The following is a 72,089-nucleotide window of genomic DNA, read 5'->3' as shown; positions in this document are numbered from 1 at the left end:
AACTGTATTACCCTTCATCCTATTCCCTTCCCTGAATATTTACTCTATTATCTATCTTCTTTCACCCTATCCCTCCTAAAAACTGTTTTGTTTCTGACTGCCCCTCACCCAATATGTCCTCCCTTCTTTCAACTCTCCCCTTATCCCCTTCCCCTCCCACTTTCCTGCAGGGAAAGATATATTACTATACCCAATAGAGCGTGTATGCTATTCCCTCTTTCAGCCAATTCTGATGAGAGTAAGTCTCATTCACTCCCCTGCACCTCCCCCTCCACTCCATGTGCTTTGTCTTGCTTCTATTATGTGAGGTAATTTACCCCATTCTATCTCTCCTTTTCCCTTTCTTCCAGTAAATTCCTCTCCCCCCTTAATTTTATTTTTTTAAAAAGATATCAACATGGGGTAGTTAGGTGGTACAGTGGACAAAGCACCAGCCCTGGACTCAGGAGGCCCTGAGCACAAATCTGGCCTCAAAATTCCTAACCCTCACCACCTAGATGACCCTAGGCAAGCCACTCAACCCTGACTGACCCACAAGAAAAAAATACATAAAAAGTTTTAAAGATATCTTCCCTTTATATTCAACTGACACCTGTGCCCTCTGTATAAGTATACTCCATTCAGCTGCACCAATAATTAGAAAGTTCTTATGAATTACAAGTATCATCTTCCCATGAAGAAATGTGAACAGTTTAACTTTTTAATATCCCAAATGATTGCTTTTTCTCTGGGGTCTTCTATATGAAAATCAAATTTTCCATCCAGTTCAGGTCTTTTCATCATAAATGCCTGAAAGTCCTCTTTCACTGAATTCCCATCCCCCCCCCAAACGTTATACACAGTCTTTATGGGTAGGTGATTTTTGGTTGTAATCCCAGTTCCTTTGCCCTCTGGAATATCATATTCCAAGCCCTCTGATTCTTTAATGTTAAAGCTGCCAGATATTGTGTTATCCTGACTGTGGCTCCACTGTACTTGAATTATTTCTTTCTGGCTGCTTGCGATATTTTTCCTTGACCTGGGAGCTCTGGAAGTTGGTTATAACAATCCTGGAAGTTTCATTTTGGGATCTCTTTCAGGAGGTGATTTGTGGATTCTTTCAATTTCTATTTTACCTTCTGTTTCTAGAATATCATGGCAATTTTCCCTGACAATTTCTTGGAAGATGATGTCTTAGCTCTTTTTTTGATCATCACTTTCAGGTAGTCCAATAATTTTTATATTATCTCTCCTGAATCTACTTTCCATGGAGATATTTCACATTGCTCTCTTTTTTCATTCATTTGGATTTGCTTTATTGTGTCTTGATTTCTCATAAAGTCATTGTCTTCCATTTGCTCAAACCTAATTCTTAGGTAATTATTTTCTTCAGAGAACTTTTGTATCTCCTTTTCCACTTGGCTTTTCAAGCTGTTGACATTTTTTTCATAACTCCTGCAATCACTCATTTTTTCCATTTGTTCCTCTACCTTACCTTATATTCAAAGTCCTTTTTGAGTGATTCTTATGACCTGAGACCAAGTCATATTTTTCTTGTAAGCTTTGAATGTAGGAGCTTTGACTTCGATACCTTCTTCTGAGGGTGTATTTTGATCTTCCTTGTCACAAAAGAAACTTTCTAGGGTCAGTATCCTTTTCTGTCTGCTCACTTTGCCAACCTATTTCTTGACTTTTATCTCCTTAAAGTGGGGCACTGCTTCCTGTGCACACTGTCCCAAGCTTCAGGGAGTCACATAGTACAATTTAAATAGAGGCACATTCTACACTCCCTTGGCCTGTGTTCTGGTCTGTAATTAAACAAAGGCCTGCTTGCTCTTTAAGCTGGGAACAGAATTCTGTTTCACTGTGGTTGCAAGCTCCGGCATGCCTGTGCCCCTCCCCCACCTGGGCCTCCACTCAAGACTGCTTCCTGGTACCAAGCATGGGCAATACAACCGAATTCCAACACAGTACCAGTAGAGACCCCTGCAATCCCTCCTGAGTTTGACCCCCTCACCAGACCATGAGCTGAGTTCCACGAAGTAGCCACTGTGGCAATCAATTCAGACTCCTGAGGCCTGTTTCTCTGGTGCAGCCTGCCCGAGGCTGGATCTGTACTGGTGTACCTCTCTGCACTCCACTTTTACCCCAGTACAATAGGCCTTTTCTGCTGAGCCATCTTTCCCTAGAAAATGATCTCACCCCATCCTTTTGTGGGTTCTGCTGTTCTAGGAATTGTCTTATGCCACTGTTTGAAGCTATTTGAAGGGATCATGGGGAGAGGTCTGGAAAGTCACTGCCTTTCTTCCTCCATCTTGGCTTCGCCCTCTGCCATCCATCACTTCCTTTTTTTTTTCCTCAACAAATATTTATTTTATTCTCCATTTATATGTAAGGGTAGTTTTCAACATTCATTTTCATAAGATTTAGAGTTCCAAATTTTTCTCCCTCCCTCCCTTTCCTCCCCCCTCCACAAGATCGCAATCAGGTTATATATGTACAATCCACAAGTGTTCTTTTTATCAGTTCTTTCTATAGGGGTGCATAGTACGCTTCCTCATTAGTTCCTTGGGATTGTCTTGGATCATAGCACTGCTAAGAGTAGCCAAGTCATTCACAATTACTCATTGAACAATGCTGCTGTCACTACGCACAATATCCTCTCAGCTCTGCTCACTTCACCATACATCGATGTTCATTAGTCTTTCCAGGTTTTTCTGGGATCATCCTGTTTGTCATTTCCTGTAGCACAAGTCCATTCCACTACAATCATATAACACAGCTTATTCCATCATTCCTCAATTGATGGACATTCCCTTGATTCTCAATTCTTAGCCTCTACCAAGAGTTGCTATAAATATTTTTGTACAATTTTTCCCCCTTTTCTCTTTTTCATGATTACTATTGTTAACTGTTTCCCTTCCATCCTATTCCCTTCCCCATGATATTTATTCTATTACCCATCTTCTTTCATCCTATCACTCTTCAAAAGGGATTTGCTTCTGTCTGTCCCCTCCCCCAATCCGCCCTTCCTTCTTTTGTCCCTCTTTTTTTGTTTGTTTTTTTTTTTTGTTTTTTTAGTGAGGCAATTGGGGTTAAGTGACTTGCCCAGGGTCACCACAGCTACTAAGTGTTAAGTGTCTGAGGCTGGATTTGAACTCAGGTCCTCCTGACTCCAGGGCCGGTGCTCTATCCACTGAGCCATCTAGCTGCCCCTTTTGTCCCTCTCTTTATCCCTTTCCTCTCCTATTTTCCTGCAGGGTTATAGAGATTACTCCACCCAATTGAGTGTGTACATTATTCCCTCCTTGAGCCAATTCTAATAATTGAGGTCTTTGAGTCAATTTTGATGAGTGTTAGGCTCATTTACTGCCCAGATTAAATAGATTACTCCACCCAGTTGGGTGTGTCTTAGTCCCTCCTTGAGGCAGCTCTGATGAGTTTAAGATCTTTGAGCCTTTTCTGATGAGTGTAAAATTAACTGCCCTGTTCCTCTCCCATCTCTTCCCCCACTCCATAAGCCCTTTCCTGTTACTTTCATGTAGGATTTCACTTTTGCCCTTCGCCCTCCCCCAATGAATTCCCTTCACCCCCCAATTTAACCCTAAAGATGTTATCATCTAGCTAAGTGACCCCTGGACCCAGGGGGATCCCAGCCAAAACCTGGCCTCAGACACAAGAGAGTCACCCACTGCATGACCCCAGGTATGTCCCCCAGCTCCATTTTTTTTTTTATGGTTCTCTAGGGTCTTGTATTTGAAAGTGAAATTTGCCATTCAGTTCAGGTCTTTTCATCACAAATATCTGAAAGTCTTCTTTTTCATTAAAGTCCCATTTTTTTCCGCTGAAAGACAATGCTGAGTTTTGCTGGGTAGGTGATTCTTGGTTGTAATCCCATTTCCTTTGCCCTTTGACATATTGCATGCCCTCCGGTCCTTTAATGTAGAAGCTGCTAGATCTTGTGCTATCCTGACTGGGGCTCCACAGTACTTGAATTCTTGCTTTTTGGCAGCTTGCAATATTTTCTCCTTGACCTGAGAGCTCTGGAATTTGGCTATAATATTCCTAGGAGTTTTCTTTTTGGCATCTCTTTCTGGAGGTGATCAGTGGATTCTTTCCATTTCTATTTTAGCTGCTGCTTCTACAATTTCAGGGCAATTTTCCCTGAGAATATCTTGGAAGATGGTGTCTAAGCTCTTTCCTTAATTGTGGTTTTCAGGTAGACCAATTATTTTCAAATTACCTCTCCTGGACCTATTTTCCAGGTCAGCAGTTTTTCCCAGAAGATATTTCACATTGCCCTCTATTTTTTTATTCATTTGGATTTGCTTTATTGTGTCTTGGTTTCTCATAGTCACTGGCTTCCATTTGTTCAATCCTAATTCTTAGGCAATTATTTTCATCAGAGAGCTTTTGGGCCTCCTTTTCCATTTGATTTTTCAAGCTGTTGACTTTTTTCTCATGTCTTTCCTGCATCACCCTCATTTCTCTTTCCATTTTTTCCTCTACTGCTCTGATTTTATCTTCAAAGTCCTTTTTGAGCACCTCTATGGCCTGAGAACAATTCATATTTTTCTTGGAAGCTTTAGATATAGGGGCCCTGATGTTGACATCTTCCTCTGAGGGTGCCCCTTGGTCTTCCTTGTTACTTAAGAAACTTTCTATGGTCTTCACCTTTCTCTGTCGGCTCATCTTGCCTTTCTTTAACTAGACTTTTAGCTCCTTAAAGTGGGGACACTGTTTCCAGGCTGCAGTATCCCAAGCTTAAGATGTCCCAGGTGGTATGATTTAAGGAGAATCAGGTTCTTCCCTCGCCCAGCCCGTTTCCTGGTCCTAGATGACTCCAGACCAACTTGCCAATCAACCAGCTTTGTGTGTTGTGGTTGTTAGCTCTGACGAGCCTGTTTCCCTCCCCCACCTGTGCCCCTTCTACTGGAGCCTACCACCTGGTTCTCAGTAGGGGTGTAAAATCCAAGTTCTGCCTTAGCACCAGCATAGACCCTTGTAGTCTCTCCCCTGCCCAGGGCTCAGCCCACTCACCAGACTGTGAGCTTAGTTCCAGATGACACTGGTGCTTCAGCTGATTCAGAGGCTCTGGTGAGGACTTCCTGAGACTGGATTTGTGTCAGGGTGACTGTGGGGTTGGGCCTGACTCCTGTATCAGCACAGCAGCTCCCTCCTTCTGACCTTCCAAGCTGTTCTTGGTTAGAAGATGATTTCCGCACATTCTTCTGAGTTTTGCTGCTCCGGGGATTTTCCTATGACCTTATTTGGATGTTTTTTGGAGCAATAGCGTCATGAGTTCAGGAGCTCACTCTATCCATCACTTTCTTAAGTCTAAATAACAAATCAAGCCCTGATTGTCAGTTTCTGTGGTATAAATGCTGATAGCAGAAATTTCATAATTGGCTCTTTCCAGATAGTGTGAGCTGGTTCCAGCACATGCCTGCCCTGATTTCAATGAAACATGACAATATTTTTGAAAGAAAAAAAGCCCAGTTAAAACATTTAAATAATTTATACCTTTTTAGAAATGTTTGCATTTTTATTTTTTGTAATTCCAAATTTCACATCCAGAAAAAATAAAGAATATTTCCATATGCAAAATAGGACAAAAAAAAGAAAACATTTGTATAGTTTTGCCTTAAGCAAAACTGACATTCAGTGTACCATTTCAAAACAGGTATTTGGTTTGGTTTTGGTTTTGGGGGGAAAAAAAACTTATTTCTGCAAAATCACTTACATGGCAGCTAGGTGGTGCAGTGGATAAAGCACTGGCCCTGGATTCAGGAGGACCTGAGTTCTAATCCAGCTTCAAACACTTGACACTTACTAGGTGTTTCCCTGGGTAAGTCACTTAACCCTTATTGCCCCACCCCACCCCACCCCACCCCACCCCAAAACAAGCAAACAAAAAACCCAAAAATAAATAAAAAATAAAAATCACTTAAAGAAACCAACGGGATTATACTCAAGTATCTCCACGGTTTTTTCCATCTCTGACATCCTAAAATTCTAAACCCTGGCAATCCCATCTCCCTCCATGCATTTCAGTCAGGGAAGGTTTCTTTCAGATGGCCTGTGAAGGATTCCAAGCACCAATGATGGGGAGGACCTGCCTGACAGGGATGCTGCTAGAGGATTTTGTTTGGGATCCTGAGGAGCTGAGGAGGTGGGTAACCTGGACTGGGGTGGGGGGCACTTAGCAAAGGGGAGCTTGGCTCTCAGGTCCTGAGCCCTCATAGGCATCTTGTGGTGAAATGGGAAGAGCCCTGATCTTGAAATTACAGGACCTGGCTCCTACCTCATGGCTGTTACATGGGTGAGCTTGGGCCTCCCTTTACTCCTCTCTACAATGAAAGGGGAATGCTCTTAGTGCTTCCTGCTGGGAATAATCTAAAGATAAAGATAGCAGAGTCCTGGGGTGGGGGAAGGTGGAGCAGTTAGTAAAAGTGACAGATGCAAAAAAAGGAGAAAAATGAATATAAAATTAAAAAAAAAACCAAGACAAAAAGTTCAGAAGAGGGCATGGAAACAAATTGGATGATTTTTTCATTAGTTCTTTAATATAGTTTATTTGTTGGATTTTGTTGTTTTTTTGCAGGGCAATGAGGGTTAAGTGACTTGCCCAAGGTCACACAGCTTATGTCGTGTCTGAGAGCAGATTTTAACTCAGGTCCTCTTGAATCCAGAGCCAGTGCTTTATTCACTGTGCCACCTAGCTGCTCCTTAATGTATACTTTAAACCTATATGCAAGATAATTTTCTCTTATCACATAAGATTCTTTTTTTTTTCATTTTGGGTGCTTGAGTTTGATCATTGCTAAATTCATAATCCAAATATAAAAACAGTGAATTGTTTTTAATTCTACTGGGGACTGGAATTGGGGAATGGGAGTGGAGTGGTGTGAGGACCAGCATGGTCCAAAGTAAAACTCCAATGATTATGGAAATAAAATTGTTCTAAATTGCAAAGGGTTATAGAAAAAGCTACCGTCATTGACCTGTGGGAGGAGCAAATGAGAGAACCAAAGTTTCAAGAGAAATTGGAGGAGGGAGAACACATTTGCAAGGCTTCAGGAAAGCCTTCCTGGAAGATGCTTCAGCTGCTCTGGGATTTGAAGGAAAAAAGGGACTTCAATCAATGCTGATGGGGGATAAAGGATGCCAAGTAGGGGGGCCTGTGTAAGTAAAGGCATAGAGATGGGAGAGGGCAAGTGGAGAAGTTCAGCAGCCTGATTCCATTCAGGGCTAAGAGACACAGGGGCAAGAAGCTGCTGCTGAGCAATGAAAAGGTATTTGCTAAGTAAGCAAGAGAGGCAAGCAGAAGGACAGCAGGAAGAGGTAGAGTAATGGCTTGAGAATCAGAGAGCTTGAGTTCAAATCTTGAGTTTCTATGACCTTGGCAAGTGAAATGTCCTGAAACCTCATTTACTCATGTGTAAGATGATGTGGTTGGGCGGGATGACTTCCAAGGTCTTCTTGCCAGTAGGACATTTCATATTCTAATGTCCTTTCCAGCTCTAACTCACATATTGTGGATATTCCCCACCCTCCTTGTACCCCTAAAAACAAAGAAACAAACGGGTCAATGGGGGGAGGGGACTAACCGTTTGTCAGAGATGAAAATGATCTGAAATGCTGGATGTCAGAGTTGGGAGGGTCAGAGGTCATAGGATGGCAGAGCTGGAAAGATCCTCAGGACATAGAAGGTCAGGCCTGGAAGGGCCCTTCAACCAGATAACTGGCAGCACTAGAAGGGTCACAGCCTGTGAATGGGGAGAGTTCCGAGGGTTCTCAAAACCCTCAGTGTCAGAGCTAGGAAGAATCTTGGCCAAATTTGCAGAGCCTGTGATAGGGAAAACAGCTTCTCTCTGAAGTGAATGACCCTCCTGGAAGTGGGACTCAGACCAAGGATGGAAGTATACATTACCTATTATCTATGTTTCTTTGGAGCTAATTAATGCCACCCCTTCCTCCAGTATCTTGCCTGTGGCAAAGGAGTGTGTTGGTGTAAATGCAGTCTACCTAATTCTGGAGTGAGGCCCTCCCAGCCTTGAATGTCTGTCAGGCCATCAAACTTGAATGCAACAACTGATCATACTCTGGATAGGTGGGAGGTTCCTGACTAGGAGAAGAAGGAACAAGGGGCCCAGTGATCCGGTGCCACCAAACTTGTTGACTCTTTCTACTTCACCCCTCTCAACCTTCTCCTAGGCTCGCTGTCTGGCCACTGTCTCTTCTCCCTTCTCCCCTCTCTGCTTCTCAGCTGTAGCCACTACCATCTCCCGGACCACCAGCTCCAACATCGTCTCTGTCCATTCACTCAGAGGCAGCTTCTCTTCCACCCTTACTGACCCAGGCCCATCAGACATGTCCCAAGGAGTGTCCCGGGGGGGGGGGATGATGGGGGCTCTTCCACATCTGGGTCATCTTCAGGTACCATCAACCAGTCCATTGCAGAGTTGATGCCATGGGGTTCCCACAGGAAGCCCATTTTGATGAGACTCTCCACCTAGACATGGGGGGAGGGGAAGGGAGCAAGCCAGGATGGGGGGATGGGGTCAGGGCGGCGGCCACGCACACTTCCCTAGGAGCTTACATTCTAACAGGGAAACAACACATAATAAGCTGTAAAGTTAAGGCATGGAGCGGTAGGAAGAAGGTTGTGTGGGGGCATGGTGGGAAAAGAAGTCCTGAGAGACAGGAGCAGAGCCTGGAGAGGAATGAAGGAGTGGACATGGCTGGCTTGGGCTCTTCCTTAAAATGGAACATCAGTCAGATAAAGGGACTGCAAAGTAGAGGGATGGTCCAGGGTGTGAAGGGTGCTGGGTAACGGTGGAGAAAGAAGTTCAGAGAGTCATCAGCATTGCCTGGTGCTTTTAGTCTCCCCTCTCTCTATTCAAAGAGTAAGGGGAAAAAAATGGGGGGGGGGGAAACGGAGCCAAGATGGCAGAGAGGAAGCAGCAAGCTGCCTTAGCTCTCCTTCTGTTCCCTCAAAAAGAACATTAAATCAAGCCTCTGGACAGATTCTGAAACTACAGAACCTGCAAAGAGATAGGGAGACACAGTCCTCCAACCAGAGATAATTTAGAAGACTTCAGGAAAAGGTCGGTCTGACTCAGGCAAAAGGGAGGCCCAGTGCAGTGCAGCAGCCCAACGCCGAGGGGGTCGGGGCAAGTCAGCAGGAGCTGCGGGCCAGTCTAAAATCTGAGGCCCCTGGAACCTGGCTCAAAAATCTGGTGGCTAGGAGGCAGCGAGGTGGCGCAGTGGATAGAGCACCGGCTCTGGATTCAGGAGTACCTGAGTTCAAATCCGGCCTTAACACTTAACACTTACTAGCTGTGTGACCCTGGGCAAGTCACTTAACCCCAATTGCCTCACAAAAAAAAAAAAAAAACCTGGTGGCCAAGAAGGACAGTGGAAAAACCTACCTGCACCAGCCGGGAGGGCAGGCTGCCAGCTGTAGGGCCACAAACCGGACAGGTGGGATAGGGCGCCTGGCCGAGCACACTCAGACAGGAAGTGCAGGGGGACGAACTGCAAACACTATAAAGGTCTCAGAGTAAAAAGTCGGTCACACAGCACCTATACCCCTGCACAAGAAGCCCAAAACAGGGACCCTGGTGCACCCAGAGGAGACCTCAACTTAAAAAATAAATAAATAAGCCACAATAATGAGTAAGAAGCAAAAAAGAGCCCTCTCCATTGAGAGCTTCTGTATCAATAGGGAAGAAGCCAACGCAAACTCAGATGAGGACAATACCCTCAAATTGCCTACATCTGAAGCCCCATGAGGGAAGGTGAGTTGGTCTCAAGAAGAAAAAGCCTTCCTGGAAGAGCTCAAAAAGGATTTTAAAAATCAATTGAGAGAGGTAGAAATAAAAATGGGGAGAGAAATGAAAGCAAAACAAGAAAACTATGAAAAAAGAATCAGCAGTTTGGAAAAGGAAGCACAAAGATTGACTGGCCAAATGGAAAAAAAGGTGCATAATCTCATTGAAGAAAACACTGCCTTAAAAAATTCACTTGGCCAAATGAAAAAAAAGTACATAATCTCACTGAAGAAAACAATGCCTTAAAAATTAAAATTGGACAGTTGGAAGATAAGGAATCCATGAGACACCAGGAATCAGTCAAGCAGAATCAAAAGAATGAAAAAATAGAAGAAAATGTGAAATACCTCATTGGAAAGACAATTGATCTGGAAAACAGACCCAGGAGAGACAATTTGAGAATCATTGGACTGCCTGAAAGCCATGACCAGAAAAAGAATCTAGACACCATATTCCAGGAAATTATTAAGGAGAACTGCCCTGATATCATAGAATCAGAGGATAAAATCATCATTGAAAGAATCCACCCATCACCTCCTGAAAGTGACCCCAAAAGGAAAACTCCAAGAAATATTGTAGCCAAATTCCAGAATTATCAGGTGAAGGAGAAAATACTCCAAGCAGCCAGAAGGAAGCAATTTAAATATCATGGAGCCACAGTCAGGATTGCTCAGGACCTGGCAGCTTCAACATTAAAGGACTGCAAGGTTTGGAATATGATATTCCAGAAGGCAAAGGAGCTTGGATTGCAGCCAAGAATCTATTACCCAGCAAAAATGTGCATTCTCTTTCAGGGGAAAAGATGGACATTTAATGGCATTGGTGACTTTGAATGTTTCCTGATGAAAAGACCAGAACTGAATAGAAAATTCAATCTTAACATACAAGACTCAAGAGAAGTTTAAAAAGGTAAACAGAGGGGAAAGAAAGGTTACCCAATTAGGTTAAACTGTTTATATCCCTACACAGGGAGATAATACTAATAACTCTTAAGAATTGTGAATGTATTTGGGCAGAGAGAAGGAGTTTACACAGAGGATATAAATATAAATTGTCTTTGATGTGATGATACAAAAAAAATTAAGGAGTTAAAAAGGGAGTCTATGGGGAGGAGAGGAAAGGGGAGGTGGAATGGGGTGAATTATATCATATGAAGAGGTGAAAAAAAACAATTACAATAGAGGGAAAGAAAGGAGGGTGAACATTGTTTCAACCCCACTCATTAGATTTGATTCAAAGAGGGAATAACATATACGTTCATTGGGATAAAGAAACTTAGCTCATTCTTTAGGGAAGCAAATTGGGAAGGGAAAGGGGGGGACTGATAGAAGGGAGGACAAAAGCAGAGGAGAAAAGGGTAAAGAAAAGAGAAGGGGGTGATAAAAAGGGAGGGCAGATTGGGGGAGGCAGGGGTAAGAAGTAAAATGTTGGTGAGGAGGAACAAGGTGAAAGGGGGGAAAAGTACAAAGGGGGTAAATAGAATGGAGGGGAATAGACAGTCAGTAATAATAACTGTGAATGTGAACGGGATGAACTGTGCCATAAAACGGAAGCGAATTGCAGAGTGGATTAAGAACCAGAATCCTACAATATGCTGTTTACAAGAAACACATTTGAAGCAGAGAGATACACACAGAGTAAAGGTAAAAGGCTGGAGCAGAATATATTATGCTTCAGCTGAAGTCAAAAAAGCAGGGGTAGCAATCCTTATCTCAAAGTGCAGGCAAAAATAGATCTCATTAAAAGAGATAAGGAAGGAAATTACATCTTGCTTAAAGGTACTATAGATAATGAAGTAACATCAATATTGAATATGTATGCGCCAATTGGTATAGCATCCAAGTTCTTAAAGGAGAAGTTAAATGAGTTACAAGAGGAATTAGACAGTAATACTATACTAGTGGGGGATCTGAATCTCCCTCTCTCAGAATTAGATAAATCTAGCCAAAAAATAAATAAGAAAGAAGTGAAAGAGGTGAATAGATTACTAGAAAAGTTAGACATGATAGACATCTGGAGAAAATTGAATGGGGATAGAAAGGAATACCTTTTTCTCAGCAGTACATGGCACATTTTCAAAAATTGACCATGTATTAGGGCACAAAAACATCATAGTTAAATGTAGAAAGGCAGAAATAGTAAATGCATCCTTCTCAGATCATGATGCAATAAAAATTACATGTAAGAAAGAGCCAGGGATAAGTAGAATGAAAATCAATTGGAAACTAAATAATCTCATTCTAAAGAATGAATGGGCCAAACAACAAATCATAGAAACAATCAATAACTATATCCAAGAGAATGACAATAGTGAGACAACATACCAAAATCTATGGGATGCAGCCAAAGCAGTACTTAGGGGAAAATTTATAGTTCTAAATGCTTACATGAATAAAAAAGAGAAAGAGGAGATTAATGAATTGGGCATGCAACTTAAAAAGCTAGAAAAAGAACAAATTAAAAATCCCCAATTAGATACTAAACTAGAGATCCTGAAAATTAAAGGAGAAATTAATAAGATTGAAAGCAAAAAAAACATAGAATTAATCAATAAAACTAAGAGCTGGTTTTATGAAAAAACCAATAAAATAGATAAAATATTGGTTAATTTGATTTAAAAAAAGAAAGAAGAAAACCAAATTACCAGTATCAAAAATGAAAAGGGTGATGCTACCACCAATGAAGTGGTAATTAAATCAATTATTAGGGATTATCTTGCCCAACTGTATCCCAATAAATTTGACAATCTAAATGAAATGGATGAATATTTACAAAAATATAAACTGCCCATGTTAACTGAAGAGGAAATAAAATCCTTAAATAAACCCATATTAGAAAAAGAAATTGAACAAGCCATTAATGAACTCACTAAGAAAAAATCCCCAGGGCCAGATGGGTTTATGGGTGAATTTTACCAAACTTTTAAAGAACAATTAATTCCAATATTATACAAATTATTTGGAAAAATAGGTGAAGGAGTTCTACCAAATTAGTTTTATGACACAAATATGGTGGTGATACCAAAACCAGGCAAAGCAAAAACAGTGACAGAAAATTATAGACCAATTTCCCTAATGAATATTGATGTTAAAATCTTAAATAAGATATTAGCAAGGAGATTACAGCAAGTGATCACCAGGATAATACACTATGACCAGGTGGGATTTATACCAGGAATGCAGGGCTGGTTCAACATTAGGAAAACTATTAACATAATCGACCTCATCAATAAGAAAACTAACCAAAATCATATGATTATCTCAGTAGATGCAGAGAAAGCTTTTGACAAAGTACAACACCCATTCCTAATAAAAACACTGGAGAGTTCAGGAATAGGTGGAGCTTTCCTTAGAATAATAAACAGTATCTACCTAAAGCCATCAACAAGTATTAGAGGCCTTCCCAATAAGATCAGGACTGAAACAGGGATGTCCATTATCACCCCTATCATTTAATATTGTACTAGAAATGTTAGCTTTAGCAATCAGAGAAGAGAAAGGAATTAAAGGAATTAGAATAGGCAAGGAGGAAACAAAACTATCACTCTTTGCAGATGATATTATGGTATACTTAAAGAATCCTAGAGAATCAACTCAAAAATTACTTGAAACAATTAACAACTTTAGCAAAGTAACAGGATATAAAATAAATCCACATAAATCATCAGCATTTCTACACATGACCAACAAAGTCCAGCAGCAAGAGATAGAAAGAGAAATTCCATTTAAAGGAACAGTAGATAATATAAAATACTTGGGAGTCTACTTGCCAAGACAAACCCAGGAACTCTATGAACACAACTACCACACACTCTTCACACAAATCAAATCAGATCTAAATAATTGGAAAGATATCAATTGCTCATGTATAGGCAGAGCCAATCAGACTACCTAAAAATTATTTTATAGAGCTAGAAAGAATAATAACAAAATTCATCTGGAAAAACAAAAAATCAAGAATATCCAGGGAAATAATGAAAAAAACATTCATGGGAAGGTGGGTTAGCAGTACCAAACCTGAAGCTTTACTATAAAGCTGCAGTCATCAAAACTATCTGGTACGGGGCAGCTAGATGGCACAGTGGATAGAGCACCGGCCCTGGAGTCAGGAGTACCCGAGTTCAAATCCAACCTCAGACACTTAACGCGTACTAGCTGTGTGACCCTGGGCAAGTCACTTAACCCCAATTACCTCACTAAAAACAACAAAAAAAAACCTATCTGGTACTGGCTAAGAAATAGAGTGGAGGATCAATGGAATAGGCTAGGCACAGGAAACACAGTAGTAAATGACACTAGTAATGTAGTGTTTGATAAACCCAAAGACTCCAGCTTCTGGGATAGCAACTCAGTATTTTACAAAAACTGCTGGGCAAACTGGAAGACAGTATGGCAGAAATTAGGCATAGACCAACATCTTACACCTTATACTAAAATAAGTTCAAAATGGGTACATGACTTAGACATAAGGGGTAAAACCATGGGTAAATTAGGAGAGAAAGGAATAGTCTACCTATCAGATCTTTGAAAAGGAAAACAGTTTATGACCAAACAAGAGATAGAGTATATTATAAAATGAAAAATGGACGATTTTGATTACATTAAATTAAAAAAATTTGTACAAACAGAAACAATGCATCTAAAATTAGAAGGGAGGCAGAAATCTGGGAAACAATTTTTATGGCCAGTACTTCTGATAAAGGCCTCATTTCTAAAATATATAGGGAATTAATCAAATTCATAAGAATCCAAGTCATTCCCCAATTGAGAAATGGTCAAAGAATATGAACAGGGGCAGCTAGATGGCGCAGTGGTAAAGCACCAGCCGTAGATTCAGGAGTACCCGAGTTCAAATCTGGCCTCAGACACTTGACGCTAGCTGTGTGACCCTGGGCAAGTCACTTAACCCTCACTGCCCTGCAAAAAAACAAAAAACAAAACAAAAAAACATATAATCAAAGGATATGAACAGGCAGTTTTCTGATGAAGAAACCAAAGCTATCTATTCCCATATGAAAAAATGCTCTAAATCTTTAATGATTAGAGAGATGCAAATGAAAACAACTGAGGTACTACCTGACACCTATCAGATTGGCTAAAGTTACAAAAAAGGAAAATAAATGTTGGAGAAACTGTGGAAAAATTGGAACACTAATGCATTGTTGGTGGAGCTGTGAACTGATCCAACCATTCTGGAGAGCAATTTGGAGTTATGCCCAAAGGGCAATAAAGTTGTGCATACCCTTAGACCCAGCAATACCACTTTTGGGTCTTTTGCCCAAAGAAATCATGGAAAGGGGAAAGGGACCCACAGGTACAAAAATATTTACAGCTGCTCTTTATGAGGTGGCAAGGAATTGGAAGTTGAGGGGATGCCCATCAATTGGGGAATGGCTGGACAAGTTGTGGTATATGAATACAATGGAATACTATTGTGCTGTAAGAAATGATGAGCAGGAGGAGTTCAGAGAAACCTGTGTTAGAATATTTTTGAATTGACTAGCCTAACTTTGGGGGCTGAAGCTGACTGGAGGACTAAACTGGGGACTGTTGACTATTTGGCTATCTGACTTCGTTAATCTAATGTGGGCCGTTGATAAAGTTCCACCACACTGCTCCCAAACTGATAGACTAAAGATTAAGAAGCCTCTAACTAAATAATCAAAGCAGAGTTTATTTATGAGATACTATTTCCAATTAGGAATACAGGGAAATAAAGTGTACAACCTGACTGCTTTCCTGCGGTCTCTTTCCACTGTGTCTCTTTTGCACCTGTTGGCTTGGAACTACTTGAATACAATAAGGGCCTTAGCCGCCTCCGGCCTCAGGGCAAGTTACCCTTTCCCTCGTTTGTATTAAGGCCTGTGACCTTGTCAGCCGGGTCTCTCCTTTTCCGAACCGAACTCTCCTCCGTCCTTGTCCGGGCTCCCCTCTAGTCAGCTTCTCTCCTAGTCCGTCCTTCTCTAGTCCGTCCCCCTCCTTTTTTTTCTAGTCCGTCTCCCTCTAGTCTCCTTTCTCTAGTCCGTCCCGGCTCCTTCTTTTCTAGTCCGTCTTTCCCTAGTCTCCTTTCTCCTCTAGTCAGCTGAACTCTTCTAGTCCGTCTCCCAGGTCTATATATACCTTTTCTTCTCTCCACTCAAATCTCGGGGCTTCCTTCGCCCCCACAGACCAAGCTAATCCGCCAGCCAGAGCTGCAGCTGGTGGGGGAGGGGGGCGGGGTGTGCTCTCGAGCCTTATGCCTCAGCACAGGCCATCCGGGATCCTTCAGATAGGGATCCTTCAGATAGCTCCGCTCAGGTTGGAGGGAGCTGGGGGCTTTTTTTCCCCCAGCTGTCTGACCTGGCGTCTTGTATAGCCCACGGGGCTTTTTCGCTCAGCTGAAGCTGAGGAGGAGGGGGAGAGACACTGAGGGCCTAAGGCTTTCTAATCTCAGCCTAAAGGTAGGGTACCCAAATCAAAATAAATTTCCACACCTGGAGGGTCTTGCGTGAGCTGATGATGAACGAGATGAGCAGAATCTGAAGAACATTGTACACAGTATCATCAACATTGAGTGTTGATCTACTATGATGAACTATATTCTTCTCACCAATGCAATGGTACAGAAGAGTTCCAGGGAACTCATGATAGAAGAGGATCTCCAAATCCAGGAAAAAAAAGAACTATGGAGTAGATGCTGAATGAATCATACTATTTCTTTTGTTTTTGGTGCTGATGTTTTTCTATTTTGAGGTTTTTCATCATTGCTCTGATTTTTCTCTTATAACATGACTAATGCAGAAATATGTTTAATGTTATTATGTGTGTATATATATGTACACACACACACACACACACATATAAAACCCATATCAGATTACCTGCTGTCTAGGGGACAGGGGAGGGAGGGGAGGAAGGGAGAAAGATCTGAAATTGGAAAGCTTGTATAAACAAAGGTTGACAACTATCTTTACATGTAACGGGAAAAAAATACTTTATTAATTTTAAAAAAACAAAGAGGAAGGGAGACTGTACAGACACTTTTTTTTGCTATTGTTTGTTTTGGTTTGGTTTTTTTTTGTTCTTTTCAGGGCAATGAGGGTTAAATGACTTGCCCAGGGTCACACAGCTAGTAAGTGTCGGTGTCTGAGGCTGGATTTGAACTCAAGGTCCTCCTGAATCAGGGCTGGTGCTTTACCCACTGTGCTACCTGGCTGCTCCATATTTTTTTTGTTTCTTTTGGCAGTTTTTTGAGTGTACAGAGTCTTAAAGAAGTCTTAAACAGTATTGCACTTCAAGGATCCATTGTTTTATAGTTGATGTAGTGAAAGAAATTCATCCCTTAGTGGGCAACCTTCAGCATGTACTTCATAAGTCTTGTCAGGTAGACAAGAGGTACTTAGAGGTAGAACTGGGAAGGACTTCAGGGCGTGGAGTCCACCTGCCTCCTTTTACAAATGAGGTAAATGAGGCACAGAAAGGGTAAGTGATTTATCCAAGGTCACACAGGTGCCAAGTGTCAGAGGCACGATTTGTTCTTTCTGCTGTGTAATTCTGCCTCCCATTGTAAAATATTGTTACTTAACTTGCTGGGGTCTAATTTTGGGGACTTTTGACTGGCTGGCTATCTGACTGCTATTAATTTCCTAAGCCAATCTGTTAGGGCCTTTTAAAAATTTCTTCACGGGGCAGCTGGATGGTGCAGTGGATGGAGCACCAGCCCTGGAGTCAGGAGTACCTGAGTTCAGATCCAGCCTCAGACACTTGACACTTGCTCTCTGTGTGACCCTGGGCAAGTCACTTAACCCCAATTGCCTCACTTAAAAAAATTTTTTTTCACACTGCTCTGCTCCCAAACTGATAAGCAAACAATTAAGAAGCCTCATAATTAAATAATCAAAGCAGGGTTTATAGAAAGTAAATGTTGGGCAGCTAGATAGCACAGTGGATAGCACCGGTCCTGGATTCAGGAGTACCTGAGTTCAAATCCGGCCTCGGACACTTGACACTTACTAGCTGTGTGACCCTGGGCAAGTCACTTAACCCCCATTGCCTCACACACACAAAAAGTAAATGTAAGAGATAAGAAATGCAAAGTTATATGAGACCTGACTGCTTTTAATATAATAAGGGCCTTTGCAGCCTCTTGCCTGAGGGTATGCTGCTTGGACCACTTTGCCTCCAGTCCTCTCCAAATTTTACTCCTTTTCACCTTCACTCCAGCTCCCCTGCGCTTTTACTGCTCAGCTCCTTTCTTCTAACTCCAAGCCCCCTTCACTTTGTCAATCCTAACTCCATTCTGTTGTGAACCCCCCTGCGTCTCTTCTCACACAGACCTGCTTCTCCTTGCGTTCTCTCTCACTTTCCAGCATCCTCCCTCCTCTGTCTAGCTCACCAAAAAAACCCCTTTTCTCCATACCGTTCTTTTTCTGTCTGTCCACTCCATAAGTCCACCACCCCCCCGAACGTCTCTAGTGTCCCTTTCTCACTGACCTCTCAGAGTCTCTAGCCTTCTCTCACCGACCTCCTTGCATTCTCTTAGTCCTCTGGCATCCTTCCGCTGTCCTCTTTCTGCCCGTCCTCCTTTCTCTGTCCCCCTGTTACTGTCTAACTCCCAGGTATATATCTTCCTTCTCTCTCCTCAAACCTCGGGCTCCCTGCGCCCCCCAACACACACATGCCAAGCTAATCTGCCAGCCATGCTAGGGCTGTGGCCAGGGGGACTTGAGTGTCCCATGTGTATCACACCCAGGGCTTGAGGGGCCTGTGTCCCCTGCTGTGCGCCCAGGGCTGGCAGGACAAGCCTGGGATCTCTGGGGCAGCTCCCCTCAGGGCAGAGGGAGCTGGGGCTTTCCCCAGCTGTCTGTCCAGCTGGTGTTCTCTAAGGTCCATGGGCTTCTCTGCTCGGCTGAAACAGAGGGGGAGGGGCACCAGCCCCTCTTACACAGAGAAGACTCCTGAGGGCCTACGGCTTTTTAATCTCAGCCCAAAGGCAGGGTCCCTAAATCACAATAAATTCCCACACCATGAAAACTTTTGCCCAATACCCATGGTTTCCTCAAGGAATATCAGGATTTAGCATCTGCCTAGAGTCCATCCTATCCCTTCTGGTGGTCCCCATTTTCCCAGGGACTTCTGTCTCTAGAATGATGGTACTCATCTTTCCCACTCAACCCACAATAAAACTTGCATGATCTACCCAAAGAGGTTTATAGAGAAAAGAGTTTTTTAAACCTGAAAGTCTAGAAAGATCAACACTTTTATTAGTTTTAGTATTCTCCTTAGGCTTCTGTTTTTTCATGTTCATTCTCTGAAGTTTCCACTCTGCCACCGGAGAACTTGGGCTTTCAGTTGATTGAGACTACATTACCACCTGGTGGCCAGAAGGCTGATCATTCTTAGGACAAAGAGTGCTATCAGGGAAGGTCTTCCAATACAATCCAATCAGTAAGAATTATACTATGCAGGGGGCAGCTAGGTGAAGCAGTGGATAAAGCACCGGACCTGGATTCAGAAGGACCTGAGTTCAAATCCGGCCTCAGACACTTGACACTTACTAGCTGTGTGACTCTGGGCAAGTCACTTAACCATCATTGTCCCACCCCCCCAAAATAAAATTAAATTTGAAAAAGAATTATACTATGTGCCTAGTATGTTGTAGGCACTGGGGCTTCAAAGACTGAAACAAGCCTACTCATGAGAGCTAAGAAACAAAAGGGGAAAACCACAAAAAAACCAAATCCCCCCAAAGTGGAAATAGTGTGCTTTGATCTGTATTCAGACTCCATAGTTCTTTTTCTGAGTGTGGATAGCATTTTCTATTATGAGTCTTTTGGGATTGTTTTAGATCATTTTATTTCTGAGAAGAGCTAAGTATATTGTAGTCGATCATTGAAGAATGCTGTTAACTATGTACAGTGTTCTCCTGGTTCTGCTCACTTCACTCAGCATCAGTTCATAAGTCTTTCCAGGTTTTTCTGAAATCCACCTGTCATTTCATATAGCACAATAAATATTCCAATACATTCATATGCCACGACTTATTCAACCATTCCTAAATTGATAAACATTCCCTCAATTTCCAATTCTTTGCCACCACAAAAAGAGGTGCTATACATAGCTTTGTACATGTAAGTTATTTTCCTTTTTTACGATCTCTTTGAGATACAGACCTAGTAGTGGTATTGCTGGATCAAAGGGTATATACAGTTTGGTTGCCCTTCGGGCATAGTTCCAAATTGTTCTCCAGAATGGTTGAATCATGGACTCCACATTTCTTGAGAAATCAAATGCTTTGCCATTGGAAAGTTCCTGACATAGGAAACAGTTAAGCTTCTCTGTAGGATTGCCCTTTCATGTAGGCAGAAAAAGCATCTGTCTATGAAATGTGATTTCAGAGACTGTCCCCTATCTTAACTGACCTGTGATTTCTACTCCTTCATTGTCATGCAGTAGAATGGCATTCCACTTTTGATTTGTAGTCAGCAAGCATTCCCCATCCCTTTCTTTCTTTGGTTGTCCTTTCCTTCTGTGTCTGAGCTGAATCAGCATTTACTACAGGGTAGAATGAGGATCTCCCAGGGAGTCTCTACAACTTTGAGGGTCCCTAACCTAGGGAAAGCCCAAGGAGAAAATAATATACTCTCAGTCCTCCCTCCTTTTTATATGATAGCAGAAATGTCTGTTGCTTGTTGCAGAGTAGTAGGAGACTGGAGTTGGGGCAACATGTTGGCAAAGAAAGTGTTCACAAAGTCTCTGAAGCAGGAAAGTAATCCCAAGGGAGCATTGGGCATAAATGGAACCATTAGTAGGTGACTCCTGGATGGAGGAGAGATTTTTAAAGGAGGGGTAATGAATGAGTGAATGCTTACTGTGAGTAATGATTACTGTGCTCTTCCAGTATTTAGCCAATTTTTTCTTTGTTGGGATCCTCTCTTTATTCTGTGGATTTGAGTATAATTGCTCTACAACTTGTGCATAATTCCTCTTTGCTGGAGGTTTGGGGAGTTAATATGGTCTGGATAAAATATTTATTCTGAAATTCTGTTAGCTGAATGGGCCAGATGGCTTTCTGTTCTTCTTGAAGAAGATATATAGGGCCTCTTGGCCCTATAATCCCATCCCAACAAGACTCCCTAACAAGGCTCATCTGCGTTATGTAGCCAAATGGAGACAGTTTAGGAAGAAAAGAGAAAAATGTCCAAGACTTCGAACATATACTTAGGAAAATGGGATGGAGAATGAATGAAGGAAGAAGAACATGTTTTCCCATAAAAAAGTGAGGAAACAATGATGATTAGATAACAGGAATATGTTATAGTCCCAGGAGGTGCAATTTCTTCCATATTTTCTTTTTTTATAAACTTAATGATCATCAGTAAATATGAACACCATCATGGCAACACCACCTTTCTCAGCTCTTTTACTTGATGGTCATTGGACTATCAGGATTGTGGTGACAAACCTTTACAAATAAGAGTAAGAAAACTCCTTATACAGATGCAGGCCCATTTTGCCTAGGGTCCAAAGAACCTAGCTCTAAGGCTAACTTTCTATCTACTCTACCATATTGCCTCACTAGTATTTATTTGGCCACAGTTCCCCATGGATACCATCTCCTATATCCCAGAGGGGTTGAAACAAGAAGGGTTTACCCACATAGCTTCAATCAAGCTTCATTCTTTCTGGACCTTTCTCTGTTTAGCTGATGTCCCCAGCTATCCTCACCACCTGTAGGGTTTTCTGTCATCCTTCAAATGATGAATCTATAAAGGATTTGTCACCTGATGTCTTCATAGGAGGTTAAAAAAAGATGGAGTGTCTGAGGCTTTGTACCTATGGGTATAGTCAGGATAGGGAAGGCAAGGAAGTAAGGGAGAAGACAGTTGTCAATTGTGAGCCTGTGGAGGCACCTCTAGTTCATGATTCAATACAGAACTTTGAAACACCAGGACACTTGTTTGATCTAATTCATCCAGTTTATAGTGGCACTGGAAGTTTATGTCCCCAGGGTGGTTGGTGGCTGCTGTGATGTTCAGGAGTAGCTATCCTCCTAATACAATCTATCTCACTGGCTCCAGTGACTGTGCTTCAAATGAATCAATGGACACAATTCTAAGGCAATGATATTTCTTTGAAAGGTATAGCAAAAAGAGTAGTTTCAAAACATTTCACCTAATATCTGAGGAACACTCTTCCACAAAGAAAGAATGTGGAAAGAGGAAATGTGAGCACAAATTTAAAGTACATTTTTTTTTTTTTTGCAGGGCAATGGGGGTTAAGTGACTTGCCCAGAGTCACACAGCTAGGAAGTGTCAAGCATCTGAGGCCAGATTTGAACTCAGGTCCTCCTGAATCCAGGTCTGGTGCTTTATCCACTGAGCCACCTAGCTGCCCCCTAAAGTACATTTTTAAGACAAATTTAAAGTCAGTTAGGCACATGTGTAGGGAACACATGTGATGAAGGCAACTCCAGAATTACAGAACTTCTATGTCCTGAATCTTCTTTCTCCAGAGGATCCTGATGACTTGTGGTGTGATGTCTATTAAGGATATATTGTGTTGTTCTGATAATTATGTGGCCTGGCTACCCACAGGGTACAGTGGTCTCTGGAATTCTACTTTGTCTTGTCTTGATTTTTTTTTTAAAGTCCAAGTGAATTTTCTTTCACTTTTCTCTAAATCAGTTCATTTCAGTCTCTGAATCAGTCTTTCATTTCTTATACTACCATAACATTTCATTACACTCACATCCCATAATAGACATTCCCCAAATTATGTGTACCCACTTTTTTTCCAGGACCTTGAAGGAACAGATGAGTCTTTTACTTGGGTCTTTGCTCTGTTTGGAGCATTCACTTAGTGCTTGTATTTTTAGGTAAAAAGGTATGCAAAAGTCAGTGACTTTAGGGGTATAGTTTCGAATTGCTTTCCAGAAAGGTTGGATCAATTTTTATTTCCACCAAGGGTTCTTTTCCTTCCTATAACCACTTAAATTACTGTTATTTTTCTCCTTTTTTCTCCTTTTTGTCAATCTTCTTGTTATGAGGCCAAATGCAGAGAATTTTTTAGAATTTTATTTTCCAAATTACATGTAAAAGCAAATTTTGACACAATTTTTAAAAAAAATTTTGTGTTCCAACTTCTCTTCCTCTCTCCCTCCCTCCCCACCCGCACCCAAGAACTCAAGAAATTCAATATAAATTATACATGACTAGTCATGGAAAACATCTCTACATAAGCTAGGTTGTGAGAGAAAACAGATAAAAACAAAACTTCAGATTAAGGAATTGCCAAAAAATATGTGTTTCTAGATACTATCAGTTCGTTCTCTATAGAGGGATTACAATTTTCATAAGTTCTTCAGAGTTATATTGGATCTTTGCCTTGCTGAAAATATCCACGTGCTTCCCAGCAGATCATCTTACACTATTGGAGTTCCACAGTATTTGAATTCCTTTTTTTCTAGCTGCTTACAATATTTTCTCCTTGACCTGGGAGTTCTGGCATTTGGCTATAATATTCCTGGAAGTTTTCCTTTTGGGATCTATTTCAGGAGGTGGATTCTTTCAATTTCTATTTTAGCTTCTGCTTCTAGAATATCAGGGCAATTTTTCCTGACAATCTCTTGGAGGATGGTATCTAAGCTCCTATTTTGGGCATGGTTTTTAGGTAGTCCAATGATTTTCAAATTATCTCTCCTGGATTTATTTTCCAGGTCAGCTGTTTTTCCAAGGAGATATTTCACATTGCCCTCCATTTTTTCATTCAATTGGATTTGCTTTACTCTGTCTTGGTTTTTAATAAAGTCACTAGTTTCCATTTGTTCAATCCTAATCCTCGGGCAATTATTTTCATCAGACAGATTTTTTACCTCTTTTCCCATTTGACTTTTCAAACTGTTGACTTTTTTTCTCATGACTCTCCTGCATTGCTCTCATTTCTCTTTCCATTCTTTCCTCCCTCTCTGTACATCTTCCTTCTATCTCTCCTACTTTCTCCTCAAAGTCCCTTTTGAGAGCTTCCATGGTCAGTTCATATTTTTCTTGGAAGCTTTGGATGTAGGGGCCCTGAGGTTGTTTTCCTCTTCTGAGGGTGCACCTTGATCTTCCTTGTTGCTGAAGAAACTTTCAATAATTCTGAACTTTCTTTGCTTGCTCATCTTTCCATCTTTTATTTGACTCTTAACTCCCCACTGGGGGGCCCTGCTTCTAGGCTACACTACTGTCCCCAGATTCAGAGGGTCCCAGGTGTTTTGGTTTGAAGGAGGGCATGTTTTTCTCTCACCTGGCCTGTTCTCTGGTCCAAAGATAACCTCAAGTCAACTTGCTAGTTAACCAGCCAGCAGAGCACTGTGGTGGTTTTTAGCTTAGATAAGCCTGCACCCCTCCCCCACCTGGGCATCCAACCACTCAGGATTTCTTCCTGCTTCCCTGCTGGGGTGTGACAGCCTAATTCTTCCCTAGGTCCCACTGACACCCCTGCACTTTCCACCAGGGCCAGCCATTTAGTCCTCTCACCCAGCCGCAAGCTCAGTTCCAGAAGACACTGGTTCTACAGCTGATTTAGAGGCTCACAGTTAAGTTTCACTGGTGCGGCAAACCTGGGGTTTCGGTCAGTGCAATCTCGGGGTTGGAGTTTACTCACAGCATAACATGGCCCCATTTAATCTATCTATGGCTGGAAAATAATCTCAGCTTGTATTTTTGTGAGTTTTTCTGTTCCAGGGTTTCTTTTATTGCTGTTTTTTGCGTAATTGTATCAGGAGCTCTGTGCATTTAATGTCTTTCCTCCACCATCTTGGCTCTGCCCCCCACAGAGAAGTTTTATTTTGCATTTCTTTCACTACTAGTGATTTGGAGCATGTTTTCATATAGTTATCATGGCTTACATTTTTTTTTTCTTTTGAGAACTGCCTGTTCTTTTCCCTTGACCATTATCTATTGATGAAGGGTTTTGTTCTTATATATTTTGTACTAGACTTTTATCAGTGAAATTTACTGCAGAGATTCCCTCCCACTCGCCCAGTTTGCTATTTTACTTTTGATGATGACCTTGTTGATTTGTTTGTACAAAAGTTTTTCAATTTTATGTAATCAAGCTGAATATCTCCTGTAAGTCTATTATAACCTGTTTGGTTAAAAAAAATCTTCCCTTAGTCATAGGAGGAAAGGTATCTTCTTTATTTCTCTAATTTCTTAACGATCTGACCTTTCAATCTGGGACACAACAAATTGAAGCTTATTGTTTAATACGTTTAATATGGTATGAGCTATTAGTCCAAGATTCATTTCTCCCATGTTGTTTTCCAATTTTTCAAGCACCATTACATGTTTTTACATATCTAGCCCTTATCTCAGTACTTGGTGTTCCTGGGTTTCTTAATTGACATTTTAAAAATTACATTCAGTGTCTTTCAGATCTTTTATATTTAATCTGTTGCACTGATCAACTTTTCTATTTTTTTTCAAACTAGCACCAAATTCTTTGGATAATTATTGCTTTGAAGTATAATTTGAGATCTGATATGGCTACCCCATTTCCTTTCCTGTTTTTTTTTTTTATATTTTCCATAGAGACTTTTGATCATGTGTACCTCTAGATGAATTTTAGTAGACCTTTGATATTTTGGTATGGTGCTAAATCTGCAATTTATTTAATGTAATCATGTCATTTTTATTAGATGAGAGCTTACCTCATGAGAAGCCATATGGCTTAATGAGTAAAGAGCCAGCTTTACAGTCCTGAAGACCTAGCTAGGTCCAAGTCCTCCCTCTGGCACAGATTGGCTGTGTGACCCTGAGCAAGTCACAAGACCCTGAGCAAGTGCCCTAGGCAACTCACTAAAAGGCTAAACTGCAGAGAATGTGCCAGATCTAGAAAGAGCTTCCTCCTTGGGGATTACCCTATAACAATGAAATCTTAGATCCAATCTCTAGCCTATCCTAACCTGTCACAACTTTGATCAATTGATTTGTCTAAAATCGAGTCATTCTTTATTTTTGTAAAGCATATAATTCCTGAGTTTGGCTTGTAGGCAGACTCCCACAACTTTTATAAATTCTGTCTTTTTGCAGGGAATTTCTTATTCCATCTCTGCTGGGTTTTGTTAGTAATATATAGAAAGGTTGACTACTTGTGTGGGTTTCTTTTATACATAATGTATGTATGTGTATATGTATGTATCTATCCTGCTACTTTAATGAAGATTTTACTTATTTCTTTTTTTTTCTTTTCTTTTCTTTTTTTTTTTTGCAGGGCAATGAGGGTTAAGTGACTTGCCCAGGGTCACACAGCTAGTAAGTGTCAAGTGTCTGAGGCTGGATTTGAACTCAGGTACTCCTGAATCCAGGGCCGGTGCTTTATCCACTGCACCACCTAGCTGCTCCCCTTATTTCTTTTACTATGTTAGTTGACTCTGGGGTTCCTTAAAATATCAGATCAACTACCTCAACTCTACAAAGTGATCATTTTGTTTCTTCTTTACCTATGGTCATTCCCTCTTCTTCCCTCTTCCATTATTCTATTAGATAATAATGCTACCAGTAAATATTCTTGCTTTAACCCTACTCTTTTTGGAAAGGCCTCTTCTTTTTCCCTATATTAGATAAAGCTTTTGAGAAAGTATATCATCTTTTTATGTTAAAAAATAAAAGATGAATCCCTTTCATTTATAGGGTCAATAGTACTTATCTAAAATCAGGATAGACACAATATCTATTGATATAAATATGTATTTTCCTTGTTTTTGTTAGTAGTGATTTTTCTTAATGTTGAACCAGACATACATTCCTAGTATAAACACAATCTAACCTCAGTAAAATCTTTACAATATGTTCTGGTAGCTTCTTTGCCAATGTAATAATAATAATAATAATAATAATAATGTATTTTTCTATTGATATTCATCAGAGAAAATGGTATATCATATTCTTTCTTTGACTGTTGTTGCCTTGGATTTTGTTATTTTAAATTCTATCTTTCTCTGTTTGGCATTATTATACATAAGGCTTGCTTTGCCTCAATCCTGAAAGTTTGGGGATGTTGGGTTCTTTTATCAGCTTATTCGATGAGATGACCTTCTCTTTTTCTAATTTGGTTTTGGTCCTCTCTGATTTCCATCCCTGGCTAGATGTAGGACACTTATTAGGAGCTCACCTAGGTGGCGAAGTGGCCCTGGAGTCAGGAGGACTTGAGTTCAAATCTTACCTCAAACACTTGATAATTACTAGCTGTGTGACCCTAGGCAAGTCACTTAACCCCAATTGCCTCACACACACACACACACACACACACACACACACACACACACACACACGAAAGAAAAGAAAAGAAAAGAAAAGAAAAGAAAAGAAAAGAAAAGAAAAGAAAAGAAAAGAAAAGAAAAGAAAAGAAAAGAAAAGAAAAGAAAAGAAAAGGAGCTCACCAAATCTTTACTAACTGCCTGAACAGATTTGTTCTAAGGGGTGGCACTCCTCCCCCCCCCCCCCAACCCCGCCCGGCCTGCATTCCATTGGCTGCGTCAAGCCCCCCCGCTTCCGATTATGATGTCATAGTCTCCTCCTTTCTGCGGTTTTCACCTGGGCTGGGTTGTTGCGCATTCTGCAAAGAGCAGCTGGCCGCAGCACCCGCTCCAGCGCCATCCCACCGACGTCCTGGACCCCCGGCCCGCTCGATCCTCCGCGGGAGCCCCCTGTGTGGGGGAGGTAAGTAAGGACCCCCGGGGCGTCCCTTGTGCCCCCTCCCTCCCCTCCCCTCCCCAGACCCCCTAGGGGCGGATAGGTGCCTGCGCCCCCTGCCCCACCCCCACCCCCAGACTTGACCCATGGATGGATCCGCAGCTGTATGTGCCCAGGCCTCTCTCTGTCCGGAGGGATGGAGATTTTCTGGGAACGCATCCAATGACTCCTCCTCACCTACAGTGGCCCCCTCCCCACCGCCCCTCCACCATGAGGACCCCGCCACCCTACCCGCCATCCCCCCCCCCCGCCACCCCCCCCCATGGAACCTTGCCCAGAAGGTGGGGCTGATGGGGGAGGGGGGCAGAAAAGCAAGTCTGCTAAATACCTCATTTTTGTACCTTTTCATTCATTCTTTCGTTCCTTCATGCATTATTATGCATTCATTATTATTCATTCTTTATCCTGACTCAACAAACGCCAATCAAAATAGACATTTCCATATGCTTCATACAACAGGAAAAAAAGAGATTGTCCGTGCACCTGTTGATCTTTGCCATCTATAGCTTAATTTATTTAAAAAATATATAACAAATGCAATCTGCATTTTTCAAAGCTGCCAGTGCTTCTTTCTGGCCTTCCTTTTGTCCTCATCTGTTCTGTGTTTTTGTTTTTTGTTTGTTTGTTTTTGTTTTTTTAAAGATGCCTTAGTGACTATCTTGTTTTTGTTTTTATTTTTCCTTTTTCCGCATCTGTATTCTCCACCTTCCACACTCCACCTCGTTTAATAAAAGAAAAAAGAAAAAGACAGCCTTCGTAACAAATATGCTAACAAATATGCCGTCAAGGGTGACAAACCCTCACTTCAGCTGTGTCAGAAAATGTGACGCATTCTGCATCTAGATTTCCGCAGCTGTCAAGATGTGGGCCGCTGTGCTTCATCTACAGTCTTCAAGGATCTAAATTGGTTCACTGCATTGATCAGTGTCGTGAAGCCTTTCACAAGGGTAAACGTCACCTCTTTTAGACTCACTGAACTGAATACGCAGCTAATATAGCTTCATAATGAGGCCAGCCAGGTATGAGTAACTTCCCCATCTTAAATACTTAAAAATGAACAAAAGGATCATTCCTACTTAGGGCATCTAACCAATTTAGTTGGACTTAGAAGAGCAGTTCTTTTATTTGAAAGGTCTTTATATTAATTTTTAAAAAAATTTTTTAGTGAGGCAATTGGGGTTAAGTGACTTGCCCAGGGTCACAGAGCTAGTAAGTGTTAAGTGTCTGAGGTCGGATTTGAACTCAGGTTCTCCTGACTCTAGGGCTGGTGCTCTATCCACTGCACCACCTAGCTGTCCCTATATTAATTTTTATAAGCATTTATTAACATTTACTCCTGGTGCCCCCTCCCAACAACAATGACAAAACCCTCACAATACTTTTCTATATTCTAGCTAAAGCAGTTCCCCTCTTGACCATGTCCAAATAGGCAGGTGTCATTCTGGATTTTCAGTCCATCACCTCCCTGGCAGGAGGTGGGTAGCCTGATTCATATGCAGACCACTGGGCAGCATTAATTAGGATTCTAAAAGCTTTTAAAGGTTTTTTTTTCCTGTACAATGTTGCCGTCATTGTGTAAGTTGTTCTAGTTCTGCTCACTTCAATCTTTATCAGATCTTAAGAGTTCTTCCCAGGTTCCTCTGAAACTGTCCATTTCTAATGGCACAACAAAATATTTTCCTGCCATTACATCATATAGGAGTAGGTAGGTGGCAAAGTGGTTAGAGCACTGGCCCTGAAGTTGTGAATACCTGAGTTCAAATCTCACCTCAGACTAGCTTGTGTGACCCTGGGCAACACTAGACCCCAATTGCCTGAAACATCCAGGGCCATCTCCAGTAATCCTGATGTATACCTTGCCACTGTACCCAGATGGCTCTGGAGGAGAGAGTGAGGCTGGTGACCTTGCACAGCCCTCCCTCACTTAAATCTAATTCAGTGCAAGTCATGACATCATCCTGATGTCATGGTCCTTTCCGAGAAAAAAAAAGGACAAGCAAAAACAACATTCATGGACCTCAGTTTATTTAGTTATCTCAGCAGAGGTGGACACCCCCTTAATTTCCAGTTTTGGATTACTTCAAAAAGCACTTCCTATAAATATTTTTGTATGGATGGGTCCTTTTCCTTTTGTTTTCCTCCCCTTGTGGTATAGCACAGTGGTGGTACACTTGGGCCAAGATTTTGGAACTTTAGGGCACAATTATAAATTGCTTCCCAGTATGTCTGGACCAATTTGCATCTCTACTAGCAGTGATTTCACTGTGCCCATTTTCCTATAGCCTCTGCAGCATTTGTTAGTTTGCTCATTAATAGTCAATAAACACCTGTTAAGCACCTACTATGCACCATCCACTGTGCTAGGAAACAAACACCAAAAAGAACTGCCTCAAGGAGTTTACAGTCTAATGGAGGAAGATAACACAGAGAAGAAAGCTGGGAAGTGTGTGTGTGTGTGTGTGTGTGTGTGTGTGTGTGTGTGTTTGGGGGGGGGTGGTGGTTCATTTTTCATCCTTGCCAGCCAGTATGATGGCTGGATGGTGAAAGCTCAAAGTTGCTTTAATTTGCATTTCTCTAATTATTAGGAACCTGGAGCATTTCATCATATGGTTGCTGATTGCTGCGATTTCTTCCTTTGAAGCCCACCTCTTTGTAGCCTTTGACCATTTATCTATTGGTATGTGGCTCTTAGTCTGATAAATCTGAATCAATTCTATATATACATTTATGTATGCATGTACACACATGTATATGTATGTGTATGTATGTATATATATATATACATATATCCTTTAATAAAGAATTGACTGCAAATTATACCCCATTAATTTTTTTCTTCTAATTTTAATTGCATTAGATTTGGTTGTGCAAAAGCTTTTTCAATTTCATAATTGAAATTGCTCATTTTATTTTCTGTGATCATCTGTATAACCTGTTTGCTCTTGACCTCTTCCCTTATCTGTAGATGTGAAAAGTATTTTTCCCTTGCTCCTCTCATTTCTCCATAGCTCTTGGCCATAACAGACGACACCTAAGACTCTCTTTTTAAAATGCTACACAATGTGAACAATGTTGACACGTGGATAGGACTGTATTTTAGTGGGACAAAATGCATATAATTATTGGTGGAAAAAAAAGAATGTACTCCCCTTTGGTTTCAGGATTAAAATTCTGAAAATTTCTCTAATGACAGAGAAGGACACTTACCTGGACCTCAGAATCCCAGGGGGTTCCATACCAAGAATTCTTCCCATCATCGCATCAGATTTATTTATTTAGGGTGAGTCTAGCACCTCTTTTTGTTTTAAGAATGATGTAGTCCCCCCTCCCCCAAATACCCAGAACGTCTTGGAAAGAACAGTTGAAAAGGAATGGTAAAGGATAGTTGTACCTTCCTCAAAGAACCAGCCTGCCTGATGGATTATTGGTAACATACAGAAATGATGAATATTTGTCTGCGTTTATTATATTATTTATTATATATTATATATTATTATATATTACGCTACACTACTGAAGTTTTTCTTTGTTTCAGCTAATTTTTAGTTGATTTAAGAAATCAACCATCATATCACCAACATGAACAGGTAGTTTGATTTCTTCTTTCCCAGTACTTCTTTCTTCAAATAATTTTTATTTTCTTATTTTTATGCCTTGAATTTCTAGTAAAATGTCAACCTGCAGTGGACATGTTTATTTTATCTCAATCTTATTGGAAAGGTTTGTAGGTTTTCCCCAGTACCAATATAACTTGCTCTTTGTTTTAGATACACTTCTTACCATTTTTAAAAAAATAGTTCAAGCATGGAGTAGATTTTATTAAGTATAACTTTAGTTCTAAGTTTCTCACCCTCATTTCTATAATACTTTCAGCTAAAAACAATAATACAAAATATATGAAAATATGAAATACGAAATTATGAAAACAAGCCCATTAAGGCTCCCTTTATATATATGTATATGTGTATGTATATATATGTATATAACATATATTATATATATTATATATATATATATATACACTCAAGCAAGTCAAAGTTTTTCAGAATAGAATTAAGTAATAATGTAGCTTAGAAAGCAACACAAAATTGTTACCATGCTATCAAAGTGAAAGACAACAAAATTTTCAAATATTTTAAGAGGATAGAAGAACAGTTAAAATAAAACGTTGGACCATAGCAAAATTAGAAAGTGCTCAATAAACAGACCTGCTCAGAAGATTTCTACAAATCCTAAACAACCTGTATAGATTTTTTTATATTAAAGGAGATTTTGTTTGCTACGTTTTGATTCAGACTTATAGGCTGGGCCTATTGGCATCCTAAAACGAACACTAACTATACATTCTGCTCGTTTTGTAACAACAAACTTTACTTTCACACTATATTTACAGGTCTCTTTTGAGGCATTTTGTCTATTAGGCTGAAAACCACTCAGCACACCTGCTAGTGAGTTTGGGAAGAAAATACTAAATCCACTAATAACTAATAACTTTCTGTTATTCCTAGTTCTTACTATTTTAAGGAAATCTCCAATTATTTCTATCCTTTTCAGTTTTTTTTTTAAACAGAAATTGGCATTGTATTTTATTAAAAAAAAAAACTTTGCCTACATCCATTGAAATAATTTTATGATTTTGTGGGTTTTGCTATTAATATGGGTTATTTTGTTTGTAGTTTTCCTAATATTGAACTAGACCTCCATTCCTGACATAATATATGGCATGGTCCTCGCATATATTACTGTAGCCTCCTTGCTAATCTTTTATTAAAATTTTTATTATCTATAATCATTATTAAAATTTATTCATAGTTTTCTTTCTCTTTGTAACTCCCTGTGTTTAGTCACCAAGATCATATTTGTGTCATAGAAGGGATTTTGTAGGATCCCATCTGTACCTAATATATTTCCATGTTAACCATGTTCCAAGGGGCAGCTAGGTGGCGCAGTGGATAGAGCACCGCCCCTGGAGTCAGGAGTACCTGAGTTCAAATCCGGCCTCAGACACTTAACACACACTTACTAGCTGTGTGACCCTGGGCAAGTCACTTAACCCCAATTGCCTCACTAAAAAAAACAAAAACAAAAAAAAACAAAAAAAACAAACAAACAAACAAACAAAAAAACATGTTCCAAGACAAAAATAAAGAAAATGAAAAAAATGCTTTATTTTAAAATCAAAGTCGATCAGTTCTTTCTCTGGAAGTGATTAAAAATGATTTAGAGCATATAAAATATTTTCTTGATAGCTTTGATTTCTTCTTCTGAATACTACTTGTTCAAATCAGTTGGGGGAATGGTGTTTATTTTTATCAGTTTGGCTTAGTTTCTTTATCCATAGGTCTGACAGGTTCAACTAGGTGGTGCAGTAAATAGAGCATTGGCCCTGATGTTGGGAGGACCTGAGTTCAAATCTCACCTCAGACCCTTACTTAGGTGTGTAACCCCGGGCAAGTGACTTAACCCCAATTGCCTTAAACATCTGGTGCCATCTCCAGTTATCCTGATATACTTCTTGCCAATGGCCCCAGGTGGCTCTGGAAGAAAGAGTGAGGTTGGTGACTTGCACAGCCCTCCCTCACTTCAATCCAATCCAATTCAATTCATATTACCCCAATGTCATGGTCGTCTTTGAGAAGGAAGGACAAACAACAGCAGGTCTGACAGATAAGTTTTACATGTTCCACTAATTTTTCTAAATAATTTATCCATTTTGATCTTTTCTTGGTGTACAATATGATATGACTATTCAAGGATTCTATTTTCTCTTCTGTTAATCTGGGCAATTTAAATTTTTATAAATTTTAATCTTTACTTAGATTGTAAATTTTGTTGGCATATCATTGGGCAATATCATTCCTAATAATTGCTTTAATTTCATCTTCATTGGTGGCACATTCACCCTTTTCATATTTGATACTGGTAATTTGGTTTTTGACTTTTATTTTTAGTCTAATTAACCAATAATTTTATTTATTTTATAAGGTTACCCCATTAAAACCAGTTTCTAGTTTTATTATTTAATTTTTTTAAACTTGCAATTTTATTAATCTCTCCTTTGATTTTTTAGGATTTGTATTTTGGTGTTTAACTGGAGATTGTTCATTAGTTGTTTGGTTGGGTTTTTTTAGTTGTATGCCTAGTTCATTTATCTGTACTTTCTCCTTTTTACTGATTCTAAGCGTTTAGAAATATAAAATTTCCCCTAAGCACTATTTTGATGTACCTCACAAATTTTGGTGCATTGTCTGATTGTTGTCATTATCTTCCCCCTTTTCCCCTGATTTTGCAAGGTATTTATTGGGCCAAGGAAGAATGTAATCTGCAAACCTTTACCGATTAACACTATTTGGTGGCCAACCTCTTATCTCTTTCTTCAGCAAGTTATGAGATTCTTCTTCAAGTGGTGAGATTAATGTCCTTTTCTTGAGGCAGAGAAGTTACCTTTTCTAATAACAAAAAGATGTCAGAGAGCCTCATGGCAAAGCTTTTGCCACTGATAGCTCTTATTGCTAACAACTTAAGAGAGCCTAGGTGTTGGAGGAGGATTCCTGTCAAAGATCCCACCAGTTTGACTCAATTTAGCGCCATCATGACTTTGTTCACCAAAAAGATCTTTTATTTACTTTGCATAATTTGTACTTTGCCTCCTCAGCTGTGATGCAATGAACATTAAAACAACCCTTGGTGTCGTAGATGAGATGGAAAATGCACACCAGCCTCCTCAATTAGGATGATCTTTGAAGCCAGCAGGGTAAGACGTGTCTGTGTGGACCTTCCCATTAATCTTGATAAACTACTGCATGCAGATCTTAACCTCATCCACTGTCAGGACATACTTGAGTTGGTTGCAGAAGAAGATGAGTAGGAGGCACTACCTCAGATTCTTGGAAAACCGAATGGATAAAATATGTCAGTCAGCTTGTCTGGCATCTACACCTTGGGGGTGACCACATGCTTCAGGTGTTTCTTGGGTCTATAAGCCATAGCTGCAGAAAGTTGAGTAAAAGTTTAATATTTTTAATGAAATTATTGATTTTTACTAAGATTTGTTCTTTTACTCACTAATTCTTTAGTATTAGATTATTAGTTTCCAGTTAATTATGTTTCCATGTACAGCTGAGAAAAAATAGATATTCCTTTCTATTCTCATTCAGTTTTTTCCAGAGTTCTATCATTATTTAACTTTTCTAAAATTTTAGTCATCTCCTTACTTTCTTCTTTATTTTATGATTAAATTTATCTAGTTCTGAGAGATGCAAATTCAGCCCCCCCCATTATTATAGTTTTACTATTTATTTCCTCCTGTAATTAATTCAACTTCTCCTTTAAAAATTTGGATGCTATTTTTTTGTGCATATATGTTTAGTATTTCTATTTCTTCATTGTCTACAGTCCCTTTTAGCAAAATGTAGGTTCCCTGATGATCTTTTTAAATTAGATCTATTTTTTTCTTTTTCTGAGATCATGATTGCTACCTATGCTTTTTTTTTACTTCAGCTGAAGCATAATAGATACTGCTCTAGCCCCTTATCTTAAACTCTATGTGGGTATCCTTCAGTTCTTGTAGCTCTTTCTATGTCTTCCTCTATTCTTCACATTCATCCTTTCTGACATGACAGTAATGGCCATGACATTCACATAGCACTATCTGTTTAGTTATTCCCCAGTTGGTGGACGTCTGCTTTGTTTCCAATTCTTTGCTATGCCCAGAAGTGATGTTTATGTGGTAACTTTTCTTCTTACCAATAGCCCCTTTGAGGTATAAACCTAGGAACAGAATCTCTGAGTCAAAGGATATGGACATTTGAGTCACTTGCTTTTTATGATTCAAATAGCTGTCCACAATGGATGCACTCATTCACAGCTCCAATAAAGGCACGAGTGAACCTTACTTCCCATAGCTTCTCCAATATTTTGCCCTCTTTTCTCACCTTTACTAATTTTCAAGGTATAAACTGAAGCCTTAGGGTTGTTTTGATTTCAGTTTCTCTTATTAGTTATGTGTAGATGGGTGTAACTATCACGTGATTGTCAATGCTGTGCAATTCTTCTTTTTTAGAACTTTGTGTTCATATCTTATGACCACTTATCTATTGGAGAATGACCATCTGTCTATTTATCTATGTATGTACATACATAAATACACATACAAATATTTAGAGTTTGAATTTCAGAGAAATTTAGTATTATTTTTTCACATTTGGCTGCTTCACTTCTTATCCTAGGTACATTAATTTTGTCTGTGTAGAAGGTGTTAAGTTTCATATAATCCAACTTATCTTTTTTAATCTTTGTAATTTCCTTTATACTTTGTTTTTCAAAAAACATCTCCACCCCTGAGAACTATATTATATGAGCTTTTAAAATTATTTAAAAATAAGTTCTTATATTTTGTTTTTTGAATCACTATGGTTTCTTCCAGCATCTCTTCCTCTCCTAGAGAGCCATTCCACATAATAAATAGTGTCTTATACAATGGGAAAAAAAGAAAAAAAATAAAATAAATAACACAATACATTTCAACACATTGAAAAAAATTTAAAATATTTGCTGTATGCAACAACTGTAAATCTCACACCTCTGCTAAGGGTTGGGTTATAAGCATTTTCTAACACCTCTTCTTTCAAGTCAAGTTTTCTCTTTATAATTTTGAAGACATTAAAAAAATTCTGTGTGTGATTGTGCTTTTCATTTTTGAAACCTTTGTGTATATTACTTCTTATTTGACTATGCATCAATTTCTGAAGTTCTCTGTATTCATCTTCATCCTTTCTTGTAGTGTACCACAGTTTACTTCACTATTCTACAGTTGTTGGGCATCTACTTTATTTTATTTTATATTTTGCTAACTCCAAAAGTGGTGCTACAAATATTTTTTTTTCTATATGGATTTTTCTTCTTGTCAGTGGCTCCCTTGAGGAATAAACCCAATAATGGTGTTTCTTGGTAAAAGGTTATGGACATTTTAGTTACTTTCTTTGCATAATTCCAAATTCCTTTACAGAATGCTTATACCAAATCACAGCTGCACCAGCAATTCATCAATGTGCCTAACTTCCCACAACCCCTCCAACACTGATTATTCTCATCTTTTATCATTTTGCCTATTTTCCAGGTGTTAGGTGGAACCTTCGGGTTGTTTTTATTTGAATGTCTCTTTGTTAAGATTTGGAGAATTTTAAATGCAGTTGTAAATATTTTGCAGTTCTTTTGAGAACTTTTACTACTTATCTAAAAGTGAATCTCTTATCATAGTCTTATATATCTGTTAATTTTTAGACATATATTAGATGTCAACATCTTGTCAGAGAAACTTGATATGAAGATTTTTCCCCATTCTATCACTTTCTTGCTTATTCAAGTTTCATTCATTTTGTCTATGCAGAAGCTTTTCTTTTTTTCTTTATTTTAAGGTATTTATTTTATCTTTTGTAATTACCTTATTTGTTTAAGAATACATCTCCTCCCCATAACTGTGAGAGGTATATGATATGTTTCTCTTCTAATATTTTTATTGTGTGGTCTTTAATAGTAAGGTCATGTATCTCTTGAAAATGAATTCTGAAATATGGTGCAATCTTAGCCTAATTTCTATAAGACTGTTTTCCAGTTTCCCCAGCAGGTTTTTTATACCAAATTGGGAGTAATTTCTTAAGAGTAACATATGTTTTCTATCTTGTCGAACACTGGCTTATTAAATTCCATTATTGTTGATTCTCCCTTGTCAAGTCTTTTCCATCACTCTACTTCTAATCTACTTGTAACCAATCCTAGATGGTTCTAATGACTGCTGTTTTACATATAGATTTGAAGTCTTGAGGTCTTCATTCTTCAGTCCTGCCTCAGATCATTTCACTTCATATTTTAGATCTTTGGTTTTTCCAAATGAATTTTGTTATTATTTTATAAAATTCCATAAAGTACCTCTCAAATAATTTCACTGGCATGGCATTGAAAGTCTAAATTAACTTGCGTAGTCTTGTCATTTTTATTCTGTTGGCACAGCCCAGATATGAGCACTGGTATTTAAATTGTCCAGTTATTGAAGGGACACTTTATATTTGTGTGCGTTTGTAGATTGACCCATTCTAAGCCTTTCTTAGTTATTTTGAATGGGATTTTCCTTTCTATTATTGCCTATTGTATTTCATTATTATTTCATAGAAATGTAGTTGATCGTTGAGAGTATATTTTGTGGTTTATGTTAGGTTGAAGTGAGCCTATGTGGAGCCAATCCTTGATACAATAGAGTTAATTGAAAAGGGGAAAATAGGCGGCAGCTAGGTGGGTCAATGGGCAAAGCACCAGCCCTAAGTGTCAAGTGTCTGAGTTCAAATCCAGCCTCAGACACTTGACACTTACTAGTTGTGTGACCCTGGGCAAGTCACTTAACCCTCATTGCCCCACAAAAATAAAAAGAAAAGAAAAGAATGAAAGAAAGAAAAAAGGAAAATAGTAGCATCCAGAGTATATGTATGTAGGTATGGAGAGACTATGAGGGAAATCCACAAGGGAAGTCTTTTTTTTTTTTAATACAACATCAGAGTAGGACCTTCTCTAGGTATCTAAAAATAACTCATGTGTAGTACAAATATTTGTCAAAACTTATGTCAATGTAACTAATTATCAGATCTTATTTCAGTAAAATTAATTTCAATGCAACTATTTTTCAGATTTTTCATCATTATTTTTTCATTGGCATGTTTATTATGACCTATGCATCTCAATAATGTTGGCAGAACAGTCTATTTCTTTCGTTCCATTCTGTGCACCTGGTCTTGGCAGGAGGTAAGGAATTATAGAAGACCACTGTCTAAAACTATGCTATGTTACAATTCAACCTCCCTAGGACAATGCTATCTTGTCATTTAACTCTCACTTACTTACAATGCTCCTTTTGATACAATTTAGTAGTATCACCCACTTAGAGAATTCAGATCTTTCCAAGAACCATACTGACTTATGATTGTACAGTTCTCAGGTCTTCATATAACTAATATGGGCAGCGCAGCACTGAAACTAACAAAATAATAATATTATGATAGGATGAATTAGAAACTTTAGAACAAAATTTACATCCAGCAAATAGTCTTAAGATAAACCTTTTGCTAACACCCCAGTGTATTTCAGATGCTGGATAATATTAAGGCTTTGGGCAAACACTTGTGGGCAATAAATGTGTTTTTTAAAATAAATATAGTTTCTCTGAGTCCACTTAAATCACAGGACTCAAATTCTGTTGTGTTGGGTTAAGCTTTTCCTTCATAATAGCTAATAATATACTAACAGTGAATATTAATGTAGCACTTACTATATGCCAAGGACTAGAGAGGGAGAGCAGGGACAAAGAAGAGGGAGAGGGCAGGAGATGGAAGGGGATTGGAGAGCGAAAGGAAGAGAAAGATAGACAGATGGAGAAAGAGAGGTAAAAAGAGAAGATGAGAGAGAAATACAGGAGAATTGAGAGGAAGGGGATTTGGATAGATAGGGGAGATCAGAGGAAGGAGAGAGAAGGATGGAGCTGGAGAGAGAAAGATAAACAGACATAAGGATGGAAAGGGAAAGGGAGAGAGAAGGATGGAGGAAGAGGGAAAGGGAAAGAAACAGTGGGGACAGTGACTGATAAAATGATGGAGAGGAAGACAGAGACAGAGGAAAGGATGAACATGGAGAAGGAAAAAGAGGAGAGAATGAAAAGTGTATAAAGGGAAGGAGATAATGAGAGAGGGAGACAGAGAGGGAGAGGGAAGGAAAAGTGTGACAGGTAAACAGAGAAGAGTCACACAGGAAAAGGGAGAAAAAGGGAGACAAGGGACAGGTAGAGAGACAGAAGAGAGAAAAACATGCTGAAGGAGAGACATACATTAAGAAGAATGGAGAACATAATAACAGAGAGAGAAAAGAGATACAGAGAAAATGAAAAAGAGACAGTAGAGAGGGAGGAGGAAGGAAAAAGGGAGGGAGTACAGGAAGAGTGAGTCAGATCAAAGGTTGGAGAGAGATAATAAGGTACAGGAAGAAAGAATGAGACAGGTAAATAGTAAGAGAAAAACATAGAGGGGAAGGGAAAGAGAAAAAAGAAAAAGAGAAACAAATAAAGAGGTAGTTAGGAGAGAGAACAAGATAGAGAGCAATAGACATAGACAGGATAGAGAGATTGAACAAAAAGGTAGATGAAAGAGGGAGAGCATGAGAGAAGGATGGACACTTATAGACAGCAACAGGAGAGAAATACAGAGTGAAGATAGAGAATGGAGGGAGGAGCGGGGAGAGAAAAAGAGTGAGAAAAGGGGGAGGGAAAGATGTAGAAGAATGGACAGACAGGTGAGAGGCGCAGAGTGAGGTTGGGGAGAGAAAGAGGAGAGAGTGACAGAGACAGAGAGACAGATACGGGGAGAGAAAATATATCAAGAATGAGATGGGTAGAAAGAGAGCAATAGCAGGAGGAGAGAGAGTGAAGGGAAATACAGGAAAGAAAGTGAGGTAAGGATGGAGACAGGAAGAAAGAAAGAAGGATAAAAAAGGAAGGAGGGAGAGATAAGAAGAATGCACAGGGCAATCAGGCTGGAGAGAAGAGAGACAGACAGAGAAGAAACAGACTGATGGGGGGAGGAGAAAGGGAAGTCAAGGCAGAGAGCCAAGGAGAGAAGGGGAAAGGGACAGAGAGAAAAGAGAAATGCAGGGGGAGACAGAGATCCAAAGACATTGAGAAGGATGGAAGGGGAAAGAACAACAGAGACAAAGAGAGAGATGCAGAGAGAAAGAGAGAGAAGGAGTTAGGAAGGGAGAGGGGAAAAGAAATTTATATAGAGAGAGGGAAGGATGGAGGAAGAGACAGGACAGAAAGATAGACATTGGGAGAGAGACAGCAGAAAGGAAAGGAAAGGAAAGGGAAGTGGAGAGAGAGAGAGAGAGAGAGAGAGAGAGAGAGAGAGAGAGAGAGAATAAGTTGAGGGGAGGACATGACAGGGAAAAGAGGAAAAAGAAGAGGGAGATAGACAGAAAAGGATGGAGAGGAGAGGTAAAGGGAGAAAAAGAAATAGAGGATGGATAGAAAGACAGAAGGATGGAGAGGTATAGACAGAGGAAAGAGAAAACAGGGAAAGAGGAGGAAGGAAGAGGAAAAGAAAGAAGTGGAGACAGAAGGAAAATGAAAGATGGAAGAGAAAAAGCAGATGTAGTGGGAGAGAGAGTGGCAAAGGTAGAGAGAATAGTGGGTAATACATAGTGACAGACAGGTGGAAGAAAACAGAGACAATGACAGAGATGGAACTATGGATGAAGAGAGAGGAAGAGAGAGAAGGATGAAGAGAGAGAGAGATACACAGAGAATGGGACAAGGAGAGGTAGTAGGGGAGGGAGAGGCAAGAAGATAGTGAAAGTGAGAGAAGGATGGGAACAGAGAGAGGGAAAAGGAGAGAGGGAGGTAGACCCTGAGAAATAAAATGGTATATAGGGATACTGAGAGACAGGAGAAAGAGACAGAGAATGGAGAGGGAACTGGTGGAGAGATTCTATGAAAGACAGAATGAGTTAGAGAATGAAAGAAAGCAAAACAGAAACTGAGAGAGAGGGTGCAGGGAGGACACAGGCAAACAGAGACAGGTGTCTAGAGAAAAAGAGAGGAAAGGAGGGACAGAGAGAAGCGGACATTATAGGAAAGAGACAAAGATGGAAGAGACAAAAATGAAAATGTATGAGTACAGAGATATCCAAAGATATTGAGAAAGATGGAAGATGAGAGAATAAATGAGACAGAGAGATACAGAGAATGAAATAGAGAGAGGGAGCTGGGGAGGGAAAGTGAAAGGGAATGATAGAGAGAGGAGGGGGACACACACACATACATACATACACACAGAGAGAGAATGGGGGAAGGGAGGGAGAGGGAGAGGGATTGAGAGGAAGATATTGGTAGAGAGGAGAGACAAAAAGAAAGATGGAAACGGATAGAAAGAAAGAGAATGAGTTGAGGGGGAAAGGGAAAAGAAGAGGGAGATAGGGGTAGAGAAGGAGAAAGTAAGGAAGAGGAAGAAAAATGGGATGGATGGAACGAGATGGAGATGGATTAACAGAGGAGAGAAAACAGACAGAGAAGGAGGTAGAGAAGATGGAGAGAAAGAGATGGAGGTAGAGATAGAAGGGAAGAGAAAAGAGATGGAGTGGTAGAGAGAGGTAGAGAGAAGAATGGTGGGAGAGATAGTGACATAAAGAGAGGAGAGAGATAGGGCTAGAGATATAGAGGGAGAGAGATGGAGAGAAATAAAGATGGAGAGAGATAGATACACAGAATGAGACAGGAAGGGAAGCATAGAGAGAGACAGCAGTAGAGAGAATGATGGTGATGGGAAAAGAGAAGGATGGGGAGGGAGGAAGAGGGAAAGCGAGAGAGGGAAGACAAGAGAGAAATATAAGAATGGAGAGGTATAGACAGATACAGGAGAGGGAGACGAGATGTTGAGAGAGAATGGGCAATATGAGAGAGAGAGAGAGAGAGAATGTGATAAGGGAAGCCTGTGAGTGACAAGAAGGAGAAAAAAAGAGAAAAGAAGATGGAGATAGAGAGAAGGACGAAGAGTGATGAAGACAGAAATTGAGTAAGACCAAAGGATTGAGACAGATAAACAGATAAGTATGGAGAGAGGGATAGAGGAAGGGAAAGAACAAGATAGAGAATGCCATGGATAGATAGAAGGACAGAAAAGAGAAAAGGAGGGGAAGAAATAGAATGAGATAGGTAAGAAAGATAGACCAAGAATAGAGAGGGAATGGGGGGGGCACACAGGGAAAATAGAGGCAAATTGACAGAGGGAAAAGGAGGGAGTGACAAATAGAGAGAGACAGCAAAATGTGGGGAAAGGTACAGAGACAAACACATGCAGGGTGAGAGAGTGAGCTAAAGAAATTGAAAAGGATGGAAGGGCAGAAAATGACAAAGACAGAGAGATACAGAGAGGGAGTCAGGAAGGGAGAGAGAAAGGGAACAAAATGAGTTGGGGGAGGGCAATAGAGACAGAGACAGGAGAGAGTAAGAATGAAGAGGGAAGGGGGAGAGATGTAGAGATAGAATAAAGAGAAAGAATGAGATAGAGGTGGGGAGATTGAGAGATTGAGGAAAGGAGGAGAAAGATGGAAAAGGAGAGAGATGAAGACTGTAGAGGGGGAAAAAGAGAGAAGGTTGGGGAAGATGGGAAGGAGAGGCAGAATAGGTGAATAAAAAGGGAGAGGAGAGGAGAAACGGACAGAGAGAGAGGAGAGAAAAAGAGAGGAGATGAAAGTGAGAGAAAAAGATAGCAAATGAGATATTGATCAAAAGAGAAACAGAAGATGGGGAGAGAGGAAAAATGAGAGGGGAAGAAAGGGGAGATGGAGGGAGGGAGAATCAGTTGAGGGGATGTCAAGATGGGGAAAAGAGGGAAAAGAAGAGGATGAGAAGGAAAGAGAAGGATGGAGAGGAGAGGGCAAGGAAGAGGAAAGAAAAAAGATTGGTTGGGAAGACAGAAAGAATGATGGAGATGGTTGGAAAGAGGAGAGTGGAAAAGAAGGACAGAGAAGGAGATAGAGAAGATAAAAAGAAGTGGAGATAGAAAGAAAGTAAGAGAGACAGAAAAGAAACAAGATGGAGTGGTAGAGAGAGGAAGAGATAGAGAAAAGAATGATGGGCGAAATAGTGACAGAAGAATACAGAGAGAGGAGAGAAATAGAGTTATAGAAGAAGAAAAAAAGTGAAAAGGAGAGAGGGGAAAGAGAAAGAGGAAGGGAGGGGGAGAGAGAGAAGGAAGGAAGGAAGGAGGGAGGGACGGAGAAGGAGAGACAAGAAGGAAGGGAGAAAGGTAGCAGACAGAAAAAAACAGATTAAGAGGGAGAAGGATAACAGGGAGAAATTGAGAAGGATAGGGGGAGAGTAACAGAGACAGAATGAGAGAGTTGTCAAAAAAGGGAAAGATAGTGGATAGAGGTGAAAAAAGAGGGAGAGGTAGAGACTCAGACTAAAGGATGTAGAGAGAGATGCTAAGATACAAAAGGAGAAAATAAGAAAAGGTGTGGGAGAGAAGCAAGGAAGGGGAAAGAAGAGGGAGAGAGAAAAAAGTAAAAAGATATAAAGATGGAGGGCAGTTAGGTGGTACAGTGGATAAAGCACCCGGCCCCGGATTCAGGAGGACCTGAGTTCAAATCTGGCCTCAGACACTTGATGCTTATTAGCTGTGTGACCCTGGGCAAGTCACTTAACCCTCATTGCCTTGCAAAAAAAAAAGATATAAAGATGGAGAGGGAGACAGAAGGAAAGGGGGAGACAGAGGAGAATGGAGAGACCAGGGAAAGAGCAAGGCAAAATGAGAGATTGCAAATTGAGAAGGAAGGGATAGAGAGACAGACACATAGACAAGGATGAAGAGGGATAGACAGGAAAGGGGGAGAGATACGGAGTGAGGATGAAGGGGGAAGAGAAACAGAGACAGAGATGAAGACAGAGGGAGACAGAGACAGAGGTACAGGGAGAAAGGGCGGGTGGAAAAGGGAAAGAGAGAGAACAGTATATAGGGAAAAAGGAAAAGACACTGAAGAGAGGACAACACATGCAGAGCCAGAGACATTGAGAAGGGTGCAGCAGGAGAGAGTGACGGAGAAAGAAAGTGAGATATAAAAATAATGAGCGATAGGGAATCCAGGATAGAGAGGGAAAAAGAAACAGAGAGAGGAGGTGAGAGAGAAAGAGAGAGAATGAGACAATTGGAAGGTGCCAGAGGTAGGGAGGAAAGTAAGTGTGAAAGAGAAAAAAAGAGGGAGATAGAGACAAAAATGAAGACTAAACAGAAAAGGAAAAGAGAGATAAATAAGTACGGAGAGAGAGGGACAGGACAATGGAGAGGGAAAGACAGAGACAGAGAATGGAGAGGCAGCCATTGCATAAATGGAAGGATAGAACAGAGAGAAGGATGAAAAGGGATGGCTAGAGACAGGAGTGAGAGATAGAGCAAGGATGGAGAGGGAAGGAGGAGAGATATAAAGTCAGAAAGTAAGAAAGAATGAGATAGAGGTAGGGAGATTGAGGAAAGGGAGAGAGATGGAGAAAGGAAAGAAAGAGAAAGAAAGAAGAATGGGTATGGTGGGAGGGAGAGACAGAGAGGGTGGATGTAAAGGGAAAGGAGAGGAGAGAAAGACAGAGAAAGATGGACATATTGGGAGAGAGTAAGAGATGGAAATGAGAGACATAGTGATGGATGGAAATGGAATAAAAAATAGAGAATGAGTTGTCTGGATGGCAAGAGACGAAAAGCAGGAAAAGAAGAGGGAGAGACAGAGACAGAGAGAAACAGAGACAGAAGGGTAGAGACAGAGAGAAAGAAGGGCAGAGACAGAGAAAGCCAGACACAGAGATAGGCAGTGAGAAAAGTACAGAGAGAGGGAGTGGGTATGGGAGAAGAAGAAATAAAAAGATGGATGTAGAGACAGAGAAGAAGAAAAAGTCATAGAGACAGGAAAAACAGAGAGAGACAGAAGATGGGGGAGAGACAGAACAAGCACTAGAGAAAGATGGTGATGATGGACAGTAAAGACATAGAGAAGGATGGAAATGGAACAAAAGAAAGAGAATTAGATGACTAGAAGGCAAGAGAGGGGGAAAGCAGGAAAAGATGAGGCAAACAGAGATAGAGAAGGATGGAGAGAAACAGGCCTATGGAAGGAAAGATTGAAAATGGTTGAAAAGATAGAATAAAAGAGAAAGGAGAGGAAAAGTAAGGATGGACAAAGAGCAAGGAAGAGGGAGATAAAATAGAGACAGAAGGAAAGAGAGTAGCAAAAGGGAAAAACAGACATGAACTGGAAGAGAGGCAGATATAGAAAGAGAGAAGAATAGAGGTGGGGCTAGTGACAGAGAAGAGGGAGGTCACAGGGAAACATGATGCAAAGAGAAAGGGAAAGGAGAAAGGGGATGGTGGGAAAGAAAGAGAAAGAGAAGGGGAGATAGTGAGAAGGGGACAGGGAATTAGAGTAGACAGCACATGCAGAGGAAGAGATAGCGCCCGAGACCCGAGACATTGAGATGAGTGGGAGAGAGTGACAGTACAAGAAAGTGAAATATAGAAATCATGAAGGAGAGGGAGCTAGGAAGGGAAAGGAAAACAGAGAGAGGAGGAGAAACAGAAAGAGAAAGAAAGAATGAGACAAGGGGAATGCGCAAGAGGGAGGGAAGGAAAAGAGAATAGAAGGAGAAAGAGGGAAGTATAAAGAGAGAAGTATAGAGAGAGGAAGAGGGCAAATGAAATAGCAAGAGGAAGAAACAAAATGGGAAAAGAGAGAAACAGAAAATTATAGAGAGAGATACAGAGAGACAGACAGAGACAGAGAAAGAGATAGAGAAACAGAGAGACACAGAGTCAGACAGAGAGACAAAGAGGGAGACAGAGAGATGGAGAGAGGGAAAAGACAGAGACAAAGACAAAGAGAGAGACAGAAAGAGAGACAGAGAGAGATATAAAGATAGATAGAGACAGGGAGAGATAAAAACAGGGAGAGACACAGGGAAAGAGACCAAGACTGAGAAAAAGACAAAGAGAGATAGAGATAGACAGAAAGGCAGAAACAGGAACAGGGAGAGACAGAGACAGGGAGAGACAAGAGACACAGAGACTGAGAGATTCAGGGAGTGAGAGAGACAGAGACACGGAGAGACAGAGAGACAGAGATAGGAAGAGATAGAGAAAGGGAGAGAGTAAAACAGGGAGAGAGGCACACAGAGAGTAAGACAAATAGTGAGAAAAAGAGGAGAGAGAGAGAGAGAGATAAGAACAGGGAGACAGAGATAGAGAAACTGAGAGAGAAAGAGGCAGGGAGAGAAAAGAGACAGAGAATGAGATTATGAGAGACACAGAGTGATATTTAGAGAAAGAGACAAGAGAGACAGAGAAAGCACGAGAGAGGTAAAAACAGGGAGACACAAGAGGCACAGAAACAGAGACCAAGATTGAGAAAAAGATACTAGAGATGCAGACACAGAGACAGTGAGAAACAAAAAAAGAGAAAGAGAGGGGCAGAGAAACAGAGACTGAGAGAGACAGGCAGAGATAGGGAGAGATAAAAACAGGGAGGGAAACAGACACAGAGAATGAGACCAAGTTTGAGAAAAAGAGACAAGAAGGACAGAGAGAGACAGAGACATGGAGAAATAACAGGGAGAGAGAGGGAAAGACAGAGACAGACAGAGACTGAGGGAGAGACAAAGACAGGGAGAGACAAAAACAGGGAGACACAAGAATCACAGAGACAGAGAATGAAATGATGAGCAATAGAGACCTAGATTGATAAAAAGAGACAAGAGAGACAGAGACCAGGAGAGACAGGGACAGGGAGAGATAAGAATGGAGACAGAGAGAGACAGAGACTGAGGAAGACACAGACAGGCAGAGATAGACACAGGGAGAGATTAAAACAGGGAGAGACAGAGAATGAGTCTAAGATTGATAAAAAGAGTCAAGAGAGGAAAGAGATAGAGAGACTTACAGAGACAGAGACAGGGAGAGACAGAGACAGAGAGAAATAAAAACAGGTAGAGACAAGAGACGCAGAGAGAGAGACCATGAGAGATGGAGACTGAGATTGAGAAAACAAGACACGTGAGAAAGGGACAGGGAGAGATAAAAACAGGGAGAGACAAGCAATACAGAGACAGAGAACAAGATGGAGAAAAAAAGACCAGAGGGACAGAGATAGAGACAGAGACAGGAAGACACAGAAAAACAGAGTGGGACAGAAACACAGAGATTGAGAGAGACAGAGAGAGGGAGAGACAGAAACAGGAAAAGAAAGCCACAGAGATATAGAGACAGGGAGAGACACAGAGAATGAGAACAAGATTGAGAAAAAGAGAGAGACAGAGACAGATATACAGAGACAGGAACAGGGAGAGACAGAGACAGAGAGAGGCAGAGACAGATACAAGAAGATACAGAGACAGGAAGAGATTAAAACAGGGAGAGACAGAGACACAGAATGAGACTAAGATTGAGAAAAAGAGTCAAGAGAGAAAGAGATAGAGACAGAGACAGAGATAGGGAAAGACAGAGACAGGGAGAGATAGGAACAGGGGGAGACAAGAGACATAGAGACAGGGGCAGCTAGGTGGCTCAGTGGATAGAGCACCAGCCCTGGAGTCAGGAGTACCTGAGTTCAAATCCGGCCTCAGACACTTAACACACACTTACTAGCTGTGTGACCCTGGGCAAGTCACTTAACCCCAATTGCCTCACTAAAAAAAAAAAAAAAAAAAAAAAAAAAGAGAGAGAGAGACATAGAGACAGAAACCAAGATTGAGGAAAAGAAAGTAGAGAGACAGAGACAGAGACTGGGAGAGCCAGAAAAAGAGGCAGAAAGGGACAGAGAAACAGAGACAGGGAGAGATAAAAACAGGTAGAGGCAAGAGACCCAGAGACACCGAGAATGAGACAATTAGAGACAGACTAAGATCGAGAAAAAGAGACAAGAGAGACAGAGATTGACAGAGACAAAGACAGGGAGAGAAAGATACATGAGAGACAGAGACAGGGAGAGACAGAAGCCAAGATTGAGAAAAACAGACAAGAGAGACAAAGAGACAGAGACAAGGAGAGATATAAACAGGGAGAGACAGAGACAGAGAGGCAGAGACAGAGACTGAGAGAGACAGGGACTGGGGGAGACATAGACACACAGGCAATGAGACCAAGTTTGAGAAAAAGAAGCAAGAGAAAAAGAGACAGGGAGAGACAAAGAGAAAGATGGAGACAGAGAGACAGAGACTGAGAGAGAAAGAGACAGGAAGAGACAAGAGACACAGAGGTAGAGCCCGAGATTGAGAAAAAGAGACAAGAGCAACAGAGACAGGGATAGATAGGAAAAAGAGAGAGAGAGAGAGAGAGAGAGAGAGAGAGAGAGATGGAGACAGAGAGACTGAGAGACAGGGACAGAGAAAGAGAGAGATAAAACAGGTAGAAACAAGTGACTCAGATACACAGAGAATGAAATGATGGGGGACAGAGACTGAGATTGATAAAAAGAGACAAGAGAGACAGAGACAGGGAGAGATAGGAACAGATAGAGATAGAGAGATGGAGACAGAGAGCCTGAGAGACAGGGACAGAGAAAGACAGAGAGAGATAAAACAGGTAGAGACAAGCGACTCAGATACACAGAGAATGAAATGATGGGGGACAGAGACTGAGATTGATAAAAAGAGACAAGAGACACAGAGACAGGGAGAGATAGGAACAGAGAGAGACAGATGGAGACAGAGACTGAGGAAGACACGAACAGGGAGAGAGAGACACAGGGAGAGATTTAAACAGGGAGAGACACTGAGGATGAGACTAAGATTGAGAAAAAGAGTCAAGAGAGAAAGAGAGACAGAGACAGGGAGAGATAAGAAAGGTAGAGACAAGAGACACAGAGACAGAGACCATGAGAGATGGAGGCTGAGATTGAGAAAACGAGATGAGAGAAAGGGACAGGGAGAGAGAAGAACAAGGAGAGAAAAATATAGGGAGAGACAAGAGACAGGGAGAGATAAAAATGGAGAGAGACAAGAGATACAGAGACAGCGAATAAGATGGAGAAAAAGAGACCAGAGGGACAGAGACAGAGACAGGAAGACACAGAAAAAGAGGAATAGTAGAACAGAGACACAGAGATTGAGAGAGACAGGGACAGGGAGAGACAGAAACAGGAAGAGAAAGCCAGGGAGATATAGAGACAGGGAGAGATGAAAACAGGGAGAGACACAGAGAATGAGAACAAGATTCAAAAGAGAGAGAGAGACAGAGAGAGAGAGACAGAGACAGAGAGAGACACAGGAAGATACAGAGAGAGAGGGAGAGAGAAAAACGGAGAGACGAGACGCAGAGATTGAGGAAGACAGACGGAGAGATAGAGACACAGAGAGATTAAAACAGGGATAGACACAGAGAATGAGAACAAGATTCAAAAAATAGAGAAATAGATAGAAACAGACAGAGACAGGAACAGGAAGAGACAGAGAGAGGAGAGATAAAAACAGGGAGAGACAAGAGACACAGAGACAGAGACCAAGACTGAGAAAAAGAAACCAGAGACAGAAACAGAGACTGGGAGAAATAGAAAAAGAGACAGAGAGGGGCAGAGAAACAGAGACTGAGAGAGACAGAGACATGCAGAGATAAAAACAGGTAGACACAAGAGACGCAGAGAAAGAGACGCAGAGAATGAGAAGATTAGAGACAGAGACTGAGATCGAAAAAAGAGACAAGAGAGAGACAGAGATTGACAGAGACGGAGACGGAGAGAAAGAGACCAGAGGGACAGAGACAGAGACAGGAAGACACAGAAAAAGAGGAATAGTAGAACAGAGACACAGAGATTGAGAGAGACAGGGACAGGGAGAGACAGAAACAGGAAGAGAAAGCCAGGGAGATATAGAGACAGGGAGAGATGAAAACAGGGAGAGACACAGAGAATGAGAACAAGATTCAAAAGAGAGAGAGAGACAGAGAGAGAGAGACAGAGACAGACACAGGAAGAGACAGAGAGAGACACAGGAAGATACAGAGAGAGAGGGAGAGAGAAAAACGGAGAGACGAGACGCAGAGATTGAGGAAGACAGACGGAGAGATAGAGACACAGAGAGATTAAAACAGGGATAGACACAGAGAATGAGAACAAGATTCAAAAAATAGAGAAATAGATAGAAACAGACAGAGACAGGAACAGGAAGAGACAGAGAGAGGAGAGATAAAAACAGGGAGAGACAAGAGACACAGAGACAGAGACCAAGACTGAGAAAAAGAAACCAGAGACAGAAACAGAGACTGGGAGAAATAGAAAAAGAGACAGAGAGGGGCAGAGAAACAGAGACTGAGAGAGACAGAGACATGCAGAGATAAAAACAGGTAGACACAAAAGACGCAGAGAAAGAGACGCAGAGAATGAGAAGATTAGAGACAGAGACTGAGATCGAAAAAAGAGACAAGAGAGAGACAGAGATTGACAGAGACGGAGACGGAGAGAAAGAGACCAGAGGGACAGAGACAGAGACAGGAAGACACAGAAAAAGAGGAATAGTAGAACAGAGACACAGAGATTGAGAGAGACAGGGACAGGGAGAGACAGAAACAGGAAGAGAAAGCCAGGGAGATATAGAGACAGGGAGAGATGAAAACAGGGAGAGACACAGAGAATGAGAACAAGATTCAAAAGAGAGAGAGAGACAGAGAGAGAGAGACAGAGACAGACACAGACAGAGACAGGAACAGGAAGAGACAGAGAGAGACACAGGAAGATACAGAGAGAGAGGGAGAGAGAAAAACGGAGAGACGAGACGCAGAGATTGAGGAAGACAGACGGAGAGATAGAGACACAGAGAGATTAAAACAGGGATAGACACAGAGAATGAGAACAAGATTCAAAAAATAGAGAAATAGATAGAAACAGACAGAGACAGGAACAGGAAGAGACAGAGAGAGGAGAGATAAAAACAGGGAGAGACAAGAGACACAGAGACAGAGACCAAGACTGAGAAAAAGAAACCAGAGACAGAAACAGAGACTGGGAGAAATAGAAAAAGAGACAGAGAGGGGCAGAGAAACAGAGACTGAGAGAGACAGAGACATGCAGAGATAAAAACAGGTAGACACAAAAGACGCAGAGAAAGAGACGCAGAGAATGAGAAGATTAGAGACAGAGACTGAGATCGAAAAAAGAGACAAGAGAGAGACAGAGATTGACAGAGACGGAGACGGAGAGAAAGAGACGGGGAGAGAGAAAAACAGGGAGAGACAGAGACCAAGATTAAGAAAAAGAGACGAGAGACAAAGAGAGAAAGAGACAGGGAGAGATGGAAAGAGAGACAGGGAGGCAGAGACAGAGACATAGAGAAACAGGGAATGAGACTAAGTTTGAGAAAAAGAAGCAAGAGAGAGAAAGAGACAGGGAGAGATAAAAACAGGGAGAGACAAGAGACAGAGACTGAGATTGAGAAAAAGAGATAAGAGCCACAGAGCCACAGAGACAGGGATACACAGAGACAGGGAGAGATAGGAAAAGAGAGAGATAGACAGATGAGACAGAGAGATTGAGAGAGACAGAGACAGGGAGAGACAGAGAGATAAAATCAGGGAGAGACAAGCAATACAGAGACAGAGAACAAGATGGAGAAAAAAAGACCAGAGGGACAGAGATAGAGACAGAGACAGGATGACACAGAAAAACAGAGTGGGACAGAAACACAGAGATTGAGAGAGACAGAGAGGGAGAGACAGAAACAGGAAAAGAAAGCCACAGAGATATAGAGACAGGGAGAGACACAGAGAATGAGAACAAGATTGAGAAAAAGAGAGAGACAGAAACAGATATACAGAAACAGGAACAGGGAGAGACAGAGAGACAGAGAGAGGCAGAGACAGATACAAGAAGATACAGGTAGAAACAAGAGACTCGGAGACAGAATGAAATGATGAGAGACTGAGATTGAGAAAAAGAGACGAGAGACAGAGATAGACAGAGACAGATACAAGGAGATAAAGGGATAGGATAGAGACAGGAAGAGATTAAAACAGGGAGAGACAAGAGAGACAGAGCCCATGAGAGATAGAGCCTGAGATTGAGAAAAAGAGACAAGAGAGACAGAGAGACAAAGACAGGAAGAGACAGAGAAACAGACAGAGACAAAGACAGAGAGACAGACTAGACAGGTAGAGACAGAGACAGGGAGAGACAGAACAGCGAGAGATAGAGACGTAGAGAGATAGGAATAGAGGGAGAGAAAAACAGGGAGAGACAAGAGATACAGAGATAGAGACAAAGACTGAGAAAAAGAGACCAGAATAACAGAGAGAGACAGGGAGAGACAGAAAAAGAGAAAGAGTTGGGCACAGAGAGTGAGCGAGACAAAGACAGAGAGAGATAAAAAAAGGGAGAGACAAGAGACACAGAGAAAGAGATCATGAGAGATAGAGACAAAGCTTGAAAAAAAAGAGAAGAGAGATAAAGACAGGGAGAGATAGGAACAGAGAGAGACAGATGTAGATAGACAGAGAGAGAGAGAGACAGAGACAGGGAGAGATAAAAACAGGGAGAGACAGAGAGTGTAAGAAACAGACCAAGATTAAGAAAATGAGACAAGAGAGACAGAGACAGGGAGAGATAGGAACAGGGAGAAACAGAGAGACAGAGATAAGGAGAGGTAAACGAAGGAAGAGACAAGAGACAGGGAAAGATTAGAAACAGGGAGATATAGTGATAGGGAGAGATAAGAATGGGGGTGATAAAACAGGGAAAGATAAGAGGTACAGAGAAAGAGACCGAAATTGAGAAAAAGAGATCAGAAGGACAGAGAGAGACAGGGAGAGACAGAAAAAGAGTGGGACAGAGACAGAGACTGAGAGAGACAGAGAGAGATAAAAAGGTAGAAACAAGAGACAGAGACCATGAGAGATAGAGATCAAGATTGAGAAAAAGAGATAAGAGAGACAGAGGCAGGGAGAGATAGAGACAGAGAGACAGGAATGTGGTGGGGGGATAAAAACAGGTAGAGACGAGATACAGAGACAGAGACGAAGATTTAGAAAAAGAGACCAGAGGGACAGAGACAGAGACAGGGAGAGACGGAAAAAGGGACAGAAGGGGACAGAGACACAGATACTGAGGAAGACAGAGACAGGGAAAGATAAAAAGGGAGAGATGAGACACAGAGACTGCAAGAGACAGAGATTGACAGACAGAAACAGAGAGAGTCAGAGACAGGGGAGACACAGGGACACAGAGAATGAGACCAAGATTGAGAAAAAGAGAAAGAGAGATAGTGATAGAGACAGAGAGAGGCAGAGACAGGGAGATATAGAGATACAGAGAGATAAAAACAGGGAGAGACAAGAAACACACAGACTGAGCGACACAGAAACAAAGACAGGGAGAGATTAAAATAAGGAGACACACAGAGAATGAGACCAAGATTGAGAAAAAGAGACGAGAGAAAGACAGACAGAGAGAGATAGAAAGGGAGAGACATGGGGAGAGAAAGGAACAGGGAGAAACAGAGAGACACAGAGAATGAGACTAAGATAGAAAAAAAGAAACAAGATAGACCGAGAAACAGAGAGAGGGAGAGATAGGAACAAAGAGAGACAGACAGAAAGATGAAGACAGAGAGACACAGACTGAGAGAGAGATAGGAAGAGATAAAAACAGTGAGAGACAAGAATCACAGAGACTCAGAGACACAGAGAATGAGACAATGAGAGACAGTGATATTGAGAAAAAGAAAGGAGAGACAGAGACAGGGAGAGAGAACAACATGGAGAGACAAGAGAGGCAGAGACAAAGATGATGAGAGACAGTGACTGAGACTGAGAAAAAGAGATGAGAGAGACAGAAACAGGGAGAGACAGAGAGATGTAGAGATAGGAACAGGGAGAGACAGAGAGACAGAGACCGTGAGAGATGGAGACTGAGATTAAGAAAACAAGACAGGAAAGACAGTGTGATAGAGACAGGGAGAGATAGTAATAGGGAGAGACCGAGGGACAGAGACTGAGAGAGACAAGAACCAAGACTGAGAAAAAGACAAGAGAGACAGAGACACAGGGACTGAGAGATACAGAGACAGAGAGAAATAAAACCAGGGTGAGGCAAGAGACAAAGAGACACTGAGAAACAGAGACTGAGATGAGAGACAGAGACTGAGATTGAGAAAAAGCGACAAGAGAGAGACAGGGAGAGAGAAAAACAGGGAGAAACAAGAGACACAGAGACATAGAGAGACAGAGACAGAGAGGCAGAAAGAGACAGATAGAGATAGAGACAGGGAGAGGTAGAGAGAGAAACAAGAGACACAGAGACAGAGAGAGATAGAGACAGGGAGAGGTAGAGAAAGAAACAAGAGACACAAAGAAAGAAACAATGAGAGATAGACTGAGAATGGAAAAAAGAGACGAGAGACAGAGACAGGGAGAAATAAAAACAGGAAGAGACGAAACAGAAACCAGGAGAGACAGAGACTGAAATTGAGATAAATAGAAAAGAGAGACAGAGACAAGGAGAGAAAAGAAGAGGAAAAGTCAGAGAGACAGAGAGAGACGGAGAGAGAGAGAGACAGGGAGAGGGAGAGACAGGGAGACACAGAGACAGGGAGAGACGAGCCGCAAAGACAGATACCATGAGAAACAGAGAATGAGACTGAGGAAAAGAGACGAGAGAGAGAGAGAGAGAGAGAGAGAGAGAGAGAGAGAGAGAGAGAGAGAAAGGGAGAGACAGAGACAGATAAAAACAGGGAGAGACAAGATACACAGAGATCAAGACTATGAGAGGCAGAGACTGAGATTGAGAAAAAAGAGATGAGGGAGAAAGAAACAGGGAGAGACAGAGAGACAGAGACCATGAGAGATGGAGACTAAGATTAAGAAAAGGAGACAAGAAAGACAGTGAGATATAGACAGGGAGAGATAGGAACAGGGAGAGACAGAGGGATAGACACAGAGAGACAGGGAGAGATAAAACCAAGGTGAGGCAAGAGACACAGAGAAACAGAGACAGAGATTGAGATTGAGAAAAAGAGACAAGAGAGACAGGGAGAGACAAGAGACACAGAGACTGAGAGAGAAAGAGAGACAGAGACAGAGAGAGAGGGAGAGACAGAGACAGAGACAGGTGAAACAGGGATAGACAAGAGACAGAAATCAAGACTGCAAAGCAGAGACTGAGATTGAGAAAAAGAGATGAGAGAGACAGAAACGGGAGACAGAGAGATGGAGAGATAGGAACAGGGAGAGACAGAAAAGAGACAGACTGTGAGAGATGGAGACTGAGGTTAAGAAAACGAGACAAGAAAGACAGTGAGATAGAGACAGGGAGTGATGGTAACAGAGACAGACAGAGGGACAGAGACTGTGAGAGACAAGAACCAAGAATAAGAAAAAGAGACAAGAGAGACAGACAGAGACACAGGGACTGAGAGGTAGAGAGACAAGGAGAGATAAAACCAGGGTGAGGCAAGAGACACAGAAATTGAGATGAGATACAGAGACTGAGATTAAGAAAAAAGAGACGAGAGACAGGGAGAGATAAAAGAGGAAGAGACAAGAGACACAGAGACTGAGAGAGAGAGACAGAGAGAGAGAGAGAGGCAGAGAGACAGAGACAGAGAGGCAGAGAGAGAGAGAGACCAGGAGAGGAAGAGACAGGGAGATACAAGAGCCGCAAAGGTAGATACCATAAGAAACAGAGAATGAGACTGAGAAAAAGAGACAAGAGAGAGAGAAAGGGAGAGACAGAGACAGATAAAAACAGGGAGAGACAAGAGATACAGAGATGAAGACTATGAGAGTCAGAGACTGAGATGGAGAAAAACTGATAAGAGAGACAGAAACAGGGAGAGATAGAGAGATGGAGAGATAGGAACAGGGAGAGACAGGGACCGTGAGAGATGGAGACCGAGATTAAGAAAATGAGACAAGAAAGACAGTGAGATAGTAATAGGGAAAGACAGAGGGACAGAGACTGAGAGAGACAGAGACAGAGACACAGGGAGAGATAAAAACAGGGAGAGACAGACAGAGATACAGAGATTGAGAGATACAGAGACAGGGAGAGAGAAATCCAGGATGAGGTAAAAGACACAGAGACTGAGATTGAGAAAAAGAGACAAGAGAGAGAGAGGGAGAGATAAAAAACAAGGAGAGAAAAGAGACAGAGAGAGAGGGGCAGAGAGAGACAGAGAGATAGAGAGAGATGAAGAATCAAGAGACACAAAGAAAGAGACAATGAGAGATAGACTGAGAATGGACAAAAGAGACGAGAGACAGAGACAGGGAGAAATAAAAACAGGAAGAGACAAAAGAAACAGAAACCATGAGAGACAGAGACTGAGATTGAGATAAATAGAAAAGAGAGACAGAGACAAGGAGAGAAAGGAAGAGGGAAGGTCAGAGAGACTGAGAGAGACTGAGAGAGAGAGACATGGAGAGGCAGAGATAGGGAGAGACAAGAGCCACAAAGACAGATACCATGAGAAACAGAGAATGAGACTGAGAAAAAGAGACGAGAGAGAGAGAGAGAGAGAGAGAAAGGGAAAGACAGAGACAGATAAAAACAGGGAGAGACATGAGACACAGAGATGAAGACTATGAGAGTCAGAGACTGAGATGGAGAAAAAGAGATGAGAGAGACAGAGAGAGGGAGAGAACCATGAGAGATGGAGACTGAGATTAAGAAAACGAGACAAGAAAGACAGTGAGATAGAGACAGGGAGAGATAGTAACAGGGAAAGACAGAGGGACAGAGACTGAGAGAGACAGAGACAGAGATAGACAGACAGGGAGAGAAAAAAAACAGGGAGAGACAGAGACAGAGAGACAGCGACGCAGAGACTGAGAGAGACAAAGATAGAGAGACAGAGACAGATAGAGACAGGGAAAGATAGAGACAGGGAGCCATAGAGGGAGAAACAAGAGACACAAATAAAGAGACCATGAGAGACAGACTAACTTTGGGGAAAAGAGATGACAGACAGAGACAGGGAGAAATAAAAACAGGAAGAGACAAAAGAAACAGAAACCATGAGAGACAGAGACTGAGATTGAGATAAATAGAAAAGAAAGACAGAGACAAGGTGAGAAAGGAAGAGGAAAAGTCAGAGAGACAGAGAGAGACGGAGAGAGAGAGAGAGACAGGGAGAGAGAGACAGAGAGAGACTGAGACTGAGAAAAAGAGACAGAGACACAGAGAAAGTGAGAAATACAGGAGAGACAGAGCAATAGAGACAGAGAGAGAGACAGAGAGACAGAGACAGATTGAGAGAGATTGAGACAAGGAGAGACAGAGACGGAGAGAAACAATAACAGGGAGGGGCAAGAGACACATTGACAGAGACCATGAGAGAAAGAAAATTAGATTGAGGAAAAGAGACAAGAGAAACAGAGTCAGGCCTAAAATTAGAGAGGGAGACAGAAACAGAGACACGGGTACTGAGAGAAAGACAGAGACAGAGAGACAGAAGAGAAAGGGAGAAAGAGAAAGAAATACAAAGACAGAGAAATAAAGAAACAGACAGACTGGGAGACAGAGTGGGAAACATCAAACAAGGTGGAGATAGAGAAAGAGAAATAAATAATGAGACAAGGGGGAGGAAGGAGAGTAAGGGGAAAGAGAACAGAAGGAGAAAGAGACAGAAGAAATAGGAAAGCAAAAAAGAGTTAGAGAAGTATGGAGACAGGAAGAAGCAAATGAGATAGGAAGAGAGAGAAACAAAACGGGAAGAGAGGGAGAGAAAGGGATAGATGGAGAGAAAGAGAGAGTGAGAGACAGAGAGAAAGAGAAAGAGATACAGATAAAGAGAGAGATGGAGAGAGACTCAGAGAGACAGAAAGAGAGAGCTGGGGGAGAGACAGTGACAGAAACAAAGAGAGACAGAGACAGATACAGAGAGGGTTAGAGAGACAAAGAATGACAAAGACAGAGAGGCAGAGATATACAGAGAGACACAGAGAAAAAGTCAGATAGAAAGACAGAGACAGAAAGATGGACAGTCAGACAAATAGACAGACTTGGAAAGATAAAGGGAAACATCAAAAGAAGTGGATATACATAAAGAAAAATAAAGAATGAGACAAGGAGAAGGTGCAAGAGGTAGGGATGAGAGTAAGGGGAAATGAGAGGGAAAAAGAGAGACAAGAAATAGGAGAGCTAAAAAGAGAATCACAGAGAGGAAAATGGCAAATGAGATGGCAAGAGAGGGAAACAAAATAAGTGAAGAGAGAGAAAGATAGAGAGTGAGAGAAGATAAGTTAGATATAGCTAGATCGAGATAGAGAAAGAGAGAGAGAGAGAGAAGGAGAGAGAGGAATGGAGAGACAAAGAAAGAGACATATACAGAGAGTCAGACAGACAGATAAACTGGGAGAGAGGGGAAAACATCAAAAGAAGTAGAAAAAGAAAAAGAGAAATAAAAAATGAAACAAGGGGAATGTGTAAGAGGTAGGGAGGAGAGTAAGGTGAATAGTGAGAATAGAAGAAGAGACAGAAGAAGTAGGAAAGGGAAAAAGAGTTAGAGAAATTTGGAGAGAGAAAGAGGGCAAATGAGATAGTGAGCAAGAAAGAAACAAAAGAGGGAGAGAAAGAGAGAGAAAGATAAATATAGAGACAGAGAGAGAAAGGGAGAGGCAAAGATATTGAGACAGAGAAAGAGAGAGAGAAAATCAGAAAGACAGAGTCAGACAGACAGACAGAGAGACTGGGATAGAGAGAGGGAAACATCAAAAGAAGTGGAGCCAGAGAAAGAGAAATAAAGAATGAGAAAGAAGAATGTGGAAGAGGTAGATAAGTGAGTAAGGGGGAAAGAAAGAATAGAAGAAAGCAACAGAAGAAATAGGAAAGAGAAAAGGGTTAGAGAAGTATGGACAGAGAGGAAGAGCACAAATGAGATAGGAAGGGAGAGAAATAAACAAGGGAAATATAAAGAGAAAGAGAGGGACAGAGAAGGTAGATAGGGAGAGAGAGAGAGAGAGAGAGAGAGAGAGAGAGAGAGAGAGAGAGGGATGGATGGATGGATAGGCAGAGACAAAGAGGCAAAGATAGACAGAAGCACATACTGAGAGAGACAGACAGATTGCGGGAGAGAGGGTAACATCAGAAGAAGTGGAGATAGAGAAAGAGAAATAAAGAATGAGACAAGGCGATTGTGCAAGATATAGGGACAAAAGTAAGGGGAAAAGAGATAATAGAAGGAGAAATAGATGGAAAAAATAGGAAAGGGAAAATAGGGAAGTATAGAGAGGAAAATGGCATATGAGATAGTAGGAGAGAGAAACAGAACAAGGGAAGAGAGAGAAAGATAGAAGTGATAGACATGGACAGAGAGACAGACAGAAGGACAGAGAGAGATAGAGTCAGGTAGAAAGACAGAGACAGAGAGATACACAGAGTCAGACAGACAGAGAGACTGGGAGAGAGAGAAGGAAACATCAAAAGAAGTGGATATAGGGAAAGAGAAATAAAGAATCAGACAAGGGGAATATGGAAGAGGTAAGAAGGACAGTAAGGTGAAAAGAGAATAGAAGGAGAAAGAAGAAATAGGAAAGTGAAAAAGAGAATTATAGGGGAAAGAGGAAGAAAGCAAATGAGATAGAGAGAGAAATAAAACGGGAAGAGAGATAAAGAGAAACAAAGAAAGATATGTGGAAAGTCAGAGACAGAGAGATAGTGACAGAGACAGAAAAAGAGAGAAACAAAGAGACAGAATGAGACACAAAGAGAAAGAAAGAGGGAGACAGAGAGATACAGAAAGAGAGAGAGTCAGAAAGGCAGAGAGAGACACAGAGACAGGAAGAAAGACATCAAATGAATTGCAGATAGATAAAGAGAAATAAAGAATTAGAAAATGGGAATGTGCAAGAGGTAGGGAGGAAAGTAAGATTAAAAGAGAGAATAGAAGGAGAAAGAAACAGAAGAAATAGGAGAGGGAAAAGTTAGAGTAGTATGGAGAGAAGAAGAGGTCAAAGGAGATAGCAAGAGAGAGTAACCAAGCAGGGGAAGAGAGAAACAAAGAGACAGAGACAGAGTGAGAGAAAGATAGATAGTGAGTGGGAGACAGAAACAGAAAGAAGGAGAGACAGAGAGAAAGGAGACAGAAAAAGTGACTGAGAGACAAAGAGAGACAGACATAGAGTCAGACAGACAGACAGAGAGAGAGGGAAACGTTAAAAGATGTTGAGAAAGAGAAATAAAGAATGAGACAAGGGGAATGTGCAAGATGGAGGGAGGAGATTAAGGGCAAAAGAGACAACAGAAGGAGAAAGAGACAGAACAAATAGGAAAGGGGGAAAAGAGTTAGAGAAGTATAGAGAGAGAGGAAGAGGACCAATGAGATAGAAAGTGAGAGAAACAAAAGAAGGAAAGAGAAAGAGACAGAGACAGAGACTGAAAGAGAGAGAGGCAAAGACATACAGAAAAGCAGAGAGAAAGAGAAAGGCAGACATAAACAGAAAGAGACACAGAGACAGAAAGAGTCAGACAGAAAGACAGAGACAGAGTCAGACAGACAGATACACTGGCGGAGAGAGAGGAAAACATCAAAGGGATTGGAGATAGATAAATAGAAGTAAAGAATGAGTCAATGGGAATGTGCAAGAGGTAGGGAAGAGAGTAAGGGGAAAAGAAAGAATAGAAGGAGAAAGAGACAAAAGAAAAAGGAAAGGGAAAAATTTATAGAAGTATGGAGAGATGAAGAGGGCAAATGAGATAGCAAGAGAGAGAAACAAAACAGGGCAAGAGAGAAAAAGAGAGGGACAGAGAAAGATAGATAGATAAGTAGATGATGGATGGATAGATGCATGGCAGAATTCATGGATGTAAAGAGAAACGGACAGAGAGAGAAAGAGATAAAATGATGGAGACAGAAAAAGAGACAGACTGGGGGAGAGAGAGGGGGTAACATTAAAGAATTGGAGATAGAGAAAAAGAAATAAATAAGGAGATAAGGTGACTGTGCAAGAAAAAAGGGAGGAGAGTAAGGAGAAAAGAGTATAGCAGAAGAAAGAAGCAGAAGAAATAGGAAAGGGAAGAAGAGTTAGAGAATTATAGAGAGGGAGGAAGAGGGCAAATGAGATAGCAAGGGAGAGAAAAACATGGGAAGAGAGAGAGAGACAGATATAGAGAGAAAGATAAAGAATGAAATACTAATTGAGAGTGGTACAGAGAGAGGGATATAGACAGAAAAAGACAGGTAGAAAGGAAACAGAAAGAATGACAGAGAGGAATAGAGAGAGACATAGTGAGAGACAGACACAGAGAGAGACAGAGACAAATAGAGTCAGACAGACAAAGATAGACAGGGAAAGAGAGAGGGAAACATCAAAAGAAGTGAAGATACAAAAAAAATAAAGAACGAAATGGCAATTGTGCAAGATGGAGGGAGAGGAGTAAGGGGAAAAGAGAATAGAAGGAGAAAGAGAATGAAGAAATAGGAAAGGGTTTGAAAGTTGGAGAATTATTGAGGGAGAGGGTAAGAAGGCAAATGACATTGGAAGACAAAAAATGGGAAGAGACACAAAGAGACAAAGATAAAAAGTGAGAGACAGAGACAGAAACAGACAAAGATAGAGAGAGAGACAGAGAAAGAAAGACAGAGACACTGAGGGAGACACACACAGACAGAGACAGAGAGAGTCAGACAGAAATGCAAAGACAGACAGTGAGACAGAACGGTAGACAGACTGGGAGAAAGAGAGGGAAACATCAAACAAAATGGAGATAGAGAAAGAGAAAAAAAGAATGAGACAAGGGAAATGTGCAAGATGTGGGGGGGGGAGAAATGTAAGTGGAAAAAATAATAGGAGAAAGAGAAAGAAGAAATAGGAAAGGGGAAAAAGAGTTAGAGAGATAGGAGAAGGGCAAATGAGATACTAAGAGAGAGAAACAAAAGAGAGAGACAGAAAGATAGTGAGAGATAGAGACAAGAGAAAAGAGACACACAGAGAAAGAGAAACAGATAGAAAGACAGAGACACAGAGACAGACTGTGGAACTCGGAGAGAGAGAGAGAGAGAGAGAGAGAGAGAGAGAGAGAGAGAGAGAGAGAGAGAGAGAGAGGGAGTCAGAAAAAGATCGACTGGGAGACAGAGGGAAACATAAAATAAAGTGGAGATAGAGAAAGAGAAATAAAGAATGAGACAAGGGGATTGTGCAAGAGGGAGGGAGGAGAATAAGGGGAAAAGAGAACAGAAGGAGAAAGAGACAGAAGAAATAGGAAAGCAAAAATATAGAAAAGTATGGAGACAGGAAGAGGGCAAATGAGATAGGAAGAGAAACAAAATGGGAAGAGAGGGAGATAAAGGGAAAAGCAGAGAGAAAAAGATAGAGAGTGAGAGATAGAAAGAGAGAGAGACACAGATAGAGACTCAGAGAGACAGAGGGAGACATAGAGAAAGAGAGCTGGGGGAGAGAGAGACAGAGAAAGAAACAAAGAGATACAGAGACAGACACAGAGAGGGTTAGAGAGAGTCAGAGAGAGACAAAGAAAGACAGAGAGAGACACACAGAGATTCAAATGTAAAGACAGAGACAGAAGACACAGACAGACAGACTTGGAGAGAGAAAGAGAAACATCAAAATAAGTGGATAAACGTAAAGAAAAATAAAGAGTGCGACAAAGTGATCTTGCAAGAGGTAGTTAGAGTAAGGGGAAACAAGAGAAAAAAAGAGGGACAGAAAAAATAGGAAAGGTAAAAAGAGAGGAAAATGGCATATAGAATAGCAAGAGAGAAACAAAATAAGGGAAGAGAGAGAAAAAGAGAAAGAGAGTGTGAGATAAGGTAGCTATAGAAAGAAAAAGATAGAAAGAGAAACAGAGAGAAGAAGAAGGAACAGAAAGAGCAAAAGGAATGGAGAGACATATACAGAGAGTCAGATAGACAGTTAGACTGGGAGAGAAAGGGAGAATCATAAAAAGCAGTGCAAACAGAGAAAAAGAAATAAAAATGAGACAGGGATAATATGGAAGAGGTAGGGAAGAGAATAAAGGGAAAAAGAAAATAGAAAAAGAAAGAGAAGAAATAGGAAAGGGAAAAAGAGAGAAGTATGGAGAGAGAAGAAGAGGGCAAATGAGATAACAAGAGAGAGAAATAAAAGAGAAAGAAAAAGAGAGAGGGATGGAGAAAGTTGATAGAAAGATAGATAAATGGATGGATGGATGGATAGAGAGATAGAAAGATATACAGAGTGACTGGGAAAGGGAGAGGGTAACATCAAAAGTAGTGGCAATAGAGTAATAGGAATAAAAATGAAACAAGGCAAATGTGCAAGATGGAGAGAGGAGAGTAAGGTGAAAAGAGAGAGTAGAATGAGAAAGAGGAAGAAATAGGAAAGGGAAAAAGAGAACTATAGAGAGAGAGAGGAAGAGGGCAAATGAGATCGTAAGAGGGAGAAACAAAACAGGAAGAGAGAAAGAAAGAACGAGAAAGATAGAGATTGAGAGACAGAAACAGAGAGACATAGATAAAGAGAGAGACAGAGGGAGAGAGACAGAGGGAGAGAGAGAATCAGAAAGTCAGAGGAACAGAGTCAGAAATACAGAATGACTGGGGGAGAGAGGGAAATATCAAAAGATGTGGAGAAAGAGAAACAGAAATAAAAAATGAGACAAGGGGAATATGTAAGAGGTAGGGAGGAGAGTAAGGTGAATAGTGAGAATAGAAGGAGAAAGAGACAGAAGAAATAGGAAAGGGAAATGAGTGGAGAGAGAAAGAGGGCAAATGAAATAGTGAGCAAGAAAGAGAAACAAAACAAAGTGAGAGAGAGAAAGAGAGAAAGATAGAGGCAGAGACAGATTGAGAGACAGAGAAAGGGAGAGGTAAGGATATAGAGACAGAAAAACAGAGTGACACAGAGAAAGACAGAAGGAGAAAGTCAGACAGAAAGACAGATAGACAGACTGGGATAGAGAGAGGGAAACATCAAAAGAAGTGGAGCCAGGGGGCGGCTAGGTGGCGCAGTGGATAAAGCACCGGCCCTGGATTCAGAAGGAACTGAGTTCAAATCCGGCCTCAGACACTTGACACTTATTAGCTGTGTGACCCTGGGCAAGTCACTTAACCTCCATTGCCCCGTTTAAAAAAAAAAAAAAGAAGTGAAGCCAGAGAAAGAGAAATAAAGAATGAGACAAGAGGAATGTCAAAGAGGTGGGGGAGTGAGTAAGGGGAAAAGAGAATAGAAGAAGAGACAGAAGAAATAGGAAAGGGGAAAAGGGTTAGAGAAGTATGGAAAGAGAGGAAGAGCACAAATGAGGTAGCAAGAGAAATAAATTAGGGAAATAGAAAGAGAAAGAGAGAGGAACAGAGGAAGTTGATAAATAGATAGATAATAGATAGATAAGATAGATATAGATGGATGGATGGATGGATGGACAGAGGCAAAGAAGCAAAGATAGAAAGAGATACTGAGAGAGAGACGGATTGTGTGAGAGAGACGGTAACATCAGTAGAAGTGGAGATAAAGAAAGATAAATAAAGAATGAGACAAGGAGATTGTGCAAGATGGAGGGACAAAAGTAAGGGGAAAAGAGATAATAGAAGGAGAAATAGAAAAAATAGGAAAGGGAAAAATAATTACAGATGTATAGATTGGAAAAGGGCATATCAGATAGTAGGAGAGAGAAACAGAAAAAGGGAAGAGAAAGAGACACAGAGAGAGATGAATAGAAGTGATAGACATGGACAGAGAGAAAGATAGAGACAGGGACAGAGAGACAGACGGAAGAACAGAGAGAGAGAGAGAGAGTCAGGTAGAAAGACAGAGACAGACAGATACACAGAGTCATACAGACAGACAGAGACTAGGAGATAGAGAAGGAAACATCAAAATAAATGGAGATAGGGAGAGATAAGTAAAGAATCAGACAAGGGGAATGTGAAAGAGGTAAGAAGGACAGTAAGGGGAAAAGAGAATAGGAGACAGAAGAAATAGGAAAGCTAAAAAGAGAATTAGAGAGGGAGAGTGGAAAAGAGCAAATGAGATAGAAAAAGAGAAAAATAAAACAGGAAGAAAGAGAGGTAAAGAGAAACAGAAAGTTACATGGAAAATGAGAGACAGAGAGATATTGACAGAAAGAAACAAAGAGAGGCAGAATGAGACACAAAGAGAAAGAAAGGGAGACTGAGAGATACAGAGAGAAAGAGAGAGAGACAGAGAGAGAGAGAGTCAGACAGAAAGGCAGAGATAGACACAGAGTGAGAAAGAGAAATATGAATTGGAGATAGATAAAGAGAAATAAAGAATTAGAAAATGGGAATGTGCAAGAGGTAGGGAGGAAAGTAAGAGTAAAAGAGAGTATAGAAGGAGAAAGAAACAGAAGAAATAGGAAAGGGAAAAAGAGTAGTATGGAGAGAGGAAGAGGGCAAAGGAGATAGCAAGAGAGAGTAACAAAGCAGGGGAAGAGAGAGAGAAAGAGACAGAGGGAGGTAGAGACAGAGAGAAAGGAGACATAAAAAGTGACAGAGAGCCGAAGAGAGAGAGACAGACAGACAGACATAGAGTCAGACAGACAGATAGACAGCCTGGGAGAGAGAGAAGGAAACACTAAAAGAAGTGGAGACAGAGAAACAGAAATAAAGAATGAGACAAGGGGAATATGTAAGATGGAGGGAGGAGATTAAGGGCAAAAGGGAGAATAGGAGGAGAAAGACAGAACAAATAGGAAAGGGGAAAAGAGTTAGAGAAATATAGAGAGAAAGGAAGAGGACCAATGAGATAGAAAGTGAGAGAAACAAAAGAGGGAAAGAGAAAGAGACAGAGACTGAGAGAGAGAGAGAGAGAGAGAGAGAGAGAGAGAGGAAAAGACATAGATACAGAAAAACAGAGAGAGAGAGGCAGACAAACAGAAAGACACAGAGAGACAGAGAGTCAGACAGACACACTGGCAGAGAGAGGAAAACATAAAAGGAATTGGGGATAGAGAAGTAAAGAAAGAGACAATTGGAATGTGCAAGAGGTAGGCAAGAGAGTAAGGGGAAAAGAAAGAATAGAAAGAGAGACAAAAGAAAAAGGAAAGGGAAAAATTATAGAAGTATGGAGAGATGAAGAGGGCAAATGAGATAGCAAGAGAGAGAAACAAAACAGGGCAAGAGAAAGAAAAAGAGAGGGATACAGAAACATAGAGAAATAGATAGAGAGATAGAGAGATAGATGATGGATAGATGGAAGGAAGGAAGAATGGATGGAAAGGCATAAAGAGAGAGACAGAGAGAAAGATATATAAAAACAGGCAGACAGACTGGGGTAGAGAGAGTGGGTAACATCAAAGAACTGGAGATAGAGAAAGAGAAATAAAGAAGGAGACAAGGGTATTGTGTGAGAAAAGAGTATAGCAGAAGAAAGAGGCAGAAAAAATAGGAAAGGGAAGAAGAGTTAGAGAATTATAGAGAGGGAGGAAGAGGGTAAATGAGATAGCAAGGGAGAGAAACAACATAGGAAGAGAGAGAGAAAGAAACAGAGTGAAATATAGTGAATGAAAGACAGATTGAGAGAGATACAGATAGAGGGATATAGACAGAGAGAGACAGAGTGAGACAGGGAGAACAGAAACAGAAAAGTGACAGAGAGAGACATAGTGAGAGACAGACACAGAGAGAGAGAGACAAACAGACAGAGTCAGGCAGACAGAAAGACAGACAAGGAGAGAGAGGGAAACATCAAAAGACGTGAAGATAGAAAAAGATAAATAAAGAATGAGAAAAGGGGAATGTGTAAGACAGAGGAAGGGGAGTAAGGGTAAAAGGGAATAGAAGCAGGAAACTGAAGAAAAAGGAAAGGGAAAAGAGTTGGAGAATTATTTAGGGAGAGAGTAAAAGGGCAAATGATGTTGGAAGACAGAGAAAAAACAGGGGAAGAGAGAGACATAGAGACAAAGATAGAAAGTGAGAGAGACAGTGAGAGATAGAGAGACACAGATAGAGAAAGAGAGAGACTAAGAGACACAGGGAGAGACAGACAGACAGACAGGTAGACAGAAAGTCAGAGAGAGATATAGACAGACAAATAGACTGGCAGAGATAGAGGTTAATATCAAATGAAGTGGAGGTAGATAAAGAAAAATAAATCATGAGTACAAGAGCTAGGGAAGAGACAGAGAGTCAGACAGAAAAAGACAGAAAGACAGACAGAGTCAGACAGGCAGACAGACAGACTGGGAGAGAGTGAGAGGGAAACATAAATAGAAGTGGAGACAGAGAAAGAGAAATGAATGACTCAAGGAGAATGTGCAATAGGTATGGAACAGAGTAAGGGAAAAAGAGAGAATAGAATTTGAAAGAGACAGAAGAAATAGGGAAGGGAAAAAGAGTGAATGAGAGAGAGAGAGGGGGGGGGGGAGAAGAGGGCAAATGAGATAGCAAGAGGAAGAAACAAAACCGGGGAAGAGAGAAAGAAAGAGCCAGAAACAGAGAGAGAAAGATAGAGAGGGACAGACAAAGAAAGAGAGAGGCAAAGATATAGAGACAGAGAAACATAGTGATACAGAGAGAGAAACAGAAAGAAAGACAGACAGATTCAGACAGACAGACTAAGAGAGAGAGAGATGGAAATATCAAAAGAAGTAGAGAAAGATAAAGAAGGAGAGAAAGGGGATGTGGAAGATAGAGGCAGGAGATTAAGGGAAAAAGAGAATAGAAGGAGAAAGAGACAGGAAATATGAAAGGTAAAAAGAGAGAAGTATGGAGGGAATGGAAGAACACAAATGATATAGGAAGATAGAGAAACAAAAGTGATATATAGAGGGAAATATATATAGAAAGGCAGACAGAAAGATAGATAGATAGATGGAGAGATGGAAGGAAGAATGCATAGAGAGACAGAGAGAGAGACAGAGAGAAAGAGATATAAAGACAGAGAGGCAGACAGACTGGGAGAGAGTGTGAAACATCAAAGGAAGTAGAAATGGAGAAAGAGAAATGAAGATTTAGACAAGGGGATTGTTCATGAGGGTGGGAGAAGAGTAAGAGGGAAAGAAGGAATAGAATGAGAAATAGAAGAAATAGAAAAGGGAAAAGAGTTAGAGAAGTATGGAGAGAGGAAGAGGGCAAATGAGAGAGCAAGAGAAATAAAACAGGGAAAATGACTGATACAGAGAGAAAAATATAGATAGAGACAGAGATAAAGAGAGAGAGGGAAAGATTGAGACAGAGAAACAGAGGCAGAGAGAGAGGGAGACAGACAGAAAGATAGACAGACTGGGAAAAAGAAGGAAACATCAAAGTGGAGATAGAGAAAGAGAAATAAAGAATGAAACAAGGGGATTGTGCAAGAGGGAGGGAGGAGAATAAGGAGAAAAGAGAACAGAAGGAGAAAGAGACAGAAGAAATAGGGAAGCAAAAAAATAGAAAAGTATGGAGACAGGAAGAGGGCAAATGCGATAGGAAGAGAGAGAAATAAAACGGGAAGAGAGGGAGATAAAGGGGAAGATAGAAAAAGAGAGTGAGAGAGAAAGAGACAGAGAAAGAAATAGAGAGACCGACTCAGAGACAGAGGGAGACAGAGAAAGAGAGAGAGCTGGGGGAGAGAGAGACAGAAAGAAACAGAGAGACAGACACAGACAGAGGGTGAGAGAGAGAGAGTCAGATAAAGACAAAGAAAGACAGAGACAGAGAAAGAGAAAGAGAGAGAGGCAGACATAGAGACACAGAAAGAGAGTCAGATAGAAAGACAGAGACAGAAAAACAGACTTGGAGAGAGAAAGGGAAACATCAAAAGAAGTGAAGATGCATAAAGAAAAATAAAGAATGAGACGAGATGGTGCAAGAGGTAGGGAGGAGAGTAAGGGGAAATGAGAAAAAAAGAGAGACAGAAGAAGTAGGAAAGGTAAAAAGAGAGAAGCATAGAGAGGAAAATGGCATATGAGATAGCAAGAGAGAAAAAATAAGCAAAGAGAGAAAAAGAGAAAGATAGACAGTGAGAGGTAAGGTAGACATAGACAGATTGGGATAAAAAGAGACAGAGAGAGACAGAGAGAGGAATGGAAAGACAAAGACAGAGAGACCTAGAAAGACATATACAGAGAGTCAGATAGACTGGGAGAGAGAGGGGGAAACATCAAAAGCAGTAGAATCAGAGAAAGAGAAATAAAAATGAGACAAGGATAATGTGGAAGAGGTGGGGAAGAGAGTAAGGGGGAAAAGAGAGAATAGAAGAAGAAAGATACAGAAGAAATAGGAAAGGGAAAAACTTAGAGAAGTACGGAGAGAGAGGAAGAAGACAAATGAGATAGCAAGAGAGAGAAATAAAAGAGACAAAGAGAGAGGGACAGAAAAAAGTTGATAGATAAATGGATGGATGGATGGATGGATGGCTAGAGAGACAGAGGCATAGAGAGACAGAGTGACTGGGAAAGGGAGAGGGTAACATCAAAAGAAGTGGCAATAGAGAAAGAGAAATAAAGAATGAAATGAGGTGAATGTGCAAAATGGAGGGAGGAGAGTAAGGTTAAAAGTAGAAAGAGACAGAAGAAATAGGAAAGGGAAAAAGAGTCAGAGAACTATAGAGAGGAAGAGGGCAAATGAGATTGTAAGATAAAGAAACAAAACAGGGGAAGAAAGAAAGAAAGAGATAAAAGAGAAGTATGGAGGGTGATGAAAAGCACAAATTATATAGCAAGAGAGAGAAACAAAACTGGTAGGGAGAGAGAAAGGCAGACAGACAGAAAGATAGATAGATAGATAGATGGATAGATAGATAGATGGATAGAGAGACATAGAGAGAGAGAGAGAGATACAAAGACAGAGATTGGGAGAGAGAGTGAAACATCAAAGAAAGTGGAGATGGAGAAAGATATAAAGATTCAGACAAGGGGATTGTTCATGAGGGTGGGAGAAGAATAAGGGGGAAAGAAGGAATAGAATGAGAAACAGAAGAAATAGAAAAGGGAAAAGAGTTAGAGAAGTATGGAGAGAGGAAGAGGGCAAATGAGAGAGCAAGAGAAATAAAACAGGGAAAGTGACTGATACAGAGAGAAAAATATAGAGACAGAGATAAAGAGAGAGGGAAAGATTGAGAGAGAGAGAGAGAGAGAGAGAGGATAAAAGAAGTGGAGATACAGAAAGAAAAATAAAGAATGAGACGAGGGGATTGTGCATGACAGAGGGAGGAGAATAATGGGAAATGAGAAAAGAAAGAGAAAGACAGAAGAAATAAGAAAGGGGGAAAGAGAGAAGTATGGAGAGACAGGAAGAGGGTAAAGGAGATAGCAAGAGAGAAAAACAAAATAGGTGGAGAGACAAAAAAGATACACAGAGAGAAAGATAGATACAGAATGTTAGACAAACGTAGAGACAGAGAGATAGAGAGAGAGACAGAGACAGAGAGTCATACACAAAGACAGAGACAGTATTACAGACAGAGTCAGACAGATAGACTGGGAGAGGGGAAATATCAAACGAAGTGGAGACAGAAAAATAGAAAAAAAATGAGAAAAGGGGAATGCGCAATAGGTACTGAGGACAATAATTGAAAAAGAGAGAATGGAAGGAAAAAGAAACAGAAGAAATAGGAAAGGGAAAAAGATTTTGGGAAGTATGGAAAGACAGGAAGAGGGCAAATGTGATAGCAAGAGAAAGAAACAAAATAGAAGAGGAAGATACAGATAGAGAAAGATATGTACAGAATGAGAGACAGAGATAGATACAGAGACAAAGAGAGATACAGATAGAGTTGGAGAGAGAAAGAGGTATAGAGACAAAGAGTCAGACAGAAATACAGAGACAGACAGAGTCATACAGATATATAGACAAACTGGGAGAGAGAGAGAGGGATACATTAAAAGAAGTGGAGGCAGAGAAAGAGACAAAAAGAATGAGACAAAGCAAATGGGTAAGAGATAACGAGGAGAGTAGGGGGAAAAGAGATAATAGAAGGAGAAAGAGACAGAAGAAATAGAAAGGGGAAAGAATTAGAGAAGTATATAGAGAGGAAAAGTACAAATGAGATAGCAAAAGAGTGAAACAAAGCAGGGGAAGAGAGTGAGACAGAGAGAGAGGGAAAGACAGAGAGAGAGACAGAGATGGAGAGAAAGAGACTTAGAGACAGATAGATAAAGACAGAGAGAGATAAAGATAGAGTCAGACAGACAGAGAATGGGATAGAGGGAGGAGAGTAAGGGAAAAGATAATAGAAGGAGAGACAGAAGAAATAGGAAAAGGAAAATAAGTTATAGAAGTATAGAGGAAGAGGAAGAGGGCAAATGAGATAGCAAGAGAGAGAAACAAAACAGGGAAAGAGAGAAAAAGATTCAGACAGAAAAGACAGCAAAACAGAGTCAAGCAGACAGACAGAGTGGGAGTGGGGGGAAACATCAAAAGAAGTTATGACTGATAAAAAGAAATAAAGAGTGAAAAAAAGGGAATGTGCAAGATATATGAGGAGAGTTAGAAGAAAAGTGGGAATAGAAGGAGAAAGAGAATAAATAGGAAAGGGGAAAAGAGTTAGAGAAGTATGGAGAGAGGAATAGGGCAAACGAGATAGCAAGAGAGAGAAAAACAACAATGAAAGAGAGAGAAACAGAAAAAGAGAGATGGAGACAGAGAAACAGCAATGAAGAGACAGAGACAGAGAGAAACAGAGAGAGACACAGGTAGAGAAAGAGTTAGAGACACAGAGAAAGAGAGACAGAGAGAGACAGAGACAGAGACAGAGAGGAGGCAGAGAAAGTCAGACAGACAGAAAGGTAGACAGACTTGGAGAAAGAGAGAAACATCAAACAAGTGGAGATAGAGAAAGAGAAATAAAGAATGAGACAATGGGAAGGTGCATGAGGTATGGAAGAAAAGAGGGTTAGAAGGAGAAAGAACAAATAGGAAAGGGAAAATATTTAGAAAAGTATGAAGAGAGAGAGGAATAGGGGAAATGAGATTACAAGAGAGAGAAACAAAAGAGGGAAAGAGAGAGGAACAGAGAAAGATAGATGATAGAAATATTGATGGATGGATGGATTGATGGATGGATGGATGGCTGAATGGATAGAGAGAGAGAAAGACGTACAAAGACAGAGACACACAGAGAGACAGACTGGGAGAGGGA

At 40.8% G+C, this 72,089-nt stretch overlaps 1 long non-coding RNA gene across 1 annotated transcript; it reads left to right on the top strand.

Moving 5' to 3' along the window:
• The first annotated feature begins 27,370 nt into the window (after positions 1 to 27,370).
• Positions 27,371 to 40,522, top strand: LOC122733506. Its single transcript, XR_006353891.1, has 6 exons — positions 27,371 to 27,498; positions 28,266 to 28,550; positions 30,117 to 30,208; positions 30,693 to 30,811; positions 34,187 to 34,285; positions 38,208 to 40,522. It is a non-coding gene; the product is annotated as an uncharacterized LOC122733506 (long non-coding RNA).
• The last annotated feature ends 31,567 nt before the right edge of the window (positions 40,523 to 72,089 follow it).

The sequence above is a fragment of the Dromiciops gliroides genome, chromosome X (genome assembly GCF_019393635.1).
Source record: "Dromiciops gliroides isolate mDroGli1 chromosome X, mDroGli1.pri, whole genome shotgun sequence".
In the NCBI taxonomy this organism is placed as follows: domain Eukaryota; kingdom Metazoa; phylum Chordata; class Mammalia; order Microbiotheria; family Microbiotheriidae; genus Dromiciops; species Dromiciops gliroides.
The sequence above is the reverse complement of the archived record's forward strand: the minus strand, read 5'-3'. Positions and strand labels throughout refer to the sequence as shown.